Here is a 57,103-nt window from a genome sequence, read left to right as displayed (position 1 = left end):
TGAAAGGAACACAATTTTCTCAACTACATTTTCTCCCAAGGTCTGATAAGGGCTCCCAGGAAGTTTCCTAATATAGATTTTAACAGACGTATACCTTAAAATCAGTTACAATTATTGCTAAGCATTACATAAATCAATACAACATGACATCAATACAACACAGTGTTTTCATTATCCAAATTGCTTGGGTTGCTATACTATTGTTTGTTTATATATTTCTTAAGCGATGAAAGTTTTAAAGCGTTATTGAATTTACAAATATCAATCATTCTTTAACCACAATTTTCATATTTATTTGTTAATATTGATCTTTTTTATCTTGTCTTTTTATTATTCCAAGTGAAATCATTACATACTTTGGTTAAAGCATTCATAAAACCTTCAGGCGGATAAGGAAGGGCTTTAAAGATATGGACTAATGATGACATTGCTAATGACTTAACTACTGTTATTTTACCAATTAAGGTTAAATTTCTTTTTCTCCAGTTTGCTAATAATCGTTTTATATTTTCTAGTCTCTTACGGGTATTAATTACACAAAGGTAATTAAATTCGACATTTACTGTAATACCGAGTACATGAAAATTACCATTGTGCCAATCTAACTTTTTGTGTGGACAAAATTTAATACTACTGCCTGACATCGAACCTAACCATAGGACCTTAGTTTTGTCAATATTGATCTTTAGAAAAGACATTTTATAAAATGTATCAAGCATATTAAGCGCATCACATAAAGTTTGTTCAGATCCATCTAAAATAATTCTATAACATCAGCATATTGATAAATTTTGTATTCATTATCATTTAGTCTGATTCCTTTAATTTTATCATTTGTTTTAATCATTATGCCTAAAATTTCTGCCACAAGAAGAAACAGATAAGGTGATACTGCTTCACCTTGTCTACAACCTCTTTCATTTGGAAAAAAGAAGAGGGGAAACCATGTTGAGTTACACAAGATGTAGGATTACTAATGAGAATATTTATCCATTTTTTAGGACCAAAACCATATTTTTCTTGGACTTACATTATAAATCTTTTGGATACAGTATCAGATGCTTTTTCGAAATCTATAAAAGGAGTAGCATACCTGATTTATTTTTACTTTTTAATTCAAACATTATGTCAAATAGGAGCCTAATATTTTCACTGGCCCTGATATAAAACCTGTTTGTTTTTCTTGTATTAGTTTTGGCAATGATCTTTTAATACGATTTGCTATGCAGCAACTTAGGATTTTGTACAAAGTATTCAATAAAGTAATTGGTCTCCAATTTTGAAGTATTCTTCTGTCTTTATTGGGTGTTATAACACCCCTATTCATAGTAAGTGTTAGTCGATTATGCTCAAAAGTATCCTTTATAAATCTATAAACCCAAACAGAGATATCTTTCCAGAATTTAAAAAAAATATCAACTGAGAACCCATCTATACCAGGCGATTTATTATTTTTTAAATTTTACTGACTACTTCTGCTATTTCTTTTTTTTGTGTGAGGATTATTCAAGTTCATCAAACATTTCATTATCAATTTGGGGAGTGATTATATGTTCAAGGTCTCTTAAGTCATTATGTTCAACCTCAGATGATATTGAATAAAGTGAATGGTTTTTGCTCTTCAAGAATTTGTTTACAGTTAGTTATAATGTCTCCATCATCATTTAAAATTGAATATATTGTTTTAGAAGTATAAACTCTATTTTCGAATTTACAAAAATATTTTGTTGGTTTCTTGCCTACCTCATACCAGTTAATTCTATTTCTTATATTAATTCCTTGAATTTCTTCTTCTTAATTTTTTCAGATTTATGTTTCAGTTGGCTTAATTCATTTAATATATTTTCATTGATGTTTTGAAATCTTTTCTAATACTATCCTCTATCTTAGAAATATTATTTTCAAGTTTTCATTTCAAGTTTTTTCTTATTTTCATTAACAATGTTTCTTGGAAGAGAGAATCGTTTATTGATAATTTCAAATCTTTGTCATCAACAATATTATCATTAAGATTTATCTTTGTATTCATTTTTTGCCTCTTCAATTGTATTTTTCATAAGATCAATACAATCCTTTTGATATAAAAGAGAGGAAATAAATTTACAAAATCCTTTACCCCTATCTTTATTTCCAGCATTTGTTAGAGTAAGGGAAATAACGGAGTGATCCGATTTGTATCCCGGCAAAATTGATGAATCTCTTGTCTAATATATCTTGTGAGGTTATGAAAAAGTCTAACCTTGCTTGTTGGCGGGGATTTTTTTCCAATCCCCACAAAAGACCGTTTAGCTATTGTCAAATTCTTCCATTTTTGGGAAAATAGGCTTATAAAATCCAGGTTTATCGTCATTTGGACCGTATAAGGTTGTAAGGGTTAAATTAATACCTATGATCGTTAAATCTGAAATAATGAACTTACCATTTTCGTCAACAAAACTTTTGTGGACCTTTATTTCACAAATATTATTAAAAAGGATAGATCCTATAGCATTATAGGTATATGGAGCTATTATACTATCTAAACTCCGTTCATTTTTCATTATATTTTAAAAAAATCAGAAATATGGATATCTCGAAGACAAACAATTGATGCTTGCATTTTTCTCCAAATACTTATGATCTCATTTCGCTTATTTTTTTCAGCCAGGCCCCTACAGCTCAGTGGTACAATTTTAATTTTATTAGTCATCTTCAAAGAAGTTTATGTAAAATCTTTTGTAACCCACATGAAGTGTATTTTTTTCAATAATAAAACCGTAAAAAAAACAGAAAAAACATAGTATAAAAAACAAAACAAACTATTCCGGTTAGAATTTTGAAAAAATGAAAAACCCTGCTAGCTGCTTAATTATCGTTGAGACTGAAAGGTCCTGAAGGAATATTCAAATTGTCATGAGCCCCTTTTTTGCTGATTGAAATAAAATAATTATTATAATAATGATATAACTTTGCTTATGTACTAGATCTTATGTCTTAGTATAAAAATAAGCATTATGATATATATCAAATAATGTTATCATGAGCACCATTTTTGATGATTGAAATAAAATATCATTGAGGCCGAAATAAAATATCATTGAGGCCGAAATTAAGCTTTGCATAAGATTATGAAAAGTCTCGGACAGAGACATATGGGCTTATAATGAGAACAAACATAATCTTTATAGAGTGATATAAGTTTGCTTATGTACTCGATCTTGTGTCTTAGTATAAATATAAGCATAATAATATATATCAAATAATGTTAATTATATATGTTGGTTGGTTGGTCGTTTAACGCCGCACTCAGCAATATTCCAGCTATATGACGGCGGTCTGTAAATAATCGAGTCTGGACCAGACAATCCAGTGATTAATATCATGAGCATCGATCCACGCAATTGGGATCGATGACATGCATCAACCAAGTCAGCGAGCCTGACCACCTGGTCCCGTTAGTAATTATATATGTAATCAAAATAGGTAATAACATATACATGATATAAGTTGGACAAATGTTACCATCCATAAATGTACATGTTCAATTAGTTACATTGTCAAATATCAATAAATTTCCCTTAGTTCGACTTAAATCAAAAGTTTATGGTTATGAATAAAATACCACTTTCTTGTTGAATAACTCTGTGCAGCGTCCTGCCTTCGACACTGATTGGCGAATCCTACAGAATATAAACATTGTCAGCCACACACAACTCTCGGAGTTTCCGAGTTGGAGGTTAATAAACAGATAGATAGCCTGTTACTACTGTTCTGCGTATTCCTCATCAAGTTCGATTTTGATCCATTTGGAATCGTTGTTCTTCCTGTGATAAAGAATAATGTCAATACCTTTTTCCATGAATTTTGTTTGTAGTCCGAAGTTTTTCTAAAGTTACAGTCACACAGACAATGCGAGCCCGACTGGCGATCGCTGAGACCGATGCAACTACTTCTGTCTATATTTGGAATTTGTATACGGTCGGCCATCAATCAGCGGTAGGTTTTGCAACTTGTCAGTGATTGATCGGCAACTGTTCACCGCAAATACGGCGAAATGTTTGCAACTGGTTGAGACCGATCGGTGACTATTCAGCGAATCTTCGGTAACTTGTTGCAACTGGACGTGGACTGGTTGATGACTAGTTTTCGATCGATCACCCATAAAAACATTATGCATATAAAAAGGGTGCTTTTCTGAATCATATCATTTCGGTGCAAGTTGTCACCGATGAAGCGCCGGTCGATCACCACCTCATAACTGATCAATCACCGATAGGTCGCCACTAGGTTGCAAAGAGTCGACGAGTATAGACGAAACCGATGCCTCACAGGCAAAACCAATCTGCGATAAAAATAACACCACTTGGGGACCTCTAGGAGACCAATGAAACCTCCGAGCGACCAAATCTGTCGCAGCCAGTCTTTTGTGCATGTTCAAAAGACTGGTCACGACTGCCCTGAAACCTTGTAGCGACCTCAGTGAAACCATTCAGACCTCTGAAACCTCATTGCGATTGTCAAATATTTTGGTCGCAAGGAGGCTGCATTGCGGTCGCATTGTCTGTGTGACTGGGGCTTTAGGTTATTAGCTTTTATTGCTAAGCGTCCTCGGAGTTTCTTGAATGGGAGAGGTAAATCCGTACTGATAGATTTCTTCAATTCTCGAAGAAGACGCCGTTTTTGTAGCTTAGCAAACAGCACATTCTGTCGGTCCTCCATGATGACGAATCTAACAAGAATTTGGTCGGGGCTTGGTGGTCCCCATGATGCATCCGTGTTGAGGCGAGGTTATCTGTGGAAGGCGGCCAATGACATATCCTCAGCGTCGTGTACTTTTAGTTCGGAGAATAATTTCCTGGCTGCCGTTTCAGGATCGCGTCGCTCTTTCACCCCGTAAATTAAAAAGTATGACCTTCTCATGTACATTTCCTGTATAAAAAACTGCTTTAATTTAATTCATCGGTTTTCCGTTAAAGCCCTTTGCTGATCGCTTCTGTGGCGTCATTTTTGTCCTCGGTCGAGAATTCGGTAGATTTAGTTTTGCTCGGAGTTTCGGGAGAATTTTCCGCTTCGGGGGCTTTATTCCCCCGTTACCCCGTCTTGAAGTGGACATAATGCAGTTGAAGGCATCGGATAGCGGTAGCTTCTAATTTTAGCGACATATCGCCATGAGAGCTAGACCCGAAGTTCCCATTATGATCTAAGTTGGCATACAAATGAGTTCCCATATGAGATGATAATCCCTTGGCACTGTCTTGGTGGCCTCGTTAAGGTTTTGAATTGCTCAATGTGGTACTGTTTAACTGTAACATCATGCCATCATTCCATGGTTATGGCAATAGTTTAGCAGCTTCAGGCTCAGAAATATATCTTTCTAAACAAATAAAACCCCTGTGTGCATCACTTATGTTAGTGCCCTGGCTCCCGTTCCACAAAGCGATCTTAGCCCTAAGACGATCGTAATTCCCATACTTTGTAGAAATACAGCAGTCGTAGTGATAAGATCGCTTTATGGAACGGGCCCCTGTTCTGTTACTTCTTTTTACGTTTATGTTTCCACTCACATTGTTATCATGACTTGTTTCATATTGAAGATATGTCATTATAGATTAAAAAGATTAAGTAAAGGTAGAACATTCTAAACCCAATTAATCATTTGTTGAATTTGTCCCATTGTTCCAGTAGATTGACAACAACTTCCACATTTTTAAAGTCATCAATGAGAGCACAACAGTTATCCCGATATGATAAATCAACAGCTAGATATTTCCTCTGCCTCAGTCTTGCTTCAAAACATTTTTCCTGATACTACACATCTTCAGGGAGAGTCGTTTGCTAGGGGTAACAAAACGTTTGAAATTACTATACAGATGTACAACCTCCATCTTTGCAATGAAAGAAGAATGGTTGCTCATAGTTTCCCTCAGAATGTTGAAAGCCTTTTCCGCCATTGCCCTGGTTCTAAGTCTTATTTCCTTCTTTGCCTGCTCCAGTGTGTTGAAGACTTTATCTGTCACACATATTCTGACAGCATCATCTCTTCGGAGATACTGACACCTCAACAATTCCCCAACAACTTCTTTGGTTTTCCAGTTAAATTCGGCTATAAGTCGTTCTTTTGGATATGGAACATTGGGAAACATGGTTGATGGTGTTTTTTTAGTATCCCTGTTTGCCAACACATAAACTATTTCCTCCCGATTGAAGAGTTGTATGAACTTTTCCTGTCCCATTTTCAAGTACCGATGTCTTACAACTTGGCGGTACTTGTCCAAGCCCGTATAGCCTGTAACACTTGACCAGTATTTTTTTAAGATATCGAAACTGTTGTTGCAAATCCAGTGTTTGAACACTACCTCTGCGGAATTCCGAATCTGAGAGCACACATCTCGGGTAGTGTTCCCAAAGCCCTCTTTGACGTGAATGAGATAGGTCTTCTCTGGTGTGTAGAAGAGGATGTCGTACAGCTCTATGTTCTGACCAAAAATAAAGATCCGGTCCCCAAGGAGGTATCCCGAAGTGTCAGGGAGCAGTTGATCATACAGGATGTAACCTTCATTGTAGTGTCGTTCAGCCTGTTGGCAGTGCATTCTGAGGAAAAGTAGTATTTGTTTTCTTTGATTGTTTGTCTCTCCTTCCAGATAGTTATTGAACGTGACAATTCTTGTGATTTTTTCTTTTTTCTTCTCGTCCGTCAACGTTAGTTGTTTTTCAAAAGTTTCTTCAATCCACTGAACTAATGTCGCCCCTGTAACAAAGACTGTTGATTTCTGATTGTCATTGGTCTTCGTCTTTGGAGCATCCTCTGGCCAGTCATGTCCAGAGTAAAGCCATGGTAAGACAAGCACATTGCCACCCAGTCTGTGGGACTGCTCCAAATGACTGAACTGCTCTTCTAAACTCGCCATATACTCATACTCAATCCTCAGCCATTTTCCACCATAGCAGAATAAAGATTCACCACTTATGGTGATTTGGCCATGGATGTACTTCAGCAAGGGATTTGTGCGATTATAACCTTCATGAGAGCCACACATTTGCAAAGAAAGTGTGCTGATTATTTGCCTGTAATGCCCTGGAATGGTGTTGTTTGTCACTACTTGAAGCAAGTCTACAAGGTTTGGAGGCTGGCCTTCCCATTTGTGAAATAACTGTCGTCTGTTCTTTAAATTGAACACATTTGCATTTTCCCAGCCTTTCAGATCCCGATGGGACAAATAAAGACTCAGATTCTTAGATTGACCACTAAGGTGAGAAATGATGTTTTCCATCAAAATATTGTTGAATGATTCTATTCGTTCTTTATCCTTTACTATTTTCACATGATAAAGCACATCAAAGGCTGTGTCATCTAGTTCCTGTTCCCGACTTGGATATTTCTTAGATTCCTCTCCTCTTGCAATACGGGAAAGTTGGTAAAGGAGAAGGGCAATATCCTTCAGACTCATTTCAGCAGACATTCTGAGATAGGTTTCCCCGACAGTCATTGATGCTTTCCTTGGTTTGCCTTTCTTTGTCCGTAAGCAGAACCAGTATAGAGAAGCATCATCTCTCAGTGGCATCTTATAGGATGTTGTGATTTGACCCAGATAGTCCCAGAAGGTAACCATGGTACTTTCATTCTGCTTAAATGTTATTGTCTGGGATGAGAGAGGTCCAGTAAGTTGCTTGGATGACAGGGCCTTTAAATTAGGTTGAAGAACCCTTTTGGCACATTTTATTGGGAATTCTCTACAACACATGTTTTCTTTCAGGATAACATAGGCATTTCCAGATGTAAGTGCATATATTTCAGGATGAAAAGATGTGTAATCTGGTGGACTATGGGGTATGTTTGTTGTAAGAAATATCAGAATATCTACATGTGTTTCTCGAGGAAACTGATCACGATAAAGATCCTCCTGCTCCTCCTCCTCTTCTTCTTTGTCTTCTTCTTCATCATCACCATCATCATCATCATCATCAGCAGCAGCAGCAGCAGCTGAACCATCTTCATCGACATGATCAGTAGCACCGCCCAAAGTCAATCCTTTGACTATTTTCTTCCACTTGGACACTACAGCTCTGGAGAAACAATACATCCTTATTGAAAATTCCCCAGGCAGCTCTTTCAGTGCGTTTTGAATTGGTATTGAAACTTCTTTTTTCTTAAAAGAGCGTGTAGGTGTATTCACTATGAAACTATCTATATATACATTTGCTGCTCTAGTTGAATCATCTTCTTTAGAATATCCTTCTTCCTTCATCTCCAATTTGGTGATCCTCATAGAAGGCATTAAAATCTCTATGCCTGAAGTCATTCTTCTTGTTTCAGTCTCGGTATGTTAGTCTTTTAGCTGAAAGTAGAAATTTGGAATAGTAGCGAGCGTACATAGTAAAATGATTTCAATATACAAACCTGAAAAAAAAGGTTAAACACCACCCCTAAATAGAGAACGTCCTTGAAATCATTCTGATTAGTTGTGAAATGTCCTCCCTTTGTTTCTGTACTTAACAATACTCCATATGAATGATGTTTGGCTGTAAATAATTGAGTCCTGACCACTGATTGAGCAACGTCTCATGCCATCGGGCTTCGTTGACACGCAGCTATGATTAAGGCTGGGAGAACAAGCCTTAATGATGACGTGCCTCAACGTCCAACAATGAAGATTTAGTCACGGAGATAGAAAAACTTATACTGTGGATTGACGTATTACCATTGCTGAACTTGAGGAAGACACAGGTCAAAGCCATGGATCCATTGAAACTTTTATTTATGAACATATACAGATGAATAAGATCTGCTCGTTGGGTGCCAAAGTTTCTAAATTCTGATCTTTAGGAAAAAAGAACTGACATTGCCAGACAAAAATTTGGAACTAATTGAGGAGGATTTCGTCAATTTCAAAACGAGATTAGTAACGGGTGAGGATCCCGAGTGGCAACATTCCGCTTCACCAGCACCAAAGAAATTCAAGTTTTCAACATCAGTGAAGAAAGTTATGGCCACTGTATTCTGGAATGCAAAGGGTGTGACCCGTGTTGATTATTTAGAAAGTCAAAAGACCAATACTGGTGTCTACTATCCTGATTTGCTTCATGAGATTCTATCAAAGAAAAGAGGCGAGGAATGCTGACTGCTGGAGTTCTACTACTTCATGACAATGCCTCTTCTCAAACCTCTCGCCTTGCAAAGGGTGCTGTGCGACAATGTGGGTTCGAAGAGATTCCTCACCCTCCATACTCGCCAGACCTGTCACAATGTGATTTCCACCAAGAAAGAACACCTTCGTGGAAAGGGCTATGACGACAACAATGACCTGAGAAAACTTCTTCCTGGCTGGAATTGAAAAGCTAAACTATCGATATGAGATGTGAATTGAGAAGCAGAGACATTGTGTTGAAAAATTGAATGAAAAACACTTTCACAATTGTTAGTTTTGTTTGTTAGGCATAGAACATTTTGACCAGCCCACGTATTAGGTATAACATTTAGATGTACGGATAAATAAGAGTAATTGCTGGAGACCAACCTAAACGTAATTCACTTAATACTATTGATAGTGGACTAAAAATGAGTTGCTATTTAAACAACTTTAACCTATACTTATACAGGTAAAAATAATGTACGTTAATTGAGATATCGCTTTCCAAGTTCATCATACTCTTTAAGATTTCTAAAAAGTGTCAAGGCACTGATGCTTGCAATCCGAATTGTATCTGAATGGGGGCAATAAAGTTATGATATGAATTGTCTGTGTAAAATATAACATCTCTTCTACAGTATTATGCCAATAATAAAACAAACATGTAACTCTACAACGACAACGTCAACGATAAACACGTACAACTTCCTGCCTGTGTGTAAGTGACAGAGTGGATTTTTGTACCAGGATCATTTTCCCTGGACTTCGCAGGGAATCAGGGATGATGAGCAGTCCTCTCATGAAAGCTGGTACCGAAGCGACGAAAAGCGTGTCGAAATGCGTGAGAGCTGCGTACACACGCCACTGTCCTCTTATATACAGTCCATCTCGCTTCCAGAACATCACAATATATTCCATACAAGTCCAAGTTTACACACCACACAAGTCAGACTTTCTAGCGCGTGACACCTTCATTACACACTCGCATCCTCAAATATGACAGAAGAAAGTGGTGAAGAAGATATTTATATTAATGAATTACGATCCATAATCAGTCCCATGCGTCCACAGCATTCGCCATTACCAGTAGCGGTCGAAATGGTAGGTAAAAAGCGGATTCATCTGATCACATCACATGTTCAGTAGCGCTTTGAATGGTTTTGTGCTATGGATCTGGCTATGGTGGGCTTCAGACCGGGCCTGGACGTTGCCATTACAGTATGAATTCATGACAACCATCTGCTAATAAAGTTCGTTGAACGTATTCAAATATTAGATTGTGAAGTTTCTAGTATGACTCAATATAGACATGTGCTATCACGTCAGAGTGAGAGAAAAATTGATAGTCGCAACAGGATATCGCGAGGAGTATTACTATTTCGGCATGAATATACAATTATTTTTCATTTCCCCTACGTATTCCTTACTATAAAATAACAAACAATTCATAGCACATACATATGTAAAATACTTCCAAAAAATCCACAGATTACTAATACAGTAATAGACTTCGTAGAAATCATACCACGTCTTTCCAAGAAACCGACCTCTAAATATCGGCTGAGGGCCTTTGTCGATGAACTATGTTAACCTAACCAATCTCATCAAAATCAGAAACACGTACGATTAGGGGGAAAACACAGCCAGGGCCATGGAGCTGCACATACTGCACGTGCAGCAGCACAATGAACGGTATTAAAGTGCAGGGTTTTTGATTCCCTTGCATCTGTGTCAATCGAACAGGGACAGCACAACAACACGCCAAGATTAACAGAAGTGCAAAGAAACAACGTCATAGGCCGCTTGAAGGCAGGGAAATCCCGATCACCTGTAGCCAGGGTTTTCAATGAAGCGCCTAGCACCATCACAAGGCTGTGGGGTCGGTTTCAACAGCATGGGGCAACACGTGATCGGCCAAGATCGGGACGACAAAGAGTAACCATCCCCGCCCAAGTTCGCTAAATTCCACTGCGCCACCTATGTGAAAGGACGACCACAGCCACCTCAACCACATCACAAATAACCGGACTGCGCAGAATCTCCGACCAGACCGTACGAAACCATTTAAGAGGTCATCCTGTTCGACGCGTCATATTGAGTCGACAACATCATCAACAACGATTGCATTGGTGGTGATAACACAGGGTATGGCCTCAACTGCGATGAAGAGATGTCTGGTTCAGTGACGAATCAAGATTTCTCCTCTGTCGAGTGGATGGAAGAGCACGGGTCTACAGACGTCGGGGAGAACGTTACGCCGGAAACTGCGTACAGGAAGTGGACAGGTTTGGTGGGGGTAGGGTTATGATATGGGCGGCTATCTCTCATCATGGCAGGACAGGTTTAGTCCATATCCAGGGCAATCTTACGGCTCAACGATACATCAGCGAAATTCTCCTACCACACGTCCTCCAAATTGCAGCCAATGGCAACGGTGTATTCCAGCAGGACAACGCTCGACCGCATACAGCAACGATCACAAGAGCCTATCTACACAACAACAACATTGATGTTCTCTCCTGGCCCTCCAGAACCCCGGATTTGATCCCAATAGAGCGCTTGTGGGATGAATTGGACAGACGGCTACGCCGATGTCAACCACAACCCCAGACGTTGCAGCAGTTGACTTTTGCGTTGCAGGCTGAGTGGGCTACCATTCCCCAGGATGTGATTCGCATACTCGTCTCTTCCATGGACAGGAGATGTCAGGCCGCTATCGATTCCAAAGGGGGGCATACTCGTTCTTGATGGTAGCTGACCTTCACCTTGGACGTTTCCTGTGTACCGATGATTGAAATGACTACAGTCACCAAGTGTTCTATCCACAACAATTTTGCTCAATAACTTGTACGGTTCCTCGCATAAATGTATTTCCTCTCTCGCAAACAAATCTGGCTTTGTGTTTCTTTTTCTTTGAAGAATATACTTCTCATCGACATTAATCACTGGATTATCTGGTCCAGACTCGATTATTTACAGACCGCCGTCATATATCTGGAATATTGCTGAGTGAGGCGTTAGACAACAAACAAACCAACAATCATAACTATCTTTATCAACGTCCTTGGCAACCAATGTCATCGCCAACAATAAGATGTGGATATTGTGGGTGGGACACACCGTATTCTCGCAACACTATGACAATTTAACAATATCAGGAGTATTGCAATTGTTACAATTATTTTGTAGCCCAATAAAGTTTACAGATCTTACAGAAAACCTGTGTAATTGTGTATTGACAAGCAATGCTCAGCAAAATTTAGAATTTTGCATGTTGTGTAAACAAGTCACTGATAAAGCTTCAGAAATCCTTTAGAAATACATTTCATTGGATGGTATTTCTCGTACTAGTCTGATCAACTTTCAGAAAAGCTCTTTTTGACACTACCGTAGAGAGCCAGAAATTTCATGTTGGTCCAAAAAATGGCAACAAATTAAAAAAGGTAACATTTGAATTAAACCATAATATTAATTTAGCATAACAGTAGTAATCCATGGCCCCGCCCCATCCCCCATGAATCATTCAGATTGCTGGACAATATTTCATACAAGTACACTGTACTTTACATTAATTAAAACATTAATTTAGTTATTTATTGTAACACATATATAACATCATAATTGTTCCTCCTACCTACGTTGAAACTACGTTAATGATAATAAACATATTTCAGTCCCAAACACATCACATTGACAATGTGAAATGGTTCACCCTGACAAGTTATTTTAGTTTTTTTAAAGCTTTAAACATATATTATCAGAGTTTGTCAACGCAAAATTTACCGTGCAGAAAAATACCCCAATGTCATAAATATATTCTCCAATACAACAATCTTACATTTACTGTTTCAAATTTCGATGATTGTTAAAAACAAATACTGTTGTTTTTGTGAAACATCAAGCTCCTCACAGCGATATCCCATTCGCGGAGCTCTCCATACTACCGAGAGTGTAACGAAGGTGTCACGCGCCGGGAAGGAGCTTGGTTAAACTTGTCCGAGGGAAGTAACTGCGTAGTGCTAAAAGAAATAGGGTGGGGTCCGATTTAATTATTTTTTGATATATTGTCCCTTATAAATTACATTTAAACACACTGAAAATTATAACAAATGATTGCAGAAGAGAATAAACCTATTTACAACCGCGTATTCGGCAGTATTGATAGTTTTAAGAATAACTGTTGACTTTATCAATGTAACTCAACTTCGAAGAAAATTCTAAAAATAGCAGCTTATGAAATACGCACGCAACCTTACCTTTACCCAAATTTGTGATGTACGTTGATTTTGCCGCTTTCTGCGTTAATCATTGAGTTTAGAGATTGGATTTTGAACCGACCCTGACTCAGCAAAACATTGATAACGCGGCTTCAATGTTAACAAGCATGATGACAACTTGTGCAAGCACCTGCGGCAGGATTCTCACAGCTCGTGCGAACGACAATAAGTCAAGGGGATGCCACTGGTATGACCAGGAATGTCAGGAAGCACGTGCAACCACTCGTCGAATGCTTCGTGCATTTCATTCCAGTAACAGTAAATGTGTCAGACAGCAAATACATATCAGTTCGAAAATATTATAAAGACTTATGTATGGAGAAAATGGATGATGCATTTAATATGTTTGTTGATAAATTTATAGTAGCCTTCTGTGAACACGACAGTAAACAGTTCTGGTCTAAGTTTTCGTGTTCACCAGACCATAAGAGAAACTCAATCACACTTAAGGACTGGATTTTGTCACTTTGAGACTCTATTTGGAGGAATGGGTGATATTGATAACTGTATTGATTTGTATACAACTATCGACGACTTTGTAAATTCATTATCCGACGAACTTATTTATAATTCGGTTGATGAATATTCATTTATGGATTCTGATATAACTGAACCTGAACTCTTGGAAGTCATCCATGATATGAAATCTGGAAAATCACCTGGATGTTGTGGTTTGCCAATGGATTTTCAAAAAAATATACCCAACCCTGTATCGAAATTTATTTATCCCGACCAGTGGAAATGGAGTGTTATCTTGCCTATTTATAAGAAAGGGCGCTCCAATGATCCAGGAAACTATAGACCTATCACATTACTGGAAGTTGCAGGGGAAATATTTGCAAAACTTATCTGCTCTAGATTAACATTATGGGCTGATTTGAGGATAAAATAATAAAGGAACAGGTGGGTTTTCGGAAAGGATCCAGACCTCAGATAATATATTTATTTTGAATACTATAATCCAAAAGTATTTATCCCAGAAACGTGGTCGTTTCTATTGTGCATTTATAGATGTAAAGGCTTCATTTGACTCTGTCTATAGCAATGGTTTAGTGTATAAACTTTGGCATGGTGGGATTAAAGGTAGACTGTATAGATTAACAAAAAATATGTGAGAACACGTTAAAGCTTGTATTTCGATGGATACTGGCTATACATATTTTTTTTATATGTAAGGTGGATTGAGGCAGGGAAATGTGACCTTTTTCTTTTCTTTTTTTATTAATGATATTGTAGACCTTTTGAGTTCTGATGGACAAAGAGTAATTACCATGGACCAATTGTTGTTTATATTGCTGTTTACTGACAACATTGTCATGATTGATGTCACACCAGTTGGCCTAAAAAAGCGTTTAGATAAATTTGCTATTTATTGTAACAAATGGAAATTGAAGGTTAATATTGATAAAAGTAAAATCATTGTTTTTAGAAATGGTGGACCATTACGGTGTTATGAAAAGTTTTGCTTCAACACTAATTATCTTGAAATAGTATCTTATCATAAATATCTGGGTGTTCATTTTTCCTCATCTGCCTCATGGCACTTAACCCAAAAAATATCAGCGCAACAAGCTTGGAAAGTTATCCAAATATTACAACGTAAACCTTTTATATTTTAAGAACTTCCTATAAGTATACAACTTCATATCTTTGATATTAAAATCGGGCCAATTTTATTATATGGATCTGAGGTATGGCTTTTCCACCAATCCCCAGATGTTGATATAATTCATGACACGTTTTGTAAATCAGTATTGGGACTTTATCGTCAAACCCCGAATAAGGCTGCGAGAGGGGATGTTGGGATATTTTCTGCGAAGGTTTTTCAATATAAGATATAATTCACTTATTGGTTGCGATTGCTGAGCCAAAAATCAAATATTCTTAAGGATGCGTACCATGCCACTTCGGGTTCAGTAAGGCCGAAACGGGGAAAACATGCTGGCTGGGCTTATGATGTTAAAAAGTTGTTATTTAAGTATGGTTTGGGAGAAGTTTGGATCCATCAAGGGGTCGGCTATTTTTATTTATTTATTGACCAATTTGTAAAACGTTGTAAAGATATTCACGTTCAGATGTGGAACGATAATATAACAGGTTCTTTCAAAGTTCTACAGGCATGTTAAAATAGAATATGGTTTGGAAGATTATATTTTTTGTATTCACAATATGATCTATCTTAAAGCTTCAGCTAAATTTAAATGATTTTAATTTAATGATAGAAATAGGTCGACAGTACAATATTAACATAAAATTAAGATTCTGTCCATGTTGCATAGTTTTAATAGTAGAATCAGAATACCATTTCTGCCTCCAATGTCCATTCTAAGCAGATTTAAGAGACAGCATTGTACCAAAGTATTATTGTGCCCATCCAAACCAGCAAAAACTTCAAATGCTATTCTCAAGCTCGAATCCGTCTTCACTTAACAGTCTAGGGAAATATATTTTCTTAGCACTTAAGAAACGCAATAGATATTTTAAAGATGTCATTAATTATCCTAAGTAGTTGAACTGTCCATTATTGTACATCATAAGGCAAACAATTTGGCGCTCTCTGTCAAATATATGTGTGTGTGAGTATATACTTGTATAATGGGCCGGTGGCCTCATTACGGAATAAACAACATCACTCGTAGCAGTTGCAATAGTAGGGCACAACCGGGTTCATCTGATCACACCGCAAGTTCATTATCACATATACATGATGTTGGGCCAGTGCTATGGATCGGCTAACGTGGGCTGTGGTGGGCTTCAGATCGGGTCTGCACACTGCTATTACCGTATGAATTCATGAAAACTACCTGCTATTAAAGCTCCCGGAACGTATTCAAATTTAAGATTTTTTCTAGTTTGACTCAGTACAGACACGTGTTTATCACCCCAGAGTGAGAAAAACGTTAAAAGTCGCAACAGGAGTATCAATATTTCGGCATTTTTATAAATATACAATTATTTTTCACTTCCCCTATGTATACCTTACTATAAAATAACAAACAATTGATAGCACATACATATGAAAAATAGTTTCAAGAAATCCACAGATTACTAATACAGTAATAGACTTCGTAGAAATCATACCACGTCTTTCTAAGAAACCGACCTCCAAATATCGGCTGAGCGCATACAATTGGCGGACTGCCTTTGTTTATGAACTATGTTAACTTAACATGTCCATACCTGACGAACATTCAGACAACATAACATGTGACGTGGGTAGATCTACCACAGATGTCTCAAATAACTGTTTACTTATCTTATCCTAACAGGTATATCGCAGTTATAAAACCCAGCGTGTTATCATGGTCATGGCAAATGAAGTACTTTATCTGTATACAGGGCATTTCCAGGAAAACTACATTGAACTATGTTGCACATTTTCCTTGTAGAGATGTCGTGATGAGGAAAATATTGAATTTCCAGTTTTATTCATCTGTGCATATTTTCCTCCAACTACAGCTTGTATGACAGCAGTATAATCAAACAGTTAACGATAGACGAAGTATGCAAGTCGTGGATCAATGAGTTGACGAGGCCTTAACAATTCTCTAAAGTAACGGGGTTGATATAAATAGACATGGATGAAGATATTGATAATGAAATTACACATGCCAAAATTAACAGAAGTGCAAAGAAACAACGTCATAGGCCGCTTGCAGGCACGGGAATCCCGATCAGCTGTAGCCAGGGTTTTCAATGTAGCGCCCAGCACCATCACAAGGCTATGGGATCGATTTCGACTGCATGGGTCAACACGTGATCGGCCAAGGTCGGGACGACCAAGAGTAACCAGCCCCGCCCAAGATCGCTACATCCGCGACCTACGTGAAAGGACGACCACAGCCACCTCAACCGCATTCCGAATACCCGGACTGCGCAGAATCTCCGACCAGACCGTACGAAACCGTTTAAGAGCAGCAGGTCTACCTCCTGTTCAACGCGTCATATTGAGTCGACAACATCGTCAACAATGACTGCATTGATGGCAATAACACAGGGCATGGCCTCAACTGCGATGGAGAGGTGTCTGGTTCAGCGACGAATCTCCTCCGCCGATGAGATGGAAGAGCACGGGTCTATAGACGACGGTTAAAACGTTACGCCGGAAACTGCGTACAGGAAGAGGACGGGTTTTATTGGGGTAGCGTTATGATGTGGGCGGCTATCTCACATCATGACAGGACAGGTTTGGTCCATATCCAGGGCAATCTTATGGCTCAACGATACATCAACGAAATTCTCATACCACACGTCCTCACAATTGCAGCCAACGGCAACGGTGTATTCCAGCAGGACAGCGCTCGACCGCATACAGCACGGATCACAAGAGCCTGTCTACACAACAACAAGGTTGATGTTCTCCCCTGGCCCTCAAGATCCGCGGATTTGAACCCGATAGAGCCACTGTGTGATGTATTGGATAGACGGCTACGTCGGCGTCAACCACAACCCCAGACGGTGCAGCAGTTCGCTTTTGTGTTGCAGGCCGAGTGGGCTACCATTCCCCAGAAAGAGATTCGCATACTCGTCTCTTCCATGGGCAGGAGATCTCAGGCTATCTATTCCAACGGGGGACATATGCGACTTTTCCTATACACCGATAACTGAGATGAATACAGTCACCAAGTGTCCACAACGTTTTGGCTCAATAACATGTACGGTTTATCGCATAAATGTATTTCCTACCTCACACAAATCTGGCTTTGTGTTGTTGTTGTTTTTTAAGAGTGTCCTTCTCATCTACACCTCCAGTAAATACTATACCAAAACAGTTCGTCTTCATCCAACATACATTTTGCAGTAAGAGTCATGTAGTTATCTATTTTTCATAACTACCTGACACGTGAAGATCAGGGGTAGAATAGGCCTCCAGCAACCCATGCTTGTTATAAAGGGCGACCATGCTTGTCGTAAGAGGAGACTTATGGGATCGGGTGTTCAGGCTCGCTGACTTGGTTGATGCATGTCATCGTATCCAAATTGCGTGGATCGATGCTCATGTCATTAATCACTGGGTTTTGTGGTCCAGACTCGATTATTTACAGACCGCCGTCATATAGCTGGAATATTGCTGAGTGCGGCGTTAAACAACAACAAATTCGGTCGTTAAAAGGCAAAATAGCGGTTGTTTTTTTTAATTTTATGCGCGAAAAGAGTGAACACTGCCTAGCATGCTGGTAGCACCCGCCACTCTGACAATTGGCATGAAGGAAGGTGAACCAGAGTAGAGACAAAAGAAAAAGATTGAAGTAGTTAAATACCAGGCTGCAAATACAGGGGTACATACACATGTATCAACTGTGAAGTCCTGTCTCATACTGCTGTTGTTAATCCGATATGGGACCGCCCCGAGGTTTTGTTTGTGGTTGTGTGTCCGACAGGGGAACGGAAGGTCGTTGGTCCGATCCCCGGCCGCGTCATACCATAAGACGTTAAACGATGATATTTGTTGTTACCCTGTCTGGCGCTTGGATCAAGGGGGTCTAAGGGGGTCCAAGTTGTCCCATTTGGCGGCGGGAGTGTCATGGTATGGGCCGGAATTCATCACGGTGGTAGGACGCCTCTCGTGCATGTGGCAGGTGCATTGACAGGTGTGCGTTACAGAGACTTGATCCTACAGCCTTACGTTCTTCCTCACGTCAACGTTCATGTCGGACAGTTCCAGCAGGACAACGCTCGACCGCATATTGCACGTGTTTGTCAGGACTTCTTACAGCACAACAACATCCAGACATTACCTTGGCCAGCCCGGTCACCAGATTTGTCCCCGATTGAGCATCTGTGCGACGAGTTGGATTGACGCGTTCGCAGAAGAAATCCACCGCCCCAAACACTTCCGGCGCTTCTTGGTGCACTTCAGCATGAATGGCAGCACATCCAACAGCGTGTTATTGACAACTTGATTGCATCTATGGGTCGTCGGTGTCAAGCGGTGATTGATGCACGTGGTGGGCACAACCGATACTGACATTTTCTGTACCCCTGTGACATTAACTGTATCGTGTACGTGTGTCTGTCTAGGTGACACGATTAATGTTTTGAACATTGTGTACATTGATCTTAAAACAGTGTTTCAATTATGGTTTCTGTGTCCTATTTTGAAACAAGCGCATTATATTACATTTTGAAAGTCAGTGTCAAGTTTCTTTTTTTGAAGAGTATATTTATGTGGGCCCGAATGAAAGTATTGTGTCCCATGCTCAACGAGTGATTCTTACTCTCAAGACCACTATGTCCAGATATATGTCTTACATTTAGACTTGGGGCTGTCAGGTAGCCTAGTGGTAAAGAGTTCGCTCGTCACGCTGAATACCCGGGTCCGATTCCCGACATGGTTACAATGTGTGAAGCCCATTTCTGGTGTCCCCCGCCGTGTTATTGCTGGAATATTGCTGAATCGGCGTAAAACCATACTCACTCACTCACTACAATAAGACTAACAATTACCTGGATATCTCAGAAGATCTCGTGAAAGATTTCAACCACAGACCCCATAGCTCACTGAATGAACGATCGACTGATCACCTGATATTAATAAGAATATGGAGGTTGTTGTGGAGTCTGTTGACCTGATAATCTGACTAAATGGGTACAAAAACAGTTTGGCTTTAAGTGGGTGATAAAGTCTGATCTTAAACATCCTTTTCAAAGAGACTACATACAAATTTGACTGAGGAAATAGGTCATCAAAAGACGATACTATGGTGATGGTATACCTATCTATCAGAGACTAATTAAACCAATCCCTAACAACATGATATGGTTTTATACAAAGTGGCAACCCCTTTAAGTCACTATAAATAAAGCCATACATGGGACATTTGTATGGTGTATTCTTTACAGGAAGTACATTATTTCGATTCCCAGAACAGCAACGTCTCAGATGATGTGCTGTGTCGGGCTAACAATGACAAACACATTGGACGATTGTTCACACGCACATCGCATCACAAAAATGTAATTAATTTTCCTGTTGTTAAAACCTTTTTCCTTAAGGCAGAGTCGCGTGATATCGCGCAAAATTCCCACTATGTGACTTTTTATAATTCTTCCGTCGACAGGCAACAGATCTGTGTCTCTTAAACTCACAAACTCACTAACGCGATCGGGTGGTCAGGCTCGCTGACATGGTTGATGCATGTTAACGTATCCCCCGTCCACCATTTGTGACCAACTCGTCTCGTACGTTACGGAAACATGCGAGTGGTGACGAATGACCCCACCCTCCGAACCCAACACCAACACCCATACATGTTATTGTCATGAACTGTGCCGATATGTCTCATCAGATTTTGAAGAGACCCCTGAAGATCTGGGTGGAATGAGTCTTCAGAAACCCATGCTTGTCCTAAGAGGCGGCTATGCTTGTCTTAAGAGGCGACTAATGGGATTGGGTGGTCAGACTCGATGACTTGGTTGATGATGCATGTCATCTTATCCCAACTGAACATGGATCGATGCTCATGAAGTCAGTCACTGGATTGTCTGGTCGAGAATCGATTATTTACAGACGTCATTCATATATCATCGCCAATGACAGGTATTTCGTTTACCGAACTCGGTAAAGAAAATCAGCATCGATTGATGTGTCATAAAAGTTGATGAAGAACAAGAAACATTTTGCATAGTTAATGGGTTAGTAAGCATTCGCCGTTATAAATCCATTATAAATTAACTACCTCGATAATATAGCGTACCATAGTACTTTCATTTTCTGATTCATGTATTGCAACTGTGCCAAGGCCAACCCTAAGCATTGACTGTCCTCCAAGCCTACAGGCAGTGATCAAACTCGAGTCCAAATTAATGTAATTCCATCAATCTCCTCAGGGCAAAAAGAAGTCTTAAATTTGTATTCCGCAAATAAGTATCACACATACACCGTCCCAAAGTTTCTAAATTCTGATCTTTAGGAAAAGAGAACTGACATTGCAAGACAAAATTTGGAACTAATTGAGAAGGATTTCGTCAATTTCAAAAAGAGATTAGTAACGGGTGATGATCCCGAGTGGCAGCATTCCGCTTCACCAGCACCAAAGAAATTCAAGTCTTCAATATCAGTGAAGAAAGTTATGGCCACTGTATTCAGGAATGCAAAGGGTGTGACCCGTGTTGATTATTTAGAAAGTCAAAAGACCAATACTGGTGTCTACTATCCTGATTTGCTTCATGAGATTCTATCAAAGAAAAGAGGCGAGGAATGCTGACTGCTGGAGTTCTACTACTTCATGACAATGCCTCTTCTCACACCTCTCGCCTTGCAAAGGGTGCTATGCGACAATGTGGGTTCGAAGGGCTTTCACACCCTCCATACTCGCCAGACCTGTCACCATGTGATTTCCACCTGTTTCCTAAACTGAAAGAACACCTTCGTGGAAAGCGCTATGACGACAACAATGACCTGAGAAAACTTCTTCCCGGCTCGAATTGAAAACTTAACTATCGATATGAGATGTGAATTGAGAAGCAGAGAGATTAAGTTGAAAAATTGAATTAAAAACACTTTCACAATTGTTAGTTTTGTTTGTTAGGCATAGAACATTTTGACCAGCCCACGTATTAGGTATAATATTTACATGTACGGCTAAGTAAGAGTAATTGCTGGAGACGACCCTAAACGTGATTCGCTTTATACTATTGATAGTGGACTAAGAATGAGTTGCTGTTTAGACAACTTTAACCTATACTTATTCAGGTAAAATTATTGTACGTTAATTAAGATACCGCGTTCCAAGTCTATCATACACTTCAAGATTTCTAAAAAGTGTCAAGGCACTGATGCTTGCAATCCGAATTGTATGTGAATGGGGGCAATAAAGTTATGATATGAATTGTCTGTGTAAAATATAACATCTCTTCTGTAGTATTATGCCAATAATAAAACAATCATGTAACTCTACAACGACAACGTCAACGATGAAGACAGTACAACATCCTGCCTGTGTGTAAGTGACAGATTTGATTTTCACACCGGGAGCATTTTCCCTGGGCCAGGCAGGGAATCAGGGATGATGAGCAGTCCTCGCATGAAAGCTGGTACCGAAGCGACGAAAAGCGTGACGAAATGCGTGAGAGCTGCGTACACACGCCACTGTCCTCTTATATACAGTCCGTCTCGCTTCCAGAACATCAGAAAATATTCCACACCAGTCAAAGTTCCCACACCACACTCGTCAAACTTTCTAGCGCCTGACACTGTCGTAACACACTCGGTAACATCGCATCCTCCAATTTGAAGGAAGAAAGTGTCGAAGGAGGTATTTATGTTAATGTTGACGTCAGAATGAAAAATTGGAATGAATTACGATCCATAATCAGTCCAATGCGTCCACAGCATTTGCCATTACCAGTAGCGGTCGAAATGGTAGGTAAAAAGCGGATTCATCTGATTACATCACAAGTTCAGTAGCGCTATGAATAGTTCTGTGCTATGGATCTGCTAACGTTGGCTATGGTGGGCTTCAGACCGGGTCTGGACATTACCATTACAGTATGAATTCATGACAACCATTATACCTGTTATTAAAGTTCGTTGAACGTATTCAAATATTAGATTGTGAAGTTTCTAGTATGACTCAATATTGACATGTGTTATCACATCAGAGTGAGAGAAAAATTGACAGTCGCAACATGATATCGCGAGGAGTATTACTATTTCGGCATGACTATACAATTATTTTTCATTTCCCCTACGTATTCCTTACTATAAAATAACAAACAATTGATTGCACATACATATGAAAAATACTTCCAAGAAACCCACAGATTACTAATACAGTAATAGACTTCGTAGAAATCATACCACGTCTTTCTAAGAAACCGACCTCCAAATATCGGCTGAGCGCATACAATTGGCGGACTGCCTTTGTTTATGAACTATGTTAAGTTAACATGTCCATACCTGACGAACATTCAGACAACATAACATGTGACGTGGGTAGGTCTACCACAGATGTCTCAAATAACTGTTTACTTATCGTATATCGCAGTTATAAAACCAAGCGTGTTTTCATGGTCATGGCATATCAAGTACATGTACTTTATCTCTATACAAGGCATTGCCAGGAAAACTACACTGAACTATGCCGCACACAGATGTGAACTGACAAATGTTATTAGTGTTATTAGGAATCCTTGATTTAATTACATTACCACATATACTCTTCAAATAAAGAAACGCAACACGGATATTTTGGGCCATAAAGGCAAAATTAGCGGACCAAGGTGCAAAATGACGAGGTTTATTGTGTTATGGTGTCAGTGACAAATTTCCCGGATCAAAATGCTCACAACAAGGACATGCAAACCATTAGTCGGGAAACACGTACGATTCGGGGAAAAACGCAGCCAGGGCCATGGAGCTGCACATACTGCACGTGCAGCAGCACTATGTACGGTATTAAACTGCAGGGTTTTTGATTGCCTTGCATCTGCGTCGATCGAACAGTGACAGTTCAACAACACGCCAAGATTAACAGAAGTGCAAAGAACAGTCACAGGCCGCTTGAAGGCAGGGAAATCCCGATCAGCTGTAGCCAGGGTTTTCAACGTAGCCCCCAGCATCATCACAAGGCTGTGGGATCAGTTTCAACAGCATGGGGCAACACGTGATCGGCCAAGGTCGGGACGACAAAGAGTAACCACCCCCGCCCAAGTTCGCTGAACCCGACTGCGCCACCTGCGTGAAAAGACGACCACAGCCACCTCAACCGCATCCCAAATACCCGGAGTGCGCAGAATCTGCGACCAGACCGTACGAAAGCGTTTAAGGGGTCTACGAGCAAGTCGTCCTGTTCGACACATCATATTGAGTCGACAACATCATCAACAACGATTGCATTGGTGGCGATAACACAGGGTATGGCCTCAACTGCGATGAAGAGATGTCTGGTTCAGTGACGAATCAAGATTTCTCCTCCGTCGAGGGGATGGAAGAGCACGCCCAAAACTGCGTACAGTAAGTGGACAGGTTTGGTGGGGGTAGCGTTATGATGTGGGCGGCTATCTCTCATCATGGCAGGGCAGGTTTGGTCCATATCCAGGGCAATCTTACGGCTCACAGATACATTTACGAAATTCTCCAACCACACGTCCTCCCAATTGCAGCCAAACGGCAACGGCGAATTCCAGCAGGACAGCGCTCGACTGCATACAGCACGGATCACAAGAGCCTGTCTACACAACAACAACGTTGATTTTCGCTCCTGGTCCTCCAGATCCGCGGATTTGAACCCGATAGAGCGCATGTGGGATAAATTGGATAGACGGCCAGACGTTGCAGCAGTTGACTTTTGCGTTGCAGACCGAGTGGGCTACCATTCCCCAGGATGTGATTCGCATACTCGTCTCTTCCATGGACAGGAGATGTCAGGCCGCTATCGATTCCAACGGGGGACATACGCGTTATTGGTGGTAGCTGACTTTTTACCTTGGACGTTTCCTATGTACCGATAACTGAGATGACTACAATCACCAAGTGTTCACTCTACAACATTTTGCCTCAATAACTTGTACGGTTCCCAATATATATGTATTTCCTACCTCACACAAATCTGCGTTTCTATTTTTATTGAAGAGTATATTACTCATCGACACCTCCCGTAAATACTATACCAGTTCGTCTTCATCCAAAATACATTTTGCAGTAAGAGTCATGTGGTTATCTATTTAGAACTTCATAACTACCTGACCCGTAACGATCCGGGGTAGAATAGGTCTTCAGCAACACATGCTTGTGGTAAGAAGCGACTAACGGGATCGGGTGGTCAGGCTTGCTGACTTGGTTGATGCATGTCATCGTATCCAAATTGCGTGGATCGATGTTGGTGTCATAAATCACTGGATTGTCTGGTCCAGACTCAATTATGTACAGACCGCCGTCATATAGCTGGAATGATGCTGAGTGCGGCGTTAGATGGGTAACTGGGATAACTCAGGTACTCGGGTCGAGTGGGTCCTGAGTAGGACCCGGGTACCCACAGGACTACCCGGGCCCGTGGTAAGTCACATAATATATTGTTTCATGACAAAACCTCACTATAGATCAGTGGTTACACTACAAGTCGCTAATGTTTGCATTTCTTTCTGACGATGCACACATTTATTTTGCGCCACACTTGTATATGTTTGAGTAAAGATAAAGCTTCAGTCAACTTCAGTGTACGCATGATCTGATCGTTTGATACATGTATCTAAATAATTTTGGCCAGGGTTGCCGTAAAACAATTCCCAATCAGACATTTTGTTCCCAACTCTTGAGACTTGTAGTGGGTACCCGGGTAGGGTCGGGTAATAGGGGGTCAGGTTCCCGGGTAGTAAATTTGGACTCATCCCAGCCCAACAACCAACGTCATCGCCAACAATAACATGTAGACATTGTGGGTGGGACACACCGTACCCTCGCAACAATATGACAATTTAACGATATCAGGAGTATTGCAATTGTTACAATAATTGAGTTGACCAATATGTTTACAGATCTTGTCAAGCATAGAAATTCACCTGTAAAATTGTGTATTCCACGTTAATTGTGTTTGAAACGTTGATTTCAAATAGCATTCTGGGCACATGATAGTCAAAGCATTTTCCATAAAATAGATAAATGACCATCAACTAATTCTCGTACGTGTATTACATACCTGTTTAAGAAAGCCTGATTGCGAGAGTTACATACACTCAGCCGACACCCACCTATCCTTGTCATAACTGCCTCTAACAGGTTGCAATTTAATCGTACTGCGCATAAATGCTGGCGGATCTACTTTGCCTTATTTGGACTTGTCAGCACCCAATGCACACTGGTAAGTATCGCTGCTCTGCTCAGTATAGTCTTGCATTGGTTAAAGCGTTCGCCCGTCACGCCATAGACCCGTGTTCATATACCGACGTTGGTACAATTTGTGAAACCCATTTCTGGTGTCCACCGCCGTGATATTGCTGGAATATTGCTAAAAGCGGCGTAAAACTATACTCACTCGCAGAAGGATACAGCTCATTCGGATGAAGTGTGCATCTACTTTGTTTTGTCAGAAACATGATATAGTAAGACCTTATTCAATACACACTACTTTCCGAAACGAGGAGCCGAACTATCTGGTTTTTTTGTCTTTTGACAGAAAATCTAGCACATTCATCTATAAAGCTATTATTTGCAAATTTGGAGCCCAAATAATGTTATGCCATTATGGGTTTACGTTTTCCATCTGTAATTCGTATTTAAAGTTTATATTCGATGAAAGAAGGTATAGGTATATCTATTGTATAAATTGCACTTAAAGTAATCTTTAAACGGCACAACAGTTTGACATATCACCACAGTTAACACGATAATGTAACCAGAGAGTAATAGTAGTACACTGTGCATGTGTCCTAGGGCGCCAGTTCCACACACACGAATCATGCTCCAAGTAATACGATTAGATTGACAATAAAATAGCTCATGTCCATCTTGGATCCAGAGAGCAGCATCTTCCCGAGACAAGAGGGTTAACTGACTATAAAAGTCCAGTTTCCACCCTTGCCGAACTACGCTGATATTATGGAGTTAAAGGGGTTCATGTCCATGATTGATAGAAGAATTCAGCAGCATATTTTACAGTCATAATAATTCCTGAAGTTTGTTTTGGGATGCAGAGAGCAGCATCTTCCCGAGACAAAAGAGTTAACTGACTACAAAAGTCAAGTTTCCACCCTTGCCGAACTACGCTGATATTATGGAGTTAAAGGGGTTCATGTCCATGATTGATAGAAGCATTCAGCAGCATATTTCATAGTCATAGTAATTCCTGAAGTTTTGGGGATCCAGGGAGCAGTTTGTTTTGGGATCCAGAGAGCAGGAGCTGCATAGCTCTGTCGGGGATTCACATGTTTGTATGTTTGCATTCGAAAAGGAATATTTTTATCCACAAGATCAGACAGATACCCCAGTTGAATAAAGGCTGTTGTATGTCAAACAAAATACTTTGAAGATACTTCTAACCTCTAGAGGTAGCCAGTGAAGGTAATTTAGTACGGGAGAAATACGCGACCATTTTGGAGTACGGGAAACAATTGTGGCAGCTTTATTATGAACTTTCTGCAGTGTTTGGTACTTTAACTGTCTAAACTTCAAAAACTCATCTCAATTGATAACATGTGTGACAGGACAATGTGGTCAGATTGAAAGAATTCATTCTGTCATTCAATACCCGTTTTAAGACGACACATATTCAGGCAGAATTCTTTTTTTTTATCAAATTGTGTGAATGGTGGGGGCTGCCGGTAAAGCAGTAGTTTTGCAGTTGACTCCGCTTAATTGATTAATGCCTCTGAGCTTAAAATGAAGCTCGGGGACACAGTTCAAGTAAATAGGAAAAGTCAACGCCAGAGAATAACCAGTGTCGATTATCCAACTTAACAGGTTCATTCGGGCGTAAAATAGGTCTTCAGCAACCCATGCCAAAAGGCGACAATGCTTGTAAGAGGCGACTAACTGGATCGGGTGGTCAGGCTCGCTGACTTGGTTGGTGCATGTCATCGTATCCCAATTGCGTGGATCGATGCCCATAACATCAATCACTGGATTGTCTGGTCCAGACTCGATTATTTACAGACTGTCGTCATATAGCTAGAATATTGCTGACTGCGGCGTTAAACAACAAACATTTCGGTCGTTAAAAGGCAAAATAGCGGGTTGTTTTATTAAGAGTTAACACGGCCTGGCATGCTGGTAGCACCCGCCACTCTGACAAGTGGCATGAAGGAAGGTGAACCAGAGTAGAGACATAACTATCTTCATCAACGTCCTTGGCAACCAACGTCATCGCCAACAATAACATTGTGGGTGGGACACACCGTACTTTCGCAACAATATGACAATTTAACAATATCAGGAGTACTGCAATTGTTACAATAATTTAGTAGCCCAATAAAGTTTACAGATCTTGTCAAGCATAGAAATTTACCTGTGAAATTGCGTATTGACCACGTTTTTTGTGTGTTTGAAACGTTGATTTCAAATAACATTCTGGGCACATGCTACTCAAAGCATTTTCCATAAAACACATAAATTATCATCAACTAATTCTCGTACGTGTATTACATACCTGTTTCAGAAAGCCTAATTGCGTTCAGTTTTTCCAAGAGCTACATACACTCACCAGCCGACACCCACATTGGCTTGTCATAACTGCCTGGAACAGGTTACAATTCAATCGTACTGCGCATAAATGCTGGCGGATCTACTTTGCCTTATTTGGACTTATTATAACCTCGGTCTCAATGTCGTCTCCAATGTGGTATATTCATAATATCCCTGGTCCACACCCAATACACACTGCTAAAAATGGCTGCTCTGCTCAGTACTCTTGCATTGATGGTTAAAGCGTTCGCTCGTCACGCCGTAGACCCGTGTTCGAATCCCGACATGGCTACAATGTGTCCCCCGCCATGATATTGCTGAAATATTGCTAAAAGCGGCGTAAAACCATACTCACTCACTCGCAGAAGGATACGGCTCATTCGGATGAAGGGTGGCTCTACTTTGTTTTGTCAGAAACATAATATAGTATTCAATTCTTCAATACACACTACTTTCCGAAACGAGGAGCCGACCTATATGTTTAGAAAACAGCCTTTTGACAGAAAATCTAGCACATTCATCTATAAAGCTATTATTTGCAAATTTGGAGCCCAAATAATGTTATGCCATTATGGGTTTACGTTTTCCATCTGTAAACTGTATTTAAAGTTTATATTCGATGAAAGAAGGTATAGGTATCTATTGTATAAATTGCACTTAAAGTAATCTTTAAACGGCATAACAGTTTGACATATCACCACAGTTAACACGATAATGTAACCAGAGAGTAATAGAAGTACACTGTGCATGTGTCCTAGGGCGCCAGTTCCACACACACGAATCATGCTCCAAGTAATACGATTAGATTGACAATAAAATAGCTCATGTCCATCTGGGATCCAGAGAGCAGCATCTTCCCGAGACAAGAGGGTTAACTGACTATAAAAGTCCAGTTTCCACCCTTGCCGAACTACGCTTATATTATGGAGTTAAAGGGGTTTCATGTCCATGAATGATAGAAGCATTCAGCAGCATATTTTATAGTCATAATAATTCCTGAAGTTTGTTTTGGGATCCAGAGAGCAGCATCTTCCCGAGACAAGAGAGTTAACTGACTAAAAAAGTCCAGTTTCCACCCTTGCCGAACTGCGCTGATATTATGGAGTTAAAGGGGCTCATGTCCATGATTGATAGAAGCATTCAGCAGCATATTTCATAGTCATAGTAATTCCTAAAGTTTTGGGGATCCAGGGAGCAGTTTGTTTTGGGATCCAGAGAGCAGGAGCTGCATAGCTCTGTCGGGGATTCACATGTTTTTATTTTTGCATTCGAAAAGGAATATTTTTATCAACAAGATCAGACAGGTTCCTCAGTTGAATGAAGGCAGTTGTATCTCAAACAAAATACTTTGAAGATACTTCTAACCTCTAGAGGTAGCCAGTGAAGGTAATTTAGTACGGGAGAAATACGCGACCATTTTGGAGTACGGGAAACAATTGTGGCAGCTTTATTATGAACTTTCTGCAGTGTTTGGTACCTTAACTGTCTAAACTTCTAAACTCATCTCAATTGATAACATGTGTGACAGGACAATGTGGTCAGATTGGAAGAATTCATTCTGTCATTCAATACGCGTTTTAAGACGACACATATTCAGGCAGAATATTTTTTGTTATCAAATTGTGTGAATGGTGGGGGCTGCCGGTAAAGCAGTAGTTTTGCAGTTGACTCCGCTTAATTGATAAATGCCTCTGAGCTTAAAATGAAGCTCGGGGACCCAGTTCAAGTAAATAGGAAAAGTCAACGCCAGAGAATAACCTGTCTCGATTATCCAACTAAACAGATGCATTCGGGCGTAAAATAGGTCTTCAGCAACCCATGCTTGCCATAAAAGGCGACTATGCTTGTTGTAAGAGGCGACTAACGGGATCGGGTGGTCATGCTCGCTGACTTGGTTGGTGCATGTCATCGTATCCCAATTGCGTGGATCGATGCTCATGATGTCAATCACTGGATTGTCTGGTCCAGACTCGATTATTTACAGACTGCCGTCATATAGCTGGAATATTGCTGAGTGCGGCGTTAAACAACACACAATTCGGTCGTTAAATGCCAGACTAAAAATACATGGGTACATACACATGTATCAACTGTGAAGTCCTGTCTCATACTGCTGTTGTTAATCCGATATGGGACCGCCCCGAGGTTTTGTTTGTGGTTGTGTGTCCGCCGGGGGAACGGAAGGTCGTGGGTTCGATCCCCGGCCGCGTCATACCAAAAGACGTTAAACGATGATACTTGTTGTTACCCTGTCTGGCGCTTGGAACAAGGGGGTCTAAAACAAGCTAAAATGGCTTAAATTAAGTTTAAAGTGGATTGATCTCCCCCACCGGATGTGCTTCAACACGCTACTATATGGTCAATGCTCACCAATAGTAACCTTGCTGTTAGAGGTCTCCATACAAGGCGCATTGAACCACTGACGTGGGTGATATTCTGGATACTCAGTGTGACATATTCGCCGCATAACTGCGATACTGGTTTGTTGACAGCTGTCATTTCAATTTCTTCTTGACTCATAAATTTGAAAACGTTGAAAAAAGAAATTGTCTTTGTTATTGCTCTCTCATTCCATTTGTGAGTATTGTTTCATTAAACTTGGTATATTCATTCCTCCTATCACGTTTTTGTCCCTTCGTATTTTAGCCCTAGGTTTTAATTTGCATGTAATGTTATTCAATTAAAATAGGCAAAAACGCGTAATTAAGCTCAGGGCTCAGATACGCACAGTTCCGGTATGGTGCAGACAAACTCTGAAACATAATGTGGGAGAACCCGGGAAACTATTGCGACATGGTTATATTATCATACAATTGAAATATCCATTCACATTAAATATTGATTCGCCAGTGAGAAAAAAAGTAACTTTGTGACCTTGCTCAACCTTGGCAAAGCCATCGTATGTAACTATTTCTACAGGCTATCTCTCGCTAGATGCGTGTTAGTGGCTATTAAATCGGAAAGGTGAGAACGCCCAAAGTTTTCAGTGTCAGGCTTAATATCGCCTTTCACACCCGCCTGGTGCGATGTGGCAAGTGTACAATGTGATTTACAGGATCTATGTAACGTGATTAACGTGAGACCAAAGGTGTTGCAGGGGCTTTGAGATATAATTGGGTTTATCGTCACGTTAAAAAAAAATACACTCAAATGGCAACGTGCCAGTGTGTCGTGCATGATGTGTTGTAGACACAATGTTCTCGCCATGTACTACACAGTGCTTGATAACATGTACATTCATTCCTTATTTGGTTCCAGAATATATTATATATTTTCAGAATGTGTGCCCTATAACGGGGTGTTGGCGATTATTGCTCTCCAGACAATGCAGCAACTGTCTGTTGTTTGGAAATATTAGTAATCCAGCACTCTGCTGGAATGTAACTTGATAGTATAGATAAGCGGCGGCGTCACGTTCACGTAAACAAAATCCAACAAGTTTATACACATTTCGTTAAGTCATTGCCTACGCGCGGAACCTGAAGTGTAGCGAGAAACATGGATGGCCTAAAACAAAGGCAAAATATTTTATTTTTTTTATTTCATCATCATACCTGCTGGAGGATGGAAGGAATATTTGTCTGCTATTTATTTTCACCTCAAGCATCCAGCTTTCTTTTCTGTACCCACTACACTGTATCACACTGTGAAAAAGGAGGCCAAGTTGGATATTGCTTCACATCACATCAAGCAGTGGCTCGCTTCACAGGAATTGTATTCCCTGCCACAGAGTGGTCGCCTCTAGACTTTTTGTTGTTGTTTTGAAATATAAACTTTTAGTCTCAAGATAGTTGCCACGGTTTTACAATTAACCCTTACAGACTCACATGGCGAGAGGTATAGGGCTTTGTGTGATAATAATATTACTTTATAATAATAATAACAAGTACCAAAATAACAGTTAATATATCAATCAATTTGTTTCAAGAATAAGTCTATTTTTTAATTAAATCTAAATTATCCTTACGTTTGGTTTGTTGCATTATGTGCATAATATCCTTGAGTTCTTTTACAAATTTATCAAAATATAGTTGAATACAGACTTAGCGGACATGTCAAATATGTCATCAGACAATGGCGGTATGAATCATTTTTTGGTAGCTCTTAATGTTTTCACAAGTTATGTAAGGCTGGAGAACCTGAAAACAAAACACCTGACTCTGTTATTAGGGAAACGAAGAAGATATTTTCACATACAAAATGTACTCTGCCACGAATTATAAGACACAGGTTGTGAATTTGATCATTAGAAAGTGAGATCTTATCTACGATGTAAGGGTATCATATTTATGTGGGCCCCGAATGAAACTATTGTTTCTCATGCTTAACGAGTGCTTACTCTCAAGACCACTATGTACAGATATATGGCTTACATTTAGACTTGGGGCTGTCAGGTAGCCTAGTGGTAAAGCGTTCGCTCGTCACGTTGAAGACCCGGGTTCGATTCCCGACATGGTTACAATATGTGAAGCCCATTTCTGGTGTCCCCCGCCGTGATATTGCTGGAATATTGTTGAATCGGCGAAAAACTATACTCACTCACTCACTACAATTACTTATTAGACTAACAATTGCCTGGATATCTCAGAAGATCTCGTGAAAGATTTCAACCACAGACCCCATAGCTCACTGAATGAACGATCGACTGATCACCTGATATTAATAAGAATATGGAGGTTGTTGTGGAGTCTGTTGACCTGATAATCTGACTAAATGGGTACAAAAACAGTTTGGGCTTTAAGTGGGTGATAAAGTCTGATCTTAAACATCCTTTTCAAAGAGACTACATACAAATTTGACTGAGGAAATAGGTCATCAAAAGACGATACTATTGTGATGGTATACCTATCTATCAGAGACTAATTAAACCAGTCCCTAACAACATGATATGGTTTTATACAAAGTGGCAACCCCTTTAAGTCACTATAAATAAAGCCATACATGGGACATTTGTATGGTGTATTCTTTACAGGAAGTACATTATTTCGATTCCCAGAACAGCAACATCTCAGATGACGTGATGAACGAGGCTAACAATGACAAACACATCGCACGATTGTTCACACGCACATAGCATTACAAAAATGTAATTAATTTTCTGTTGTTAAAAACATTTTCCTTAAGGCAAAGAGTCGCGTGATATTGCGCAAAATTCCCACTATGTGACTTTTTATAATTCTTCCGTCAACAGGCAACAGATCGGTGTCTCTTAAACTCAAACTCACTAACGGGATCGGGTGGTCAGGCTCGCTGACATGTCACCTCATCCCCGTCCACCATTTGTGACCAACTCGTCTCGTACGTTACGGAAACATGCGAGTGGTGACGAATGACCCCACCCTCCGAACCCAACACCACCACCCATACATGTTATTGTCATGAACTGTGCCGATATGTCTCATCAGATTTTGAAGAGACCCCTGAAGATCTGGGTGGAATGAGTCTTCAGAAACCCATGCTTGTCCTAAGAGGCGGCTATGCTTGTCTTAAGGGGCGACTAATGGGATTGGGTGGTCAGACTCGCTGACTTGGTTGATGATGCATGTCATCATATCCCAACTGAACATTGATCGATGCTCATGAAGTCAGTCACTGGATTGTCTGGTCGAGAATCGATTATTTACAGACGTAAATGACAGGTACTTTGTGTCATAAAAGTTGAATGAAGAACAAGAAACATTTTGGGTATGACATAGTTAATGGGTTAGCAAGCATTCGCCGTTATAAATCCATTATAAATTAACTTCCTCAATAATATAGCGCACCATAGTACTTTCATTTTCTGATTCATGTATTGCAACTTCGCCAAGGCCAACCAAAAGCATTGACTGTCCTTCAAACCTACAGGCAGTGATCAAACTCGAGTCCAAATTAATGTATTTCCAACAATCTCCTCAGGGCAAAAAGAAGTCTTAAATTTGTTTTCCGCAAATAAGTATCACACATACACTGTCTCAATAATCTCTTTGGTTTAACAGGGGCAAGGGTGGCCCAGTTGTCTAAGGCATCGCAATTCTTGTGCAGAGTTGCGTCCCTTGGGAATCCTGTCCTCGTGGGTTTCACAGAAGTGGTAAACATTTGAGGCCTGCATCACTTCGGGCTTTCCTCCCACATTAAGCTGACATGCCGTAATATAACTGGAATACTGTCAAAAGCGGCGTTAACCCAACTCACTCACTCACTCACTTTGGTTTAACTTTCAAACAACCAAGTATTTGACATTGAAAAAACACAGCCTGCTTGTACACATGTATTTTATTCACACCATACATTACATAAAACCTCATACAACTTACATTGCTGTTATCAGTGTATCTTGTTTTAATCCTTGTTATCAATGTTTTCTCAGGTACAAAAATGTTATGACAGAAAAAACATCCTCTCAGTTTGTTGCTCCTCAGATTGTGAGGTCATGTATCTGCCTTCTTGTCCGCGATGGCCCTGTTTGCTCTCAGTACGTCACCCGGGCTGGGGTAGGGACGCTGCTGGAAGAGAGGCCCCGATGCTGTCACGTCCACGCCCGTTTTGGCCTTGCCCCGCTGATCAAGTCCATCAGACCAGCCCCCTCTGCAACAGATGGACAACAGTGAACACATATTCTGAAGATATGACAGGATACAGGAGCTGTGTTTCAGCAGCAGAGGAACTGTCATCCCTTCATTACACCTCACACTCAGCGCAACAGCTTATATTTTCATGTTGTGTCCTGTGCTTGTATACACGGAGGTTTCAAGCTTACTTGCAATATTGACATATACTTTCAATATGATACAGGGGTAGACACGGGGGAAAAACCCAACTCATCCAGATTTCAGGGATGTTCCTTAGGAGTGTGAGAATGTCAGTGTCTAACACACTCACTTATTTCAAATATTACCACGTGTCCAACACACTGACTGGTTTCAAATATTACCACGTGTCCAACACACTGACTGGTTTCAAATATTAACCAGTGTCCAACACACTGACTGGTTTCAAATATTACCACGTGTCCAACACACTGACTGGTTTCAATTATTAACCAGTGTCCAACACACTGACTGGTTTCAATTATTAACCAGTGTCCAACACACTGACTGGTTTCAAATATTAACCAGTGTCCAACACACTCACTGGTTTCAAATATTAACCAGTGTCCAACACACTGACTGGTTTCAAATATTAACCAGTGTCCAACACACTGACTGGTTTCAAATATTAACCAGTGTCCAACATACTGACTGGTTTCAAATATTAACCAGTGTCCAACACACTCACTGGTTTCAAATATTGCATTGTGTTCATCAAACCCAGGAACAAGGGAGATAATTCACATTGTAGACATCCCATCAACTAAACACAAATTGTGTTGATACGTTCCTCATGGTTAACAGATTTATCTGAGGGCAGATATTACCCTACAAACACATCAGTGGTGGATATGTCTAACCATGACTTGGGTGCTCATTTTACAACCATGCAATATCTGTATGATACCTGATCAGTACAAGTCAAATTAACTTCATCTTTCACCGCTCAACTTCCTTCATACAACTAATCATATGGACATACATAAACTCAGAAAAGGAATGGCAGGTCCAAAAAAGAAAATCAAGATCCACTGATTAGAAATTATTTCAATTAATTAATTAATTAATTCAATTTTCAAAAGGGGATCTGGGAACCCTTTTTGATTCGTCCTCTGCATCTGTATATGAGTGAGTATGGTTTTACACCACGTTAAGCAATATTCCAGAAATAGGCTTCCCACATTGTACCCACGTGGGCAATCAAACCTGGGCCTTTGGCATGATGGATGAATGCTTTAAACAAGACTACTCCATCGCCCCCATCTGTGTACAAAATATCATGTTCCTTACCGAGGAATGTCCGAATATGAAGCCGGATCCATGGGGTCAAGGCCATCTCTTCCCCGGCCTGAAAATAGAGATGAATACAATTGCAGTTATCTGCTTGTCGGCCTTTCATAGTCTTTCCATTTGTAAACTACATTTCAGCTGCATGGCCACTTCCCGAGGCAAGGGCATTAACTGACTATAAAAGCCCAGTTCCCGCCCATGCCGAACTGGAGTTTCAAGGCCCGATCGTAGCGCCACTAGTGGCTATTATATGTTTTGTCCCTTCTATGTCCCTCCTCTTGACCAATCAGATTCCACCTCTCATATCACTTGCATTTGCTTTAAACAAAATGGTGGCAACCAGTCAAGATGATCTGATCGATAATCAAGATCTGTATTGTAATAAAATGGGTCCTACATCGAGCACGTTCATTAAAAACATGAAAAGATTTGCAAATCCTTCAATTGACCGAAATCTGCCTGTTGACATGGTTGAAATCCATGTTGTTTGCAAACCAGATGTCTCGTTCATCACATAACTTCGATTAAACTATGCATAGAATCTTTAGTCCAACCAAAATATAACTCCGGAATTCCAGCCTAGTTCAGCAACAGTTGACACTGGACTTTTATAGTCAGTTAACGCACTTGCCTCGGAAGATGCTGCATGGTTGAAATTTGTGGAAGCTGAACAGTACACCGAGTTGCTATGAATATAACGATGAGGTAATGAAGATTCCTTACACAATGTACATACTGTAAACTGATAGAAAATCATATTTCTCTACACTGTTCGTATTGTTTGATAATATCCTGCATACCACCTGTACCAAAGTGCTATATGTATGGTTCTTATAATTTTAAATATATATAGTAATAGCTGCAACTAAAATAACATAATATTGGAATATATTATTCCAGATAAAATAATAATTTCAGACACAATTTCTTCTGACCATTGCTTCTTTGAAGTTGTATCATTGGGTGCTTTTTAACTGAATCACTGGTAGATTGGAGGGAAATGTGTGCACAGCTTATTGCTATTTCAGCTTAGTTTATGATAAAATACACACAGTAATCTTAATCTCAGCATATGAAACAATGCCTTGGACAGCAGGAAATACAATTTAAATGGTAAATCATCATGTCAAGTGATGTTTTATATAAAATTTCATATTTTTATATACCAAGTTTGTTATACCTGTTTATTCATCTGAATTGATGAAGGGATACAATGTTGTTGTTTTTTTAAAGTGCATATATATAATACTTGATAAATCTTTTTTTACACTATGAATCATAAACAACTTCTATTCTAGTCGTTTTTTAACCTCTGAAACTTGCAACAAAAATCATGTTAGGTAGGCAGAGCATGTATACTGTTTTGTTGGTCATCTACCACCTAGGACTCCACCTCGGTTAAACCGATGATCATCTATAACGCTCATTAATTGTAATGTTGTAGAGAGGGATCACTTTAATACAAAAGCATGATAAAGTATCAAAATTTTCTGAGAACTCACACAAATCTACAAAGTTTATTTCAACATCATCAACCACTGCATCGTGAACATCGACTGCTCTGACCTTTTCTATCATCTCGCCTCCTCCTGTCCCGATCCCTGTCCCTGTCTCGATCTCTATCCCGGTCCCGACTGCGGTCCCTATCACGCTCACGGTCCCAGTCGCGGTCCCTCTCACGTCTATCACGTCGTCGCCTCTGCTCCACTTCCTCCTCTGAGTCGGAACTACTGTCGTCACTCTGCAAAGAGTCCCAAAGATGCACAGGGATATTACCAAAACAGGCATATCACTAGAGCACTGTTGGCTGGAGTACTTCATATTTTGTAAATTTTTGTTTTGTTTGTTTGTTGTTTAACGCCACACTCAGCAATAATCCAGCTATATGAGGGGGGTCTGTAAATAATTGAGTCTGGACCAGACAATCCAGTGATTGACATCATGAGATTCGATCCATGCCATTGGGATCGATGACATGCATCAACCAAGTCAGCGAGCCTGACCACACGATCCCATTAGTCGCCCTAGGACAAGCATAGTCGCCTTTTACGGGCGGCATGGGTTGCTGCAGACCTATTCTACCCCGGATCTTCACGGGTCTATTTTGTAAACAGTTTACAAATCCAAAACAGGAAGAGAAGAGTAATCAGAATCCTAACCTCACAGACTGCTGCAGTAGCTACCCTATTAAATGTAAAGACTAAGTGAAAACCTTATTTCATTAGTCAGGGTGTGTAGCAGGTTCTGCTTGAAGAAGACAAAATGTTTACTATGTTTACATGTTCTGTAAGTTTTATTCAGTTCCAATTTGTACCAAAATTGAAGCACTGACAACTTGTTCAGAACCATAGCCCTCAAATGCATCAAGTCAGTGAGGACTACATCATTGGATATTTACTTGTCCTCAGCACAATTCAATACTCAGGCTAGTGCACAAGAATGAATTTCAAAGGCTGTGTAGATATATATGGGGTAAGTTCAATGCTGTAATGCATCATGTTTCTGTCTTATCACTGCATGCCAACTTATGTTGGTGGAAAGTGATGCACATATAATGTAGAGATACAACTTTGGTAAAACCCACGAGTACAGTACAAGTGTAAAGATTTACTCATAATGTATATCCCAGGACCACCATCTTCTTGCGAGGTCCTAGATTCATACAACATGATACCAGCACTTATAACAGGAGAACATGGTAAATGGTTTCAAAATGAACTGTAAAAAGTGCTTTCTTAACATAAGTACATGAGTCCTCTAGCCATTATCAGTTCCACAGTGAGAACCATGGACCTGGGCCTCAGTTTACATGAAGCCCATGTCCATGGGTTCACTGTGGAAAGAGGCCCAGGTCCATGGGTCTCATCCTGGAAGGAGGCCCATGTCCATAGGTCTCACTATGGAAGGAGGCCCATGTCCATGGGTCTCATCCTGGAAGGAGGCCCAGATCCATGGGTCTCATCCTGGAAGGAGGCCCATGTCCATAGGTCTCACTGTGGAAGGAGGCCCAGGTCCGAGGGTCTCACTGTGGAAGGAGGCCCAGGTCCATGGGTTTCATCATGGAAGGAGGCCCTGGTCCCATGGGTCTCACTGTGGAAGGAGACCCAGGACCATGGGTCCTCACAGTGGATCTAGCACTGGCCACTCACCATTGCTTTGCCTGTGTCCATGTCTTCTTCATCACTGTGTTCATCCATGTCCAGTATGCCCCCGACCTTGCCCAGCACAGCTGTAACAAACATCACAAACACTGCTCAAAACCAAGCCCGAAAACCAAGGGGTTATTACCCCAATGTTGAAACCACAGATTTAGGGGCTCCCGAGAGCAAAAATACTTTAGCAGCAAATTTCAAAGAACTAAGGCTGCAGGGATGCTCCTAAATCCTTAACCACGGTTTAATGAATTAAAGCATCATGAATCATCTATGGACAATGTTGGGATCATGTTGAGCTTTTAACAGGTTTATTGTGATGCATCAGCTTCACGTGGGAGGAAAGCCCAAAGATAGGCAAGTGTAAAGGCCTACAACCCTACGATGAAAACCCACAAGCAAGGGTAATCAATGGCAAGATATAGACAGACAAAGGTCCATAATGGGATGAATCTGGGATTTGAAAATATGGGGGCGGTCGGGTAGCTTAGTGGTTAAAGCTTCACTCGTCACGCCGAAGACCAAGGTTCGATTCCCGACATGGGTACAATGTGTGAAACCCATTTCTGGTGTTCCCCACCGTGATATTGCTGGAATATTGCTAAAAGCGGCGTAAAACCATACTCAGTCACTCACTTACTTTGAAAACATGATCACCAGATCCTGCCTTTACTGGCATGGCTAAGGGACACAACTCTGCATAAGGAGTTACAGTGCCTTGGGCCACCGGGCCCCCGAGTAGGGTGCACACTCAATATACATGTATTTACAAACTGATCATTCACCATGAACAATCATCTTCTGATTTTACAATGCACATGCATTGAACTCTTATTATCATTCAGAGGAATCTTACAGTTTAACAACAGAAAATCAATGTTCTTGATAATATAAACAAAAAATGACATGCATCTTTCAAATGTCTGTACAGATGAAACCACTTCATATTAGATATCATTCACAAACTAGCCAAACTTATCAGCCTTGCCATCAAATATGCATAGACTCGTAAATGTATTTCCAGAATTCCAGCCTAGTTCGGCAAGGGGAAAACGGGAGTTTTACAGTCAGTTCACTCCCTTGATGAAAGATGGTTATTGATAAGTCTAAATACACCAAGATAGCTGTGTAGATACCTTGTAGCTTTTCAGCTGGCAGTGTGATCTGGGCCTTGGGGTGAGAGGGGGACAGCCAGGCTACTTGGTCAGTCACCAGGTTCCAGTAGTAGTAGCGCCCCCTGAAACACACAACACAGTAGAAGCACGCCCTAAAACACACCACACAGTAGTAGGGCCCCCTGAAACACACAACACAGTAGTAGCGCCCCCTGAAACACACAACACAGAAGTAGCACCCCTTTAAACACACAACACAGTAGTAGCACCCCTTTAAACACACAACACAGTAGTAGCACCCCTTTAAACACACAACACAGTAGAAGCAACCCCTGAAACACACAACATAGTAGTAGCACCCCTTTAAACACACAACACAGTAGTAGCACCCCTTTAAACACACAACACAGTAATAGCACCCCCTGAAACACACAACACAGTAGTAGCACCCCTTTAAACACACAACACAGTAGTAGCACCCCTTTAAACACACAACACAGTAGTAGCACCCCTTTAAACACACAAAACAGTAGTAGCACCCCTTGAAAAGCACAGAAGTAATGCCCCTTGAAACACACAAAACAGAAGTAATGCCCCTTGATACACAAAACAGAAGTAGTGCCCCTTTGAAACACACAAAACAGAAGTAGTGCCCCTCTGAAACACACAAAACAGAAGTAGTGCCCCTCTTAAACACACAAAACAGAAGTAGTGCCCCTCTGAAACACACAAAACAGTAGTAGTTCCCCACTGAAACACACACAACAGAAGTAGTGCCCCTCTGAAACACACAAAACAGAAGTAGTGCCCCTCTGAAACACACAAAACAGTAGTAGTTCCCCACTGAAACACAAAACAGTAGTAGTTCCCCACTGAAACACACAAAACAGAAGTAGTGCCCCTCTGAAACACACAAAACAGTAGTAGTGCCCCACTGAAACACACAAAACAGAAGTAGTTCCCCACTGAAACACACAAAACAGTAGTAGTTCCCCACTGAAACACACAAAACAGTAGTAGTTCCCCACTGAAACACACAAAACAGAAGTAGTGCCCCACTGAAACACACAAAACAGTAGTAGTTCCCCTCTGAAACACACAAAACAGAAGTAGTGCCCCTCTGAAACACACAAAACAGTAGTAGTGCCCCACTGAAACACACAAAACAGTAGTAGTTCCCGACTGAAACACACAAAACAGTAGTAGTTCCCCACTGAAACACACAAAACAGTAGTAGTTCCCCACTGAAACACACAAAACAGAAGTAGTTCCCCACTGAAACACACAAAACAGTAGTAGTTCCCCACTGAAACACACAAAACAGAAGTAGTGCCCCTCTGAAACACACAAAACAGTAGTAGTTCCCCACTGAAACACACAAAACAGTAGAAGTTCCCCACTGAAACACACAAAACAGAAGTAGTGCCCCTCTGAAACACACAAAACAGTAGTAGTTCCCCACTGAAACACACAAAACAGTAGTAGTTCCCCACTGAAACACACAAAACAGTAGTAGTTCCCCACTGAAACACACAAAACAGTAGTAGTTCCCCACTGAAACACACAAAACAGAAGTAGTGCCCCTCTGAAACACACAAAACAGTAGTAGTTCCCCTCTGAAACACACAAAACAGTAGAAGTTCCCCACTGAAACACACAAAACAGTAGTAGTTCCCCTCTGAAACACACAAAACAGAAGTAGTTCCCCACTGAAACACACAAAACAGTAGTAGTTCCCCACTGAAACACACAAAACAGTAGTAGTTCCCCACTGAAACACACAAAACAGTAGTAGTTCCCCACTGAAACACACAAAACAGTAGTAGTTCCCCACTGAAACACACAAAACAGTAGTAGTTCCCCACTGAAACACACAAAAGAGAAGTAGTGCCCCACTGAAACACACAAAACAGTAGTAGTTCCCCACTGAAACACACAAAACAGTAGAAGTTCCCCACTGAAACACACAAAACAGAAGTAGTGCCCCTCTGAAACACACAAAACAGTAGTAGTTCCCCACTGAAACACACAAAACAGTAGTAGTTCCCCACTGAAACACACAAAACAGTAGTAGTTCCCCACTGAAACACACAAAACAGTAGTAGTTCCCCACTGAAACACACAAAACAGAAGTAGTGCCCCTCTGAAACACACAAAACAGTAGTAGTGCCCCACTGAAACACACAAAACAGTAGAAGTTCCCCACTGAAACACACAAAACAGTAGTAGTTCCCCTCTGAAACACACAAAACAGAAGTAGTTCCCCACTGAAACACACAAAACAGTAGTAGTTCCCCACTGAAACACACAAAACAGTAGTAGTTCCCCACTGAAACACACAAAACAGAAGTAGTTCCCCACTGAAACACACAAAACAGTAGTAGTTCCCCACTGAAACACACAAAACAGTAGTAGTTCCCCACTGAAACACACAAAACAGAAGTAGTGCCCCACTGAAACACACAAAACAGTAGTAGTTCCCCACTGAAACACACAAAACAGTAGAAGTTCCCCACTGAAACACACAAAACAGTAGTAGTTCCCCTCTGAAACACACAAAACAGAAGTAGTTCCCCACTGAAACACACAAAACAGTAGTAGTTCCCCACTGAAACACACAAAACAGTAGTAGTTCCCCACTGAAACACACAAAACAGTAGTAGTTCCCCACTGAAACACACAAAACAGAAGTAGTGCCCCTCTGAAACACACAAAACAGTAGTAGTTCCCCACTGAAACACACAAAACAGTAGAAGTTCCCCACTGAAACACACAAAACAGTAGTAGTTCCCCTCTGAAACACACAAAACAGAAGTAGTTCCCCACTGAAACACACAAAACAGTAGTAGTTCCCCACTGAAACACACAAAACAGTAGTAGTTCCCCACTGAAACACACAAAACAGAAGTAGTTCCCCACTGAAACACACAAAACAGTAGTAGTTCCCCACTGAAACACACAAAACAGTAGTAGTTCCCCACTGAAACACACAAAACAGAAGTAGTGCCCCACTGAAACACACAAAACAGTAGTAGTTCCCCACTGAAACACACAAAACAGAAGAAGTTCCCCTCTGAAACAGACAACAGGGGGCTGCTTAATTGCTGAAAAAATAGATATGCTGTTTCAATCTTACATTATATACAAAACAAATCTCGAGTTATTTTTCATAGTGGGATAAGAAGATAACAACAACGTACGTGCTTGGATCAGCAACTTCCTGCCAGCCCTCGGGAAGTGGGTATTTCCGCAGATGGCGATCTCTTCTCTTCAGCATGACTGGATCTGTCTTGAACTCTCTCAGGCCATATCTTTTTCTGTGGATACAAATAACAATTACATCGTCTGTAGTAACACGTACCAAATCGCCATCAGACAACCACAGAACTCTCAACTAGTATACAGTTCTAGTCCATGCTCTAAGGACCCGTGAAGATCAGAGTAGAACAGGTCTCCAGGAACCCATGCTTGCCGCCAAAGGCAACGATGCTTGTCGAAAGAAGTGACTACAGGATTGCGTGATCAGGCTCACTGACTTGGATCGATGCTCATGATGTCAATCACTGGATTGTCTGGTCCAGACTTGATTATTAACAGACTGCCATCATACGGCTGGAATATTGCTGAGTGCGGCGTTAAACAACAAACAAACAACCCATGCTCTAAGAGTTATATGAGTAAAGCTGCTAAACCGTTTCTAAGAACACATCTAAGCATTGCATGATACAATTACTTTCAGAATATTGTTGTATATTTAAGTTTTGTATTAATTAAGGTGACAACATAGATAGTACCAGTAAGTGAAAGCATGCAAGTGATCACATGTGCATCTGTGCTACCTGCAGTAGACTTTACCATGTTTAAGCTGATGGTACACACCTGCAGTAGACTTTACGCTGATGGTACACACCTGCTGTAGACTTCACACTGATGGTACACACCTGCAGTAGACTTCACACTGATGGTACACACCTGCAGTAGACTTTACACTGATGGTACACACCTGCAGTAAACTTCACACTGATGGTACACACCTGTAGTTGGCTTCACACTGATGGTACACACCTGCAGTAGACTTTACGCTGATGGTACACACCTGCAGTAAACTTCACACTGATGGTGCACACCTGTAGTTGGCTTAACACTGATGGTACACACCTGCAGTAGACTTCACGCTGATGGTACACACCTGCAGTAGGCTTCACACTGATGGTACACACCTGCATTAGGCTTCACACTGATGGTACATACCTGCATAAGGCTTCACACTGATGGTACATACCTGCATAAGGCTTCACACTGATGGTACACACCTGCAGTAGACTTCACACTGATGGTACACACCTGCAGTAGGCTTCACACTGATGGTACACACCTGCATTAGGCTTCACACTGATGGTACATACCTGCAGTAGGCTTCACACTGATGGTACACACCTGCAGTAGACTTCACACTGACGGTACATACCTGCAAGTGACTTCACACTGATGGTACACACCTGCAGTAGACTTCACACTGATGGTACACACCTGCATTAGGCTTCATACTGATGGTACACACCTACAGGTGACTTCACACTAATGGTACATACCTGCAGTAGACTTCACACTGATGGTACACACCTGCATTAGGCTTCACACTGATGGTACATACCTGTAGTAGGCTTCACGCTGATGGTACACACCTGCAGTAGACTTCACACTGATGGTACATACCTGCAGTAGGCTTCACACTGATGATACATACCTGCAGTAGACTTCCACTGATGGTACACTCCTGCAGTAGACTCCACACAGATGGTACATACCTGCAGTAGACTTTACACTGATGGTACACACCTGCATTAGGCTTCACACTGATGGGACATACCTGCAGTAGGCTTCACACTGATGGTACACACCTGCATTAGGCTTCACACTGATGGTACACACCTGCAGTAGGCTTCACACTGATGGTACACACCTGCATTAGGCTTCACACTGATGGTACAAACCTGCATTAGGCTTCACACTGATGGTACATACTTGCAGTAGACTTCACACAGATGGTACATACCTGCAGTAGGCTTCACACTGATGGTACACACCTGCATTAGGCTTCACACTGATGGTACATACCCACAGTTTGCTTCACACTGATGGTACATACCTGCAGTAGACTTCCACGGATGGTACACACCTGCAGTAGACTTCACACAGATGGTACATACCTGCAGTAGACTTTACACTGATCGTTCACACTGCATTAGGCTTCACACTGATGGTACATACCTGCAGTAGGCTTCACACTGATGGTACTTACCTGCAGTAGGCTTCACACTGATGGTACTAACCTGCATTAGGCTTCACACTGATGGTACATACCTGCAGTAGACTTCACACTGATGGTACACACCTGCATTAGGCTTCATACTGATGGTACATACCTGCAGTAGACTTCACACTGATGGTACACACCTGCAGTAGGCTTCACACTGATGGTACATACCTGCAGTAGACTTCACACTGATGGTACACACCTGCAGTAGACTTCACACTGATGGTACACACCTGCATTAGGCTTCATACTGATGGTACACACCTGCAGGTGACTTCACACTAATGGTACACACCTGCAGTAGGCTTCACACTGATGGTACATACCTGCAGTAGGCTTCACACTGATGGTACATACCTGCAGTAGGCTTCACACTGATGGTACACACCTGCAGTAGGCTTCACACTGATGGTACATACCTGCAGTAGGCTTCACACTGATGGTACACACCTGCAGTAGGCTTCACACTGATGGTACATACCTGCAGTAGACTTCACACAGATGGTACATACCTGCAGTAGGCTTCACACTGATGGTACATACCTGCAGTAGACTTCACACTGATGGTACATACCTGCAGTAGGCTTCACACTGATGGTACATACCTGCAGTAGACTTCACACTGATGGTACATACCTGCAGTAGGCTTCACACTGATGGTACATACCTGCAGTAGGCTTCACACTGATGGTACATACCTGCAGTAGGCTTAACACTGATGGTACACACCTGCAGTAGGCTTCACACTGATGGTACATACCTGCAGTAGACTTCACACAGATGGTACATACCTGCAGTAGACTTCACACTGATGGTACATACCTGCAGTAGGCTTCACACTGATGGTACATACCTGCAGTAGACTTCACACTGATGGTACATACCTGCAGTAGACTTCACACAGATGGTACATACCTGCAGTAGACATCACACTGATGGTACATACCTGCAGTAGGCTTAACACTGATGGTACACACCTGCAGTAGGCTTCACACTGATGGTACATACCTGCAGTAGGCTTCACACTGATGGTACACACCTGCAGTAGGCTTCACACTGATGGTACATACCTGCAGTAGACTTCACACAGATGGTACATACCTGCAGTAGGCTTCACACTGATGGTAGGGGTTGGCTCTGTTTGGACAAGCAGCAGCCTCATACAATAATGGTTCTGAACTCAAGGGGAGCACACCGGGCTGAGCGTAGTCTTCTACTGCTTTTGTTGGCAGCGCCTGATCCTCAGGCTCAGGTTTAGCCGGCTCATCGTAATCCTCAGCAAACACCTCTTCAATCTCCGCTGTTGAACATTATTCAGGGATAGAAATATTACATACAGCATGTATACAAGGTGAGGGTGTTATACATCATTATACCACATGATTTGATTTAATTCGTAATCGTTATCAGGTTATCCATTGAAAAAAAAACCACAAAAAATAAAAATGATCCATAAATGTACTGATGTAAGTTATAAGTAAATGACAGGTGCAATTGTAAAAACATCTTTGACTTTCTAAAATAATTAGCAGCTGATTAGCATGAAGTCAAATGACTCAAAACCAAATCTTATCATCGAAGCCAATAGCCAACATTATAAAATACGGATCAAGTTATAACCATTTTCAAGAGTGACCTCACTGATAGAGTGTCATGCTATCAACTTCGTTATAGCGAGAGTCATGACGATAAACATAGCAGTGCACATATTACTTTGTAAGGAAATCTCTACAGCCAAGTTTGTTGACCAAGACAAGCGTGCAGCACTCAACGTTTTGAATATGCACTCACCAGGGTGTATTGGCTCAGGCTTCTTCACTTCCTTTACAATACCTCGTTTTGCTAGCCTCGCCGCGAGGGCAGCTGGGAGCGGCATGGCGACAAAGATTTATCAATACCTATAACTATAACATGTACATGATGTAAGTGTCTCAACAAACACAATATCGTTTCAGCCTTGTCGGGAAAACAAAGGGACATAAGCAATGCGCACTGGCAAAGTTACCCCCCTTTGAATACCGCTACGAAAACAAACCAGCTGCGATGTGAAGCTTAGTGCCCGTCTTTGAGCAAAAGTCAACGGGTATTATTCGACAGAATGAATTTGTTGCATTCTTCTTCAGCGATAGAGACGATATAATAATGCGTTTCAACACAGATGTGCAGAACAACAAAATTCAACAAAGCCTAAAAAGTAAACTACATTCCTAATCTCATTAAAATCAGATCTTAGTTCTCGCTTGTTTAGCGGTAGCAGGAGCTAAGATCTGATTTTAATGAGATTGCCACTTTCCCGTTTCTATTTTTTAATGATTCGTTCATGCATGATTCGGTTCCAGTAAAACGTTGGGATACATAATTATATACGTGCTCACAACTTTGTTTCAACCCATAGCGAAAGAGTTTATTGAGTGAAAATTTTACGTATAAAGTAGTCATTCATATAAACAAAATATATTAGTTAAATTAAGTTAAAATTGGTCCATATCCTCATATAAGTTTCCATAAAGTCTCTGAACGAGAGAGCGAAGCATTCAGGGTGGCATATCCGATTTCTGTATCTCAAAAAGACATATGGGGAAGGCTCATGCCACTGATCGGCACATGTTACGGTAAAAAGTGTCAGTGAGCCGACCTACATCACTGTGTTATTGTTAATATCCCCTTTCAGCAGCAGCTGTGTTGTGGCGAGACTGTCCATTATCTGATAGATCCTGGGGTCAGGAGACATAGACTTACACAGGCTTTTCCCAAAGCATTGACAGCATTATTTTAGTTATTAATGGACTTATTCAAATATATAATACTTGTTCACGTGTTACATTATTTGTCTAGCTTGCATATATCACGATGTTCATTCATATAATAATTTTGTTTCGAAAGTAAACCATACCGTAAGAGGAGTTAGGCCAAGAAAGTGTTTACTGTGGGGGTAATAGTTAAATTGAACGCTTTTCAAATCTTCTCCAAACAGGCTAGAACTCCTGACATATCACCCCCTCTCGCCACCTATATTTAACTACAGTTGTGTACACTTTTCTGTTTCAGCATATATGTTCCAGTGTTTTTTTCTATTGAATTCTCTTATTCGTTGTGTTTTTTTCATTTCTCCACTCTGGGTCATCCTTAGTCTGTCTTACAGACCCTGATACAAATATATATCAAATACAGCCCATGCAATTCTATAATGTTTGGCAAGTCTAGATCACTGCAGTATCAGGAATGAAGAGAGTCACTGGGCTCCTTTTTATTATATTTTTATTAAGATAACTGAAAACTGTTTTTTTTATGTACGATATGTTCATTTCAGAGACTAGATTTTAGTCTAGGTCATCCTCAATACGACATTTACACGTTACCCATTAGTTGATCTAGCCACAGGAGTCCGTATCTAAAAATAGACGCCCTCATGCATATTCATGACCATCTCCACACGCGAGACCGGGCTTCGGGCTCGCGTGTGGAGATGGTCATGAATATGCATGAGGGCGTCTATTTTTAGAAACGGACTCCTATGATCTAGCTTTCAGTCACCTGCTACAGGGGTAGCCTATTCTGGAATATTATGTATGTTTGCATAATGTTCCCACAATCAAAACTAAACGACAGTACTATATTGTGCAGATACACACAAGTAGAGATTGCTGCAGTGCATCAATAGCTCCCCGCCATATAATGTTATGTGCAGAGGAAGGAAGTGTAAGCTATGGAGGAGAGAAATGGTGTAAAGTACTGATTGGTTGTTATTAATGTAGTTATCTTTTGAAAGCACAATAAAAGAAACAGAGTCTTTTATATGGTCAGCACAAGGAAAACCAAGGCAAGAAAACACGTAACTAGGCCTGTCAGGCAGAACTTGATATATACCCACTATTAGTACCAATAATATAAAAAATTAATTGATTACAAGTCCTATTTAGATAACACAACACATGTCATTCTAAAATATGCTTTGGCAGCAAATACATATATTTCTGGTCAAAATGTCGGTTGGGTTAAATAAAACAAACTTTTTAAATAATAAACACGAATGTTATGAATCCACTGTAAATAGTCCAAATGCAAAAATATCAAGGGATTCCCATTTATCAAACAGCAAGCTAAGAATATACAGGTTGGTAAAGTCATCTATAAATATTGAGAATTATCTTACATATTGTAAAAACAAAGCTCATAGGTCACATTTAATAAAACTTCGTTTAAGTAATCACAAACTAAAACCTGAAACTGGTATATATATATATATATATCCACACCGAAGAGCTGTCATGAGACAGCGAAAGTACTATGTATGAAACTGATATAAAGAAGATGATGGACCAACGTGGACTTTATTATTTTATTATATATATATATATATATATATATATATATATATATATATATATATATATATATATATATATATATATATAAATATAAAACCACCAACCCCATTGGAACAACGTCTCTGTGAAACATGTGATGTCTCAGAAGATAAGCAAACATTATGCACCAATTTGTATAAAATACAACCAAGAAAGAGAATCACAAATAATCCTCACCCATGATAAAGAATTTGGTACACTCTGTTAAAAGGAACAGTTTTTAATACTTTTACCAACAGTTATCCAGAAACAACTTCCAAGATCTGTTATCATATCAACAATTTTAAACAAATTCCTTGTATGTACAACATTACCATAGTTTTGCTCAATTCTCATGTTATTTCCATATCATTGTAATACACTTGTTCTAATATAAAATTGTTATCACATCCTTTGTATGTTGAATGTACCTGTGTGTTTTAATTATCACTTATTGTGCATATATTTTTTAGTTTGTGATAGTGTAATATTACCACTGTCTCTTCATGGAATCTACGCAATACATATCTAATCTGAAACATCTTTTTTTTTTGTATGATAGCTTCTTACAGTTGTGTACGGGGGCACGGTTGGACCAATCGCCTAAGGCGCTGCAATTCGCTATGCAGAGTTGTGTCCCTTGAGCATGCCAGATACCGTTGGTTGGTTTGTTTGTTGTTTAACGCCGCACTCAGCAATATTCTAGCTATATGACGGCGATCTGTAAATAATCGGGTCAAGACCAGACAATCCAGTGATTGCTATCATGAGCATCGATCCTCGCAATGTGGGATCGATGACATGCATCAACCAAGTCAGCGAGCCTGACCACCCGATCCCGTTAGTCGCCTTTTACGACAAGCATGGGTTGCTGAAGATCTATTCTATCCCGGATCTTCAAGGGTCATACCTATGACAGTGTGTTTGAATCCCGGTTCGCTCCGATTTTGTCGTCAGCACAAAACCCGTGCTCGTAAGTTTCATCAAAGTGGTGAACTCCTAAGACCTGCACATCTTCCCGAGGCAAGTGAGCTAACTGACTATAAAAGTCCAGTTTCCACCCTTGCCGAACTAGGCTGGCATTATGGAGTTAGAGTTTGGCTGGGCTAACGAGTCTATGCATAGTCGAATCAAAATCGCGCACCGAAATCGAAATCCGGTTCGTGGAGTGTCAAGCAGATTTCGGTCGACTGCAGGATTTGTAAAGCATGTGCACCGCTAACTTGTTGTCAACAGATATTTTCTAAATCTTGTCATGTTTTTTATCAAGGTGCTCACGTGAATTGATGCACTTCGCGATGTAAGACTCGTTTTGTCACAATATAGATCTTGATTATCGATCAGATCGTCTCTACTGGGCGCCGCCGTTTTGTTTGAAACAAATGCAAGTGATACGAGAGGTTGAATCTGATTGGTCAATAGGAGAGGCATAGAAAGGACATAACTCGTAATAGCCACTGGTGGCGCAACGATCGAGCCCAGTTATTCCAGCCTAGTTCGGCAAGGATGGAAACTGGACTTTTAAAGTCAGTTAACTCTCTTGCCTCGGGAAGATGAGAGCTGCATCGCTTCGGGTATGACTTCGGACACGCCGTGAGATAAGTGGAATACTATTCAAACCCAACTCCTTCACCCACTCTTTTGTACGGTTCCGTTCAGTTAACTGGGTTTGTTAACTGATTTGAAGTATGTTTAGAAGAATGTTACTATGTTCAACCAAGCATCGTGAATATATCGGGGGCACGGGTGGCCCAGTTGTCTAAGGCGCCGCGATTCGCTGTGCAGTGGAACGCCCTTTGGGCACGCCAGAAACCTATGAGTGTTGGTTCGAATCCCGGTTCGCCCCGATTATGTTTCTAGGTTTGTCAGCACCATACCCGTGCTCGTGGGTTTCACCGAAGTGGTAAATGTCTCAGACCTACATCACTTCGGGCTTTCCTCCCACATTAAGCTGACACGCCGCGATATAACTGGAATACTGTTTAAAGCGGCGTTAAACCAAACTCACCCACTCACTCACTCGTGAATATATCATGCAACCGTATTATTGTTTAAGAAAATAATTGCAAACTACAGACCAACCTGTTGATCAGCTATGCACCCAGAAGCAAAGAGCATATACGGTAGTATAATCTCTGCCGGAAGTTAAGATAAACTGTCAAGGCAATAACCGCCGTAAACCGCAGCATGAAACGGTATGAAATATACATTACACCCCCCCCCCCCCCCTTTTTTTATTTCGAAAAAAATCTTTATTTCTGTATAAATTACCACAAAAGACAATAAATAGATCTTAATTGTGCACCCACCCTTTTAAAAAAAGCTGTATCCCCCATGACATGAATACCCCACTCAGACACAGTATACTGACTCCGAGCCGACCAGTCCTTGTTTTAGCCCCTTAATGCCGAGCGCCAGACAGGGTAACAACCTTCCGCTCTCCAGGCGGACGCTCTACCACGGAGGCAGTCACTCAGTGCGTGATGAAGCTTTCCACTACGCCTAAAGCTAAAGGAGATAATCACTGCGCATATTTTTTCGCACAAAATATACACCGGTTAACTTTAGCGAAATGAAATATATATCATGTCGTAAATTTTTTAGCTCTTTCAAAAACAAAATGAATACATTGCATGTGTTATCTCCATTACGAAACGTGACTAAGTTTCAGAATGTGACAGGCCATAGGGTAAAACATGTTCAGATTAAGTCACTCTCATTTCATATTCGTTTCGGTAACTGCGTGGCTTGAAATTTCAAATAAACCAACATGCCGACATACATGCGATACTTCCCTTTATACTTCCAAACAAAGAAGAACAAAACAAAAGTTACCAATTTTGTTTTATGAGCATAATTCCCCAAGCCTTCTTATACAATCTCATATTCAATTAGTTCCGTCTATAATGTCATCAGGCGCGCCAAATAGATAGGTTAGGTTTAGAACTATGTGAATGGTAGTGAATTGAGTACAGTGTAGTTTCTTTAAGACTTATTATTGTGGCATTAAAGACGCTCAAAGTAAAATTGTCATATACATGCATCAGTTCAACTCATTGCCGGTGCAGCCATTGAAACATCGCTTGAAAAAATATATTATGCAGTTTTTACCTTTGCCATTGAAACATCGCTTGAAAAAATATATTATGCAGTTTTTACCTTTGCCATTGAAACATCGCTTGAAAAAATATATTATGCAGTTTTTACCTTTGCCATTGAAACATCGCTTGAAAAAATATATTATGCAGTTTTTACTTTTGATTCTGCAAAAAGAAATACTTATACTCTAACGTTTATTATTTCTCATTCTTCACATGAAGCGTTTTGTTTATAGATTTTGAATAGAGAAGGGATTTTTATGTAGTGAGTTGTATGGTACAACAGTCATTCAAACACCTTGTAGGATGACTTGCCTAGTGTAAACCGCCGTCATATAGCTGGAATATTGCTGAGTGCGGCGTAAAACAACAAACCAAACCAAACCAGCGTACTGTAAAATAGAAATCATTGAGTGATTCTGTCGTCACATCACTGTCATGCAATGCAGAAGCTTGAATGTCTTTTGAAAACTTTCTACAAATGTCCAAGCGTTGATAGTTCTCAGAACAAAATCAGAAAAACAATAATATTCACTTGACGTTCCTTGAGAGCAACTTTGTCGCTGATTTTACTGACAGTTATGAGTATATTGTTCTGCTTTTTGACATGATTGTTCCTTTTTCAAAAAGAAACATCCACTTTAGATTTGATGTTCCATCTTGTATGGTATCAAAACAATTCCGGGGGTGTTTACTTCCTATATTTTGCTGATCTATTGCAAGTAAAAAACACAAAACAAAACAATAGTCCTGACATACACTCTACTACAGCCATATTATAAATTTGTTGTTCATAATTACAGTTGTTATAATATATACATAAAACTATTGATTTTGTCATATACAATCATATAGCTCTATATTACAGTTAGGAAAAGAATGAATATAATTTGATGTCTTCAAATTGATCATCTGGCTAAATACGTGTTCAATTAAAACAAATCAGACATTAAGATATGAATATGGTGTTTTCTCTTCCAAGTTGCTGCTTGTTCATTTTACTTGTTCTAGACTTGCTGAAGTCTTATATTGACATTGATCATATTTGGGGGATGTAATTCACATATATGTTGATAATAAAAAAGCATGAAAAGGAGCCACTAGTTACAAACAAGTATATTAAGCACTGCAAAATACAAACAATTTCTTAATTAAATAAAAATTATTCAAAACAATTCGCATCGAAATAGTCACAAAAAACGGATTTGGGAAACTATATAACTTCCCTCTTACAAGGGGGTTGTCTATGCAAACGTCCCCATGGAAATAGCCTGAAAAATTAAGTTGCACATCTGGTAGCCGCACATTTTTCGTATCGAAATACGTTCAAACACGGGTATGAAACATTATATCTCCTTCCTTAACTATTAAACATGTTCGCTGTATACACCTTCTGGGAAACTATACTCACACGCAAGAGAAAAGAAAGTCGAGTATGCAATATACATGTTAACTCATTACTCACGTATTAAATGTGAATATTAGTACAACATAACTCCAGCTTCAAAGACAGGTGAACACTTAGTATTTTGTCAAGTCACCATGGGCAGCAATGCAGGCTTCAAGGCGGCGGGGCATACTACTGATCAAAGAAGTTAGAAAGTCGTGGTTCATGCTGTCCCAATATCGGACCACCTCTTATTTCATTTCAGCAATGATTGTCAGATGTTTTTATTGACACTTTCCTTCATAAGCTCCCAGACATTTTCTATTGGATTTAGGTCAGGGCTGTACCTTGGCCAATCTAATAATGTCATATTTTGGGTCCGAAACTAGGCCTGAGAATGCTTTGAACGATGTTTTGGGTCGTTGTATCGATGCAGGAGACGGTAAATTGTGGTTATGTTAACGTTGAAATGACGGGCAACATCTTGGACGGACTCTCAAGCTTCCAAACGTCCGATAGCCTGGTTTCTCTGAATTTGAGTTAGGCGTGGCATTGTTGACCAAGGAGTGGTACATGTAGGTCCAAGAATCGGCCACAGTTTTATACCCACTACAGTTCGTGACAGTTCGTGCAGTTTCGATTTCGCGAAAAATGGGTGCATGATACCCACATAATCATTGAAATGGTGCGTTTTGGCGATTCGTTTTTTTATGTTGCGTTCTTACTCTGGGCTTCCAAAATGCAACCAAAAATATTGATAACACCATCAGGCCTCACTACATGCTAAAACTCGTATCAATTTATGGTTCCGTGTTTGTTACCTATTTGCTTAAAACCACTTGCGTTTCTTTTGCGTGTGAGTATATATAGCGTCCCTCCAACAAGGGGGGTAGTCTATGCAAACGTCCCTACAGAAATAGCTTAGAAAACTTAGTTTTTGTTTGTTTGTTGTTTAAAGCCATACTCAGCAACATTCCAGCTATATGACAGCGGTCTGTAAATAAGAGAGTCTGGACCAGACAATCGAGTGATTGACATCATGAGCATCGATCCACGTAATTGGGATACGATGACATGCATCAACCAAGTCCGCGAGCCTGACCACCCGATCCCGTTAGTCGCCTCTTTCGACAAGCATAGTCGCTTTTTACGGCAAGCATGGGTTGCTGAAGACCTATTCTACCCTGGATCTTCACGGGTCTGAAAACTTAGTGGCACATCTGGTAGCCTAGCATTTTCGCATCGAAGTACGCTCAAATACGGATTTGAAATATTATCATTTCCTTCCTTAACCATTTAGGCATAAAATAACGTAAAATTATTCGCTCTATATATACACCCTCTGGAAAACTATATAGCGATTCTCTAACAAGGGGGGTTGTCTATAGGGGCATTCACACGGTACAACTAGTTGTATGCAATTTGTTGCATACAACACAATACATCGGGTGAACAGGCATGTCGGTCCAACTTCTGACTTGTTGGACGTGAGTTGTACGAAATAGGACATGCTCTTTTTCATGCGACAAGTTGCAACTCCGTGACCTCAGTTAAGCTTTTTTCTCTATAATTTTTATAAATAAAGTCACGAACGTGGTTTCTTTAATAAACAATGTCTTTGCTCATCACAACTGATGATATTAAAACACAAAACAGTGTCGAATAACGAATTTCATACCCTCTCAGGGGAACAATAATTTTACACTACTTTAACCCCCTTCGAGGATATAGCCACTAACAATCTCAGTTACAGATTAATTCTACCAGTTGTAAAAGTGAATTTATTTATTTTCAAAACATAACAATCAAAATTTATGAAACAATTCGATTTCTTTTATAAAACTAAGAATAAAATGAGAACTTACCTGAGTAAAAAGGTCTTTCATAGCTGAAACTTTGAAATATTGATCCCCTGTGATGGAAAAATCAATACAGTCAAGCAGGACATGCTTGACCGTGATTATTTCATCACAAGGGATGCAGAATGGAGGATCCTCACCTTTAGAAAATATTCATGAGTATATCGAGAAAGGCCAATACGACATCGTCTTAATACGACCTCTTCAAATCTGAACTGACAACCCAGGTAGGCATAACCGATATTTGCTTTTATTACATGTAATTTATTTATACCCACTTGGGTGTCCGACTTCTTCTGCATTAGATCTCTGATGTAACATCTAATGACAGGTTTATAATCACTGTATGGTAGAAGAAGTGGTGTCACAGATTTATTGAGTGCTGCCTTAGCAGCAGCAGCCAAAGTGTTACCAACGATCCCAAAATGGCTGAGTAACCAACAAAAGACGATGTCGTTTATTCAATTA

General features: G+C 40.3%; 2 protein-coding genes across 3 annotated transcripts; both read right to left on the bottom strand.

Moving 5' to 3' along the window:
* Nucleotides 1-3,314: 3,314 nt before the first annotated feature.
* Nucleotides 3,315-28,542, bottom strand: LOC125372657. 2 transcript variants are annotated; one of them, XM_048383183.1, is made up of 2 exons: nucleotides 28,468-28,542; nucleotides 3,315-8,315 (listed from the first exon to the last, which is right to left on the bottom strand). In XM_048383183.1, exon 2 carries the CDS (start codon nucleotides 8,277-8,279, stop codon nucleotides 5,757-5,759), a length of 2,523 nt encoding a protein of 840 aa, XP_048239140.1. In that variant the 5' UTR covers nucleotides 8,280-8,315; nucleotides 28,468-28,542; the 3' UTR covers nucleotides 3,315-5,756. The 2 variants fall into 2 exon arrangements, with proteins under 2 accessions (XP_048239140.1, XP_048239139.1); XM_048383182.1 differs by lacking the exon at nucleotides 28,468-28,542 and adding an exon at nucleotides 26,023-26,110.
* Nucleotides 28,543-34,739: 6,197 nt separating this feature from the next.
* On the bottom strand, nucleotides 34,740-47,936 carry LOC124145917 (polyglutamine-binding protein 1-like). Its single transcript, XM_046515889.2, has 8 exons — nucleotides 47,737-47,936; nucleotides 47,047-47,245; nucleotides 43,829-43,945; nucleotides 40,650-40,750; nucleotides 39,511-39,590; nucleotides 37,928-38,102; nucleotides 36,362-36,419; nucleotides 34,740-35,069 (listed from the first exon to the last, which is right to left on the bottom strand). The coding sequence occupies exons 1-8, from the start codon at nucleotides 47,819-47,821 to the stop codon at nucleotides 34,913-34,915; spliced, it is 972 nt and encodes a 323-aa protein (XP_046371845.1). The 5' UTR covers nucleotides 47,822-47,936; the 3' UTR covers nucleotides 34,740-34,912.
* Between the last annotated feature and the right edge of the window lie 9,167 nt (nucleotides 47,937-57,103).

This window comes from Haliotis rufescens, unplaced genomic scaffold (genome assembly GCF_023055435.1).
Source record: "Haliotis rufescens isolate VD_foot unplaced genomic scaffold, xgHalRufe1.0.p SCAF_45, whole genome shotgun sequence".
Lineage (NCBI taxonomy): Eukaryota > Metazoa > Mollusca > Gastropoda > Lepetellida > Haliotidae > Haliotis > Haliotis rufescens.
This window is presented reverse-complemented; position numbering and strand designations above follow the sequence as displayed.

What these genes read in the sequence shown, in the direction of transcription:
- LOC125372657 (XM_048383183.1), bottom strand. Translation starts at nt 8,279, where the DNA reads ATGACTTCAGGCATAGAGATTTTAATGCCTTCTATGAGGATCACCAAA.
- LOC124145917 (XM_046515889.2), bottom strand. Translation starts at nt 47,821, where the DNA reads ATGCCGCTCCCAGCTGCCCTCGCGGCGAGGCTAGCAAAACGAGGTATT. An exon ending in GAAGTTGCTGATCCAAGCAC is followed by an intron (nt 40,751 to 43,828) that starts GTACGTTGTTGT and finishes TGTGTGTTTCAG; the next exon opens with GGGGCGCTACTACTACTGGA. An exon ending in TCATATTCGGACATTCCTCG is followed by an intron (nt 35,070 to 36,361) that starts GTAAGGAACATG and finishes CATCTGTTGCAG; the next exon opens with AGGGGGCTGGTCTGATGGAC.